This window comes from Pristiophorus japonicus, unplaced genomic scaffold, assembly GCF_044704955.1.
Source record: "Pristiophorus japonicus isolate sPriJap1 unplaced genomic scaffold, sPriJap1.hap1 HAP1_SCAFFOLD_445, whole genome shotgun sequence".
NCBI classification, from domain to species: domain Eukaryota; kingdom Metazoa; phylum Chordata; class Chondrichthyes; family Pristiophoridae; genus Pristiophorus; species Pristiophorus japonicus.
Genome location: NW_027254347.1, coordinates 1,107 through 71,668, shown reverse-complemented (window position 1 = coordinate 71,668; position 70,562 = coordinate 1,107). Strand labels below are relative to the sequence as shown.

General features: G+C 53.9%; 2 protein-coding genes and 1 long non-coding RNA gene across 3 annotated transcripts in view; all 3 read right to left on the bottom strand.

Moving 5' to 3' along the window:
* The window catches only part of LOC139251810 (ras-related protein Rab-11A-like), a 32,073-nt gene extending 29,082 nt beyond the window's left edge, over positions 1-2,991 (bottom strand). The window contains exon 1 of the mRNA XM_070873305.1: positions 2,874-2,991. Within this exon, the coding sequence (XP_070729406.1) occupies positions 2,874-2,913 (40 nt within the window). The 5' untranslated portion in view covers positions 2,914-2,991. The remainder of the gene's footprint in view (positions 1-2,873) is intronic.
* Positions 2,992-34,772: 31,781 nt separating this feature from the next.
* On the bottom strand, positions 34,773-58,755 carry LOC139251814 (ras-related protein Rab-25-like). Its single transcript, XM_070873306.1, has 5 exons — positions 58,633-58,755; positions 52,333-52,528; positions 47,718-47,911; positions 41,137-41,217; positions 34,773-36,142 (listed from the first exon to the last, which is right to left on the bottom strand). Exons 1-5 carry the CDS (start codon positions 58,670-58,672, stop codon positions 36,006-36,008), a joined length of 648 nt encoding a protein of 215 aa, XP_070729407.1. The 5' UTR covers positions 58,673-58,755; the 3' UTR covers positions 34,773-36,005.
* A 5,817-nt stretch (positions 58,756-64,572) lies between these two features.
* Positions 64,573-66,786, bottom strand: LOC139251809 (uncharacterized). Its single transcript, XR_011591428.1, has 2 exons — positions 66,701-66,786; positions 64,573-64,780 (listed from the first exon to the last, which is right to left on the bottom strand). It is a non-coding gene; the product is annotated as an uncharacterized lncRNA (long non-coding RNA).
* Between the last annotated feature and the right edge of the window lie 3,776 nt (positions 66,787-70,562).

Genomic DNA, 70,562 nt, shown 5'->3' with positions numbered 1-70,562 from the left:
CCCGAGGAAGAGTGTTTGAAGACCAGGCCCTCAAATCTGCCACCAAGCTCATGGTCTACAGGGCTGTAGTGATACCCGCCCTCCTGTATGGCTCAGAGACATGGACCATGTACAGTAGACACCTCAAGTCGCTGGAGAAATACCACCAACGCTGTCTCCGCAAGATCCTGGAAATCCCCTGGGAGGACAGACGCACCAACGTTAGCGTCCTCGACCAGGCCAACATCCCCAGCATCGAAGCACTGACCACACTCGACCAGCTCCGCTGGGCAGGGCCACATGGTCTGCATGCCCCCGACACAAGACTCCCAGAGCAAGCGCTCTACTCGGAACTCCTTCACGGCAAACGAGCCAAAGGTGGGCAGAGGAAATGTTACAAGGGACCACCCTCAAAGCCTCCCTGATAAAGTGCAACATCCCCACCGACACCTGGGAGTCCCTGGCCAAAGACCAGTCCGCCCTAAGTGGAGGAAGTGCATCCGGGAGGGCGCTGAGCACCTCGAGTCTCGTCGCCGAGAGCGTGCAGAAACCAAGCGCAGGCAGCAGAAGGAGCGTGCGGCAAACCAGTCCCACCCTCCCCTTCCCTCAACCACTGTCTGTCCCACCTGTGACAGGGACTGTGGCTCTCGTATTGGACTGTTCAGCCACCTGAGGACTCATTGTTAGAGTCTTCCTCGATTCCGAGGGACTGCCAATGATGATGATCATAGTACCACCTTTGCAGCAGTCTCGGACGCGACCAGATCTGCTCACTAGGCCCACTCCAAAGGGCCGGTTAAGGGCCAACCACATTGGGCGTGGGACAGGAGTCACATATAGGCCCAGACCAGGCAAGGACGGCATGTTTCCTTCCCCTGAAGGGGTGTCGGTGAACCCGTTGGGTTTTCCCCCAACCACAATCCGTCAGCTTCACAGTCACTTCTGCCGAGGCCTCCTTTTTATTTCCAGTTTTGTTTTTTTTTAAAAAAACAAAAAAGTGCCCTGGTGGGATTTCACCTCATGTCCCCTGGATTATTAGCCCTGTACCAGACACACCGCATCACCCGACTCAGCGATACCGCCTCTGGCTGGAGTTACGGACACTCCGAGTCCAAGACTCGGTGGGCAGCGTTCTAGTCAGAGGTCAGAAGGCCGTGGGTTCGAGACCCTGCTCCGGAGACCAGAGCCCATAATCCAGGCCGACGCTCCCAGTGCAACGCTGAGGGAACGCCGCACTGTCGGAGGGGGCGGTGCCGAGGGAGCGCCCACACTGTCGGGAGGTGCCATCTTTCAGATGAGACATTAAACCGAGGCCCCGTCTGCTCTCTCGCGTAGATCCCATGGCAATGTTGGAAGAGGAGCAAGAGGGGAGTTCTCCCCAGTGTGCCGAAGCCAATAATTATCCCTCAACCATCACACAAAACAACCCAGAGCATTGTCACCTGGCTGTGTGTGGGAGCTTGCTGTGCACATATTGGCTGCATCGTTTCCTACATTACAACAGTGGCTACACTCCAAAACCTTCTTCATTGGCTGCAAAGATCTTCGAGATGCCCCAAGGTTGAGCAAGGTGCTATATAAAGGTTTGTTCTTCTCTCAAACAGGGCGCAAGGGACATAAGCACACACACACACACACTTGAAGCAAAGTCACACCATTCCTTCCTGTGCAGGTCCAGTGATAACTTCTCTTCCCCTTTGGACTTGGGTTCGATGAGCCTGCCACACGATCGCACCACAAAAGGTGGTCTCAAGCAAACTCCTGCTCCCTCTCCCAGTCCCGGGACTTGTCAATTTGCAATGGTTGGTAATGTAGGGGCCCAGCGAGTGAGCACCGAGGAAACTGTGCCCACTCCTCGGGGAGGGGGCTGTCTGTTAAAGGGGCTCCTGTTCCCTTACTCCCCACCCCCTTCTGGTTAAAAGGGTTCCTGTTGCCTTACTCCTCCCCTCTGGTTAAAGGGGACCCTGTTTCTTTTCTTCCCACCCCCTTCTGCTTAAAGGGGCTCTTATTACCTTACTCCCTTCCCCCCACCCTGGTTAAAGGGGTCCTGGTCACCTCACTCGCCCCCCACTTCCCCACTCTGTTTAAAGGTGCCCTTCCCCCCCCCCGCTGGTTAAAGGGGCCCCTGTCCCCTCACTCCTCCCCCACAATTAAAAGGGACCTTTCCATCAATACCCCCTCCCGTCTGGTTAAAGGGGCCCTTCCCCTCACGTCTGGTTAAAGGGGCCCTTCCCCTCACTCCCCCTCCCGTCTGGTTAAAGGGGCCCCTCCCGTCTGGTTAAAGGGGCCCTTCCCGTCACTCCCCCTCCCGTCTGGTTAAAGGGGCCCTTCCCCTCACTCCTCCCCCACAGTTAAAGCTTCCCTGTCGCCGCCCCGGTTAAAAAGGGCCCCAGCAAACCAACATGTTGCTCATCAAATCAGTTTTCTCCACGACGCCTCTGTCCCTTTAAAATAAACACCTCCCCAGCGGAGCCAGCGAGCCGAGGCTCCGCTGAACCTGTGCACAGTGTGGAACCAGGAACCCCAGCACAGCCCGGCTGTTCGTACTGTCGGCAGGGCAGGCCTGGGACAGGAACAGTGGATGTGACCCCCCAAACACAGTGTACCTGTCCCTGGGGGGGGGAGAGAGACAGAGAGAGAGAGAGACACACACACACACACACACACAGAGTCATATTCAGTGACACACACACACACACACACACACACACCTTCAGCTGAAAGAGAAGGTGTGAGTCACTGACTGGCACTGGGGGAGGTTCTCTCCCCACCCACCACCTCCTTCTCTCCCCACCCACCACCTCCTTCTCTCCCTGTGTCTCCCCTCTCCCCTCTCCCCTCTCCCCTCTCCCCCTCTCCCCCTCTGTCCTTCTAACTATCACACACTTACTTACTTTTGAACAGATAGTCATACTCGTCTTCCTTGCCTCCCATGCTGCAGTTCCTGCTCCTGGTCCGGGCTCCGCTCCAACTTTCCTCAAACTCCTCAAACTCGCAACTTCTCGGCACGGGACCGGCTGCTCGGCCAATGGGGGCAAGGGGGCGGGGACTGGGCGGAGCCGGGCCAATCCGGGTCAAACACACCCAACCCGGGATAGGCAGACAGACAGACCCAACCCGGGACAGGCAGACAAACCCAACCGGGACAGGCAGACAGACCCGAGACAGACAGACAGACCCAACCCGGGACAGGCAGACAAACCTAACCCGGGACAGACAGACAGACCCAACCCGGGACAGGCAGACAAACCTAACCCGGGACAGACAGACAGACCCAACCCGGGACAGGCAGACAAACCCGAGACAGACAGACAGACCCAACCCGGGACAGGCAGACAGACCCAACCCGGGACAGGCAGACAAACCCCAGACAGACAGACAGACCCAACCCGGGACAGACAGACAGACAAACCCGAGACAGACAGACAGACCCAACCAGGGACAGGCAGACAAACCCGAGACAGACAGACAGACCCAACCCGGGACAGACAGACAGACCCAACCTGGGACAGGCAGACAGACAGACCTAACCCGGGACAGGCAGACAAACACGAGACAGACAGACAGACCCAACCCGGGACAGGCAGACAGACCCAACCCGGGACAGGCAGACAGACAGACCCAACCCGGGACAGGCAGACAAATCCGAGACAGACAGACAGACCCAACCCAGGACAGGCAGACAGACAAACCCGAGACAGACAGACCCAACCCGGGACAGACAGACAGACCCAACCCGGGACAGACAGACAGACCTAACCCAGGACAGACAGACAGACCCAACCTGGGACAGACAGACAGACCTAACCCAGGACAGACAGACAGACCCAACCCGGGACAGACAGACAGACCCAACCCGGGACAGGCAGACAAACCCGAGACAGATAGACAGACAAACCCGAGACAGACAGACAGACCCAACCCGGGACAGACAAACAGACCCAACCCAGGACAGGCAGACTCAACCTGGGACAGACAGACAGACAAATCCGGGACAGACAAACAGACCCAACCCAGGACAGGCAGACCCAACCCGGGACAGACAGACAGACAGACCCGGGACAGTCAGACCCGACCCAGGACAGACAGACAGACAGACCCGGGATATGGCCTTAACCCAGGGGGCAGATTATTGCCAATTAATCCTCCTGTTTTTAATTAGTTCCAGGGATGTGGGCGTCGCTGGCAAGGCCAACATTTATTGCCCATTCCTAATTGCCCCTTGAGAAGGTGGTGGTGAGCCGCTGCCTTGAACCGCTGCAGTCCGTGTGGTGAAGGTGCTCCCACAGTGCTGTTGGGGAGGGAGTTCCAGGATTGTGACCCAGCGACAATGAAGGAACGGCCGATATATTCCCGAGTCGGGATGGTGTGTGACTGGGAGGGGAATGTGGAGAGGGTGGTGTTCCCATGGACCTGCTGCCCTTGTCCTTCTAGGCGGGTAGAGGCCGCGGGTTTGGGAGGTGCTGCCGAAGAAGCCTTGGCGAGTTGCCGCGGTGCATCTTGTAGACGGTGCACACTGCAGCCAGGGGGCGCCGGTGGTGGAGGGAGTGAGTGTTGAAGGTGGTGGGTAGCGTGTCGATCGAGCGGGGCTGCTTTGTCCTGGATGGTGTCGAGCTTCTCGAGTGTTGTTGGAGCTGCAACTCATCCAGGCAAGTGGAGAGTGTTCCATCACACTCCTGACTTGTGACGTGTAGATGGTGGGAGAGGCTTTGGGGAGTCGGGAGGTGAGACACTCGCCACAGAATACCCAGCCTCTGACCCGCTCTTGTGGCCACAGTATTTATGTGGCTGGTCCAGTGAAGTTTCTGGTCAATGGTGACCCCCCAGGATGTTGATGGGGGGGGATTTGGCGATGGTAATGTCAAGGGGCGGAGGTTAGACTCTCGCTGATGAAGATAGCCATTGCCTGGCACTGTGGGGCGCGAAGGTTACTTGCCACTTACCAGCCCAAGCTTATCCTGCTGTTCAAGTTTGTGACACGGCTTATAACTGGGCCAGTCTGACTGCAATTGACTGTAATACATCTGCCCAGTACACGTTATCTCAACAGTTTTCATCTGGAGAGACATGTTTCATAACGTGTTTGATTTTAAAATTCTGATCCTCATATTCAAACCCCTTCATGGCCTCGCCCCCTCCCTATCTCTGTAACCCCCTCCAGCCCCACAACCCCTCCCTATCTCCGTGACCTCCTCCAGCCCCTACACCCCTCCCTATCTCTGTAACCCCCTCCAGCCCCACAACCCCTCCCTATCTCTGTAACCCCCTCCAGCCCCTACACCCCTCCCTATCTCCGTGACCTCCTCCAGCCCCTACATCCCTCCCTATCTCTGTAACCTCCTCCAGCCCCTACACCCCTCCCTATCTCTGTAACCTCCTCTAGCCCCTACACTCCTCCCTATCTCTGTAACCTCCTCCAGCCCCTACACCCCTCCCTATCTCTGTAACCTCCTCCAGCCCCTACACCTCTCCCTATCTCTGTAACCTCCTCCAGCCCCTACATCCCTCCCTATCTTTGTAACCTCCTCCAGCCCCTACACCCCACCCTATCTCTGTAACCTCCTCTAGCCCCTACACTCCTCCCTATCTCTGTAACCTCCTCCAGCCCCTACACCCCTCCATATCTCTGTAACCTCCTCCAGCCCCTACACCCCACCCTATCTCTGTAACCTCCTCTAGCCCCTACACTCCTCCCTATCTCTGTAACCTCCTCCAGCCCCTACACCCCTCCATATCTCTGAAACCTCCTCCAGCCTCTACACCCCTCCCTATCTCTGTAACCTCCTCCAGCCTCTACACCCTCCCTATCTCTGTAACCTCCTCCAGCCCCTACACCCCTCCCTATCTCTGTAACCTCCTCCAGCCCCTACACCCCTCCCTATCTCTGTAACCTCCTCCAGACCCTACACTCCTCCCTATCTCTGTAACCTCCTCCAGCTCCACAACCCCCGAGATGTCTGCGCTCCTCCAATTCTGCCCTCCTGAGCATCCCCCTGATTTCCATCACTCCACCATCGGTGGCCGTGCCTTCAGCTGCCTGGGCCCCAAGCTCTGGAACTCCCTCCCTAAATCTCTCCGCCTCTCTCCTCCTTTTAAGACGCTCCTTAGAAGCTCCTTCACTTGGTCGGCCATTTCAGAGGGTAGTTAAGAGTCAACCACGTTGCTGTGGGTCTGGAGTCACATTTATGGCCAGACCAGGTAAGGACGGCAGGTTTCCTTCCCTAAAGAACATTAGTGAGCCGAGCTTTCGGTCACCTGCCCTAATATAAGAACATAAGAAATAGGAGCAGGAGTCGGCCATACGGCCCCTCGGGCCTGCTCCACCATTTAATACGATCATGGCTGATCCGATCATGGACTCAGCTCCACTTCCCTGCCCGCCCCCTTATCCCCTTATCGTTTAAAAAACTGTCTATTTCTGTCTTAAATTTATTCAATGTCCCAGCTTCCACAGCTCTCTGAGGCAGCGAATTCCACAGATTTACAACCCTCTGAGAGAAGAAATTTCTCCTCATCTCAGTTTTAAATGGGCGGCCCCTTATTCTAAGATCATGCCGCCTAGTTCTAGTCTCCCCCATCAGTGGAAACATCCTCTCTGCATCCACCTTGTCAAGCCCCCTCATAATCTTATACCTTTCGATAAGATCACCTCTCATTCTTCTGAATTCCAATGAGTAGAGGCCCAACCTCCTCAACCTTTCCTCATAAGTCAACCCCCTCATCCCCGGAATCAACCGAGTGAACCTTCTCTGAACTGCCTCCAAAGCAAGTACATCCTTTCGCAAATATGGAAACCAAAACTGCACGCAGTACTCCAGGTGTGGCCTCACCAATACCCTGTATAACTGTAGCAAGACTTCCCTGCTTTTATACTCCATCCCCTTTGCAATAAAGGCCAAGATACCATTGGCCTTCCTGATCACTTGCTGTACCTGCATACTAACCTTTTGTGTTTCATGCACCAGTACCCCCCAGGTCCCACTGTACTGCAGCACTTTGTAATCTTTCTCTATTTAAATAATAACTTGCTCTTTGATTTTTTTTCCTGCCAAAGTGCATGACCTCACACTTTCCGACATTATACTCCATCTGCCAAATTTTTGCCCACTCACTTAGCCTGTCTAAGCCCTTCCCTGCTGATGCAGCTCAGTGTCAAATTTCTGTCTGATTTATGCTGCCGTGAAGCACCTTGGGATATTTTACTATATTTAAAGGCACTATATCACTCACTCACAGGCGGTCCCTCGAATCGAGGATGACTTGCTTCCAGGCCAACAAAGGATGAGTTCACAGGTGGTTCAATGAAGGGCCTAATATTCTGGATCCCGAACTCCATCCTGAAGGGTGGAAGATGCCTGTGGGTGGATTTTTTTAACGTGGGGTGACCGTTGTACACCAGCCACCACACGGGGCTTGACAGAGCGAGGTCTTGGTCCAGGGGCAAGGGTTAACCAGGACGACTGGAGACCAGCCCTGCTGCACGGACCTAGTGCGTCCACACATATCGCACAGTGTGGGCTGGGCCCGTGCTGCCCCTGGGCCCTGAACTCACGCCTCCCCTGGGCCCCCCGATCACGTCCCTCTACAATCTCTCGCCGCTCCCTCGCCCTGACCTCGCCCCCTCCCGCTGTACCTGCCCACGCTCCAATCACCGACCTGGACCTTGCTGACGTCACTCTTCGCTGCCGTTGCTCTCCCGCACCAGCTCGCACTGCTGACCAGAGTAGTAGGCCTCCACACTGCTCCCCGAGGCCTTCACGCTGCTCCTTTCATGGTCCCCACCTGCCGCTGGTGTGCTCAGGCAGAATAATGGCGCTATATAAACGCAAGTTGTTGTTGCTCTCGGGGTGCGGACCACAATTGGAAGGCCTGCGCACGTAGGCGTGAGAGGGAGGTTGGGTATGGGCTCTTTTCCAACCGGTGATGTGGAGAGTCACAGCCAGGTCACATGGGGCCTGGGGACACATGGTTGTCCTGACCAGGTCAGTACAACAGGCACATATTACAAAGGGGATGGAGTATAGAAAGCAGAGAAGTCCTGCTCCAGTTATACAGGGTATTGGTGAGGCTACACCTGGAGTACTGCGTGCAGTTTTGGTCTCCGTATTTAAGGAAGGCCCATCATGGGCAGTCCCTCGGAATCGAGGAAGACTTGCTTCCACTCTAAAAGTGAGTTCTCAGGTGACTGACCAGTCCAATACGAGAGCCACAGTCCCTGTCACAGGTGGGACAGACAGTGGTTGAGGGAAGGGGAGGGTGGGACTGGTTTGCCGCACACTCCTTCCGCTGCCTGCGCTTGGTTTCTGCACGCTCTCGCCGACGAGACTCGAGGTGCTCAGCGCCCTCCCGGATGCACTTCCTCCACTTAGGACGGACTGGTCTTTGGGCCCAGGGACTCCCAGGTGTCGGTGGGGATGTTGCACTTTATCAGGGAGGCTTTGAGGGTGTCCCTTGTAACGTTTCCTCTGCCCACCTTTGGCTCGTTTGCCGTGAAGGAGTTCCGAGTAGAGCGCTTGCTTTGGGAGTCTCGTGTCGAGGGCATGCGGACAATGTGGCCCTGCCCAGCGGAGCTGGTCGAGTGTGGTCAGTGCTTCGATGCTGGGGATGTTGGCCTGGTCGAGGACGCTAACGTTGGTGCGTCTGTCCTCCCAGGGGATTTGTCGGATCTTGCGGAGACATCATTGGTGGTATTTCTCCAGCGACTTGAGGTGATATACTCGCTTTGGAGGCAGTTCAGAGAAGGTTCACTCGGTTGATTCCTGACATGAAGAGGTTGTCTTATGAAGAGAGATTGGGCCTGTACTCATTGGAGTTTAGAAGAATGAGAGTTTGCTTTGTTTGATGGCCTTGCTAAGTTCTGTCGCAACTTTTGGCGATTTGTGTCAGGAGATGACTCGGTCACCACTGCAAGGGGCCTTGAAGGGTCGGAAGCTTCTAGATTCCACGGGCAGGGCAAGGCCTCTTTGGAAAGACGGGATCAAGACCGAGGTTGGTGAGGCACAAGAGAGAAAGACCTTGCATTTATATAGCACCCTACATAACCTCAGGACATCCCAAAGCTCTTCAACAACAGCCTGCGTTTATATAGCACCTTTAACGTAGTAAAACGTCCCAAGGCGCTTCACAGGAGCGATTATCAGACAAAATTTGGCTCACATGAGGAGATATTGGGGACAGGCGACCAAAAGCTGGGTCAAAGAGGTCGGTTTTAAGGAGCGTCTTAAAGGAGGAGAGAGAGGCGGAGAGGTTTATTAGGGAGGGAGTTCCAGAGCTTGGGGCCCCAGGCAGCTGAAGGCATGGCGGCCAATGGCGGAGCGATGGAAATCGAGGCTCATGAGGCGAGATTTGGAGGAGCGTGGTGATCTTGGAGGCCTGCACTACTGATCTGGAGAGTTGAGTTCCAATCCCACTATGGAAGCTAATATCAATGAACCATGAAACTACCAGGTTGTCATAAAAACCCATCTAGTTCACGAATATCCCCTTAGGGAAGGAAATCTGCCGCCCTTACCCGGTCTGGCCGTGTGTGTGACTCCAGACCCACAGCGATGTGGTTGACTCTGAGATGGCCCAGCGAGACCACATGAAGATAGGTTGAGCAGGTTGGGCCTATACACATTGGAGTTCAGAAGAATGAGAGGTGATCTTGGCTAAACGTATAAGATAACGAGGGGGCTCGACAAGGTGGATGCAGAGAGGATGTTTCCACTCCCAGGGGAAACTAAAACTAAGGGACATAGTCTCAGAATAAGGGGGCCGCCCATTTAAAACTGAGATGAGGAGGAATTTCTTCTCTCAGAGGGTTGTAAATCTGTGGAATTCTCTGCCCCAGAGAGCTGTGGAGGCTGGGACATTGAATATATTTAAGGCGGAGATAGACAGATTTTTGAACGATAAGGGAGTTGAGGGTTATGGGGAGCGGGCGGAGAAGTGGAGCTGGGCCCATGATCGGATCAGCCACGATCTTATTGAATGGCGGAGCAGGCTCGAGGGGCCGAATGGCCGACTCCTGCTCCAATTTCTTACGACACTCAGTTGTACCAAAGAACAGCGGTTCATTAAGGCGGCTCACCAGCACCTGCTCAAGGGGCAATTAGGGAGGGGCAATAAATGCCCGCCTTGCCAGCGACGCCCACATCCAGTGAATACACCGATACTATTCGCCTCAACCCCTCCCTGTGGCAGCGAGTTCCACATTCTCACCGCTCTCTGGGTAAAGAGGTTTCTCCTGAATTCCCCATTGGGTTTCCTGATGCCTGACTTCCTCATTGGGTTTCCTGGTGACTATTGATGGCCTCTGGTCATGCTCTCCCCACAAATGGAAACATTCTCTCTGTGTCCACTCTTATCAAAACCTTTCATCATTTTGAAGACCTCTATTAGCTCACCCCTCAGCCGCCTTTTTTTGCAGAGAAAAGGGACCCAGCCTGTTCATTCTTTCCTGATATGTACGGAGGATGGAGGGGAGAGTGGTGGAGGTGGGGGGGGGGGGGGCATGGAGAAACCCAGGGCGGGGGACAGGAGGGGCCACATTGCAGCGGAGGTCTGGTGGGGGGGATGAAGTGTGTTGGAGGGGCGGGCCTGGGGGCTCTGTGCCTCGGTGCGGGGAGTGTTCGGAGTGGGGTGGACGGGTTGACTGCGCGGATGACGGTTGGTGGATGTGGTGCGGTTGGCGTCGCGGGGGCGTGGCTTCGGGGCTCGGGGGGGGCTCGATATCCGGGGGTGTTCGGTATTTGGGAAGGATTCTGACGGGACGGGGCGGGTTGGGTGCGGGGGGGGAGTGTTCCCGGTGTTGGGTGGGTCCGGAGCCGGGGGGGGAGGGGGGGGCTACGCTCTTGGGATGGGGGGGGTGGGCTGTTTGGGGCTGGGATTGGGGAGAGACTTCTTCGCTCGGGGAGTTGTTGGCCTGTGGGGTTCCCTGCCGCAGAGAGTTGTTGAAGCCAGTTCATTGGATGTGCTCGGGAGGGAGTTGGATGTGGTCCTTGTGGCTGGGGGGGTCGGAGGGGGGATGTGGAGGGGCGGTGCTGGGGTGGGTGATCAGCCATGATCTTTTGTTGAATGGCGGTGCAGGCTCGAAGGGCCGAATGGCCTACTCCTGCACCTATTTTCTATGTTTCGACATTTTCTATGTACACCCTCGCATTTCTGGTATCATCCTTGTAAATCTTCTCTGCAGTGCCTCTATATCCTGTTTATAATACGGCGACCAGAACTGTACGCAGCGCTCCAAGTGTGGTCTAACCAAGATTCGATACAGGTTTAGCATAACTTCCCTGCTTTCCAATTCTAAACCTCTAGAAATAAACCCTAGTTCTTGGTTTGCTTTTTTACGGCCTTGCTAACCTGTGTATCTGATTTGTGTCTGTACTCCAAGATCCCTTTGTTCCTCTACCCCACCCAGACTCGCACGCTCCAAGTAATAATTGGCCTCCCTATCCTTCCTCCCAAAATGCAACACTTCACATTTATCTGTGTTGAACGTCATTGGCCCGTTCTGCAAGTTTATTAATGTCCTCCTGTAATTTATTGCAGTCCTCCTCAGTATTGACAATCTTGAGGTCGCCCTTCGAGAAGGTGGTGAGCTGCCTTTTTGAACCGCTGCAGTCCCATGTGGTGAAGGTGCTCCCACAGCGCTGTTATAGAAACACAGAAATTTACAGCGCAGAAGGAGGCCATTTCGACCCATCGTGTCCGCGCCGGCCAACAAAGAGCCGCACGGCCCTCGGTCAGCAGCCCTGAAGGTTGCGTATCATCATCATCATAGGCAGTCCCTCGGAATCGAGGAAGACTTAGAACAGTACCAACACGAGAGCCACAGTCCCTGTCACAGGTGGGACAGACAGTGGTTGAGGGAAGGGGAGGGTGGGACAGGTTTGCCGCACGCTCCTTCCGCTGCCTGCGCTTGGTTTCTGCACGCTCTCGGCGACGAGACTCGAGGTGCTCAGCGCCCTCCCGGATGCACTTCCTCCACTTAGGGCGGACTGGTCTTTGGGCCCAGGGACTCCCAGGTGTCGGTGGGGATGTTGCACTTTATCAGGGAGGCTTTGAGGGTGGTCCCTTGTAACGTTTCCTCTGCCCACCTTTGGCTCGTTTGCCGTGAAGGAGCTCCACGTAGAGCGCTTGCTTTGGGAGTCTCGTGTCTGGGGGACATGCGGACGATGTGGACCCGCCCAGCGGAGCTGGTCAAGTGTGGTCAGTGCTTCGATGCTGGGGATGTTGGCCTGGTCGAGGACGCTAACGTTGGTGCGTCTGTCCTCCCAGGGGATTTGTAGGATCTTGCAGAGACATCGTTGGTGGTATTTCTCCAGCGACTTGAGGTGTCTACTGTACATGGTCCATGTATCTGAGCCATACAGGAGGGTGGGTACCACTACAGCCCTGTAGACCATGAGCTTGGTGGTGGATTTGAGGGCCTGGTCTTCAAACACTCTTTTCCTCAGGCAGCCGAAGGCTGCACTGGCGCACTGGAGGCGGTGTTGGATCTTGTCATCGATGTCTGCTCTTGTTGATAGGAGGCTCCCGAGGTTTGGGAAATGGTCCACGTTGTCCAGGGCCGCGCCGTGGATCTTGATGACTGGGGGGCAGTGCTGTGCGGCGTGGACAGGCTGGTGGTATAAACCTATGAACAATGTCGGAAAGGTAATGCATTTGGGGCGGGCTAACTAGGCGAGGGAATACACATTAAATGGTAGGACACTGAGAAGTGTAGAGGAACAAAGGGACCCTGGAGTGCAGGCCCACAGATCCCTGAAGGTAGCAGGCCAGGTGGATAAGGTGGTTAAGAAGGCCTACATGATACTTGCCTTTATTAACCGAGGCATAGAATACAAGAGCAGGTGGGTTACGCTTGAACTGTATAAAACACTGGTTAGGCCACAGCTGGAGTACTGCGTGCAGTTCTGGTCACCACATTACAGGAAGGAAGCAATTCCACTGGAGAGGTTGCAGAGGAGATTTACCAGGATGTTGCACTAGAGAGGGTACAGAGGAGATTTACCAGGATGTTGCACTGGAGAGGGTACAGAGGAGATTTACCAGGATGTTGCACTAGAGAGGGTACAGAGGAGATTTACCAGGATGTTGCACTAGAGAGGGTACAGAGGAGATTTACCAGGATGTTGCACTAGAGAGGGTACAGAGGAGATTTACCAGGATGTTGCACTAGAGAGGGTACAGAGGAGATTTACCAGGATGTTGCACTGGAGAGGGTACAGAGGAGATTTACCAGGATGTTGCACTAGAGAGGGTGCAGAGGAGATTTACCAGGATGTTGCACTAGAGAGGGTACAGAGGAGATTTATCAGGATGTTGCACTAGAGAGGGTACAGAGGAGATTTACCAGGATGTTGCCTGGACTGGAGAATTTTAGCGATGAGGAAAGATTGGATAGGCTGGGGTTGTTTTCCTTGGAACAGAGGAGGCTGAGGGGAGACCTGATTGAGGTGTATAAAATGATGAGGGGCCTGGATAGAGTGGATAGGACGGACCTGTTTCCCTTAGCAGAGGGGTCAACAACCAGGGGGCATAGATTTAAAGTAATTGGGGGGTGGTTTAGAGGGGATTTGAGGGGAAATGTCTTCACCCAGAGGGTGGTGGGGGTCTGGGTTGGAACTCACTGCCTGAAAGGGTGGTAGAGGCAGAAACCCTCACCACATTTAAAAAGTACCTGGATGTGCACCTGAAGTGCCGTAACCCACAGGGCCACGGACCGAGAGCGGGATTAGGCTGGGGGGCTCTTTGTCGGCCGGCGCGGACACGATGGGCCGGAATGTCCTCCTTCCACGCCGTAAATCGGGATGGGGGGGTGTATGACTCGGAGGAGAACCTGCAGGTGATGTTCCCATGCGTGTCTATCCGAGGATCAATACAGGTTTCGCATGCCCCGACACGAGACTCCCAAAGCAAGCGCTCTACTCGGAACTCCTTCACGGTAAACGAGCCAAAGGTGGGCAGAGGAAACGTTACAAGGGACCACCCTCAAAGCCTCCCTGATAAAGTGCAACATCCCCACCGACACCTGGGAGTCCCTGGGCCCAAAGACCAGTCCGCCCTAAGTGGAGGAAGTGCATCCGGGAGGGCGCTGAGCACCTCGAGTCTCGTCGCCGAGAGCGTGCAGAAACCAAGCGCAGGCAGCGGAAGGAGCGTGCGGCAAACCAGTCCCATCCTCCCCTTCCCTCAACCACTGTCTGTCCCACCTGTGACAGGGACTGTGGCTCCCGTATTGGACTGTTCAGTCACCTAAGGACTCATGTTAAGAGTGGAAGCAAGTCTTCCTCGATTCCGAGGGACGGCCTATGATGATGATGACAGGTTTAGCAACGATTTCCCTACTTTTCAATTCTGTGGACTGCTTCAGGCCCTGGGAAACAGTCGGAGGTGAAATTGGGCTCATGACCCCTGACCTCCTGACCTCATGACCTTAGGCCTCAGGCTTCCACTGAAGGGCAGATGAACAGAGGCCCAATTCTCGGGCCTCGTGTCTGGATGAACCACGACCACATCCACAGGCCAGAGTACGTCCCCTCCCACTTTAACAACAACAACTTGTATTTATATAGCGCCTTTAACGTAGTAAAATGTCACAAGGCGCTTGACAGGAGTGTTATAAGACGAAACAAATAAATTTGACACCGAGCCACATAAGTAGAAATTAGCTCAGGTGACCAAAAGCTGGTTCAGTGAGGTCAGTTTTAAGGAGCATCTTGAAGGAGGAGAGAGAGGCGCAGAGGTTTAGGGAGGGAGTTCCAGAGCTTGGGGCCCAGGCAACTGAAGGCACGGCCACCGATGGTGGAGTGATTATAATTGGGGATGCTCAGTGCTGTGTATGCAATAAAGGTTCAAACTGAGTACTGTTTAACTAAGCAAAGTACACCCTTGGCTCTGCTTTATTTTGGCCCAAAGTGACTGACTCACAAAATGGCTGGCCTTTTATACCAGAGCAGCAGCATGTGCGTGCTGCTCCGTGGCCTCCAGCAATGACACCATCTGGTGGCTACAAACAGCATGTACATACATGACAATACCTTCCCCTGCGATCTTATCACAGTCTTTCACAGGTTGAGACGGTCCGGTGCTTTACACTCCCGGGTTGACGGTCTCACTTCGATTCCGGCCTTGGGTGAGTGTACGGAGTCTGTTGTGGCTGGTGGCTGGATGGCTGACTTGTTGTGGGTGGCAGGGGCCATGTCAGGAATTGCAAGTCCGTTTTTATCGAACAAGCCCGTGATGGAAATTCCGGGTTCACTGATGACCCTTGGTCCACTGAAGGCTGCTGGTAGGTTGGTTGGTCGTCGACGGTTTCTTCGTCTGACTGTTCTGGCTCGTCTGTGGGCCTCAGCTCTGTCTGATCCATGTGTTTCCTGCAAGTTTGCCCAATCTTGAGCTTAATAACAAATACTCTGTTGCCCTCCTTGGCCATGACCGTACCAGCGATCCATTTGGGACCCTGACCATAAATTCAACACATATACAGGACCATTCACAGAAATCTCGCGTGACACAGTTGCGCGATCGGGGTACCCTTGTTGACTCTGTCTTCTGTATTCAACATGATTACTTAAATCCGGGTGTACAAGAGATAACTTGGTCTTGAGACCTCTTTTCATCATGAGTTCAGCAGGCGAGGCCCCTGTGAATGTGTGGGGTCTTGTCCTGTAACTCAGCAGTATGCAGGACAAGCGGGAGTGCAGTGACCCTTGGGTTACCCTCCTCATGCTTTGCCTGATAATTTGTACTGCACGTTCTGCTTGGCCGTTGGACGCAGGCTTGAACAGTGCTGACCTGACATGTTTTGTGGCGTTTCCACCTCCGGTGTGGGCAACAGCAACCAGCTCAAAGCATCGGCACAATTCTCGGTGCCAGGTCTGTGGCGAATGACATAATCAGAGGCAGATAATGTCAGCGCCCACCTTTGGATGCAGGATGAAGCGTTGGTATTGATACCTTTGCTCTCGGAAAACAACGAAATGCGCGGCTTGTGATCGGTCTCTAATTCGAACCTCAGACCGAACAAGTATCGATGCATCTTGTTAACACTGTACACACATGCTAAAGCTTCTTTTTCTACTATACTGTAGGCTCTTTCTGCTTTAGACAAACTTTTGGATGCATAAACGACAGGTTGAAGTTTCCCTGACTCATTGGCTTGTTGTAACACGCAACCAATTCCATATGACGATGTGTCACAGACCAAAACTAAACATTTACATGGGTCATAATGTACCAGCAGCTTGTTCGAGCAAAGCAGATTGGTGGCTTTCTCGAAAGCTGACTTGCGATGCGCCCCACACCCAGTTGTTGCCTTTTCTCAATAGTATGTGCAGTGGTTCAAGTAAGGTGCTCAATTTAGGTGGGAAGTTACCAAAGTAGTTGAGTAGACCCAGGAACGAACACAGCTCCGTCACGTTCTGCGGCTTGGGTGCATTCTTGGTGGCTTTGGTTTTCACGTCAGTAGGTCTGATGCCACCAGCGGCGATTTTCCTCCCGAGGAATTCGACCTCCGGTGCTATGAAGACGCACTTCGGGCGTTTAAGTCTGAGTCCCACTCTGTCCAAACGCAGTAGAACCTCTTCCAGGTTGTTCAGATGTTCCTTGGAGTCACGACCAGTGATCAGGATGTCATCTTGGAACATGCCGGTTCTGGGAACAGACTTCAGTAGACTTTCCATATTCCTCTGGAATATTGCTACAGGCGAGTGAATTCCAAAAGGGCACCTGTGGTAAATAAACAGTCCATTGTGCGTGTTAATGCACGTAAATCTCTTCAGCGTCTCGATCAGCTCCTGCATTATATAGGCCGACGTCAAGTCCAGTTTTGTGACCGACTTCCCTCCGGCTAGCGTAGCAAACAAGTCATCAGCCTTTGGTAATGGGTACTGATCTTGTTTTGAAACCCTGTTGATCATAGCCTTGTAGTCTCCACAGATTCTGACTGTGCCATCACTTTTCAGCGCAGGAACAATGGGGCTGGCCCATTCATTAACTTCGACCGGTGATATGATCCCTTCACGCTGGAGTCTGTCCAGTTCAATTTCGACCTTCTCCCGCATCACATACGGCACTGCCCGAGCTTTATGATGGACGTGTCTTGTATCTGAGTCCACGTGGATCTGCACCTTGGCTCCAGTGAAGTTACCGATACCCAGTTCGAACAGCGAGGGGAACTTGCTCAATACTTGGGCACATGTATCTTCCTCCGACGACAACGCCTTTATGTCGTTCCAGTCGCATCTGATTTTCTCCAATCAGCTCCTGCCGAGCAGCGTTGGGCCATTGCCTGGAACAATCCACAGCGGTAACTCATGAACCGCACCATTATATGACACATTAATTTGTGCACTGCCAATCACCTTTATCAGTTCTTTGGTGTACGTGTGCAGCTTGGTGTTAACAGGGCTCAGCCTGGGCCTCACAGTCTTAGTACTCCACAGCTTATAAAATGCCCTCTCGTTCATGATCGATTGACTCGCCCCCGTGTCCAGTTCCATCGATACCGGTATCCCGTTAAACTTCACATTAATCAAAATTGGTTTACTCTTGGTTTTGATGGAGTACAGTCCATACACTTCCTCCTCTGGCATCTCGGATTGCGTATCCGGATCCGCGCTAGTCTGACTCTCATCCTCCACGTGGTGTGTCGCAGCACGCTTGCTCACCTTGGACACTTGCGCCGGAGATGCCCCACTCTCAGACAGCCTTTGCAACTATATTGCTTAAATCAGCACTGCCGGTGCCGATGATTTCCCCCACAACGCCACCACGGAGAAGTTGGATACATCCCCGCTGGTGGACTGTGGACAGCCACAGATTTCGCGAACGCAACCGGATCGGCCCTGCCATGTGCCGCTCTGCCGAACACCGAATCAATCACATTTACAGCACTTGCCGAGGTTCGGTTCTTCACCGCTGTTTGCTTTAGACTCCTGTCCGTCAATATACATGATTGAGCGATCTGGATGGCCCTTTTTAAATCCAACTCCTCCACCGCCAGAAGTTTGCGCAGGATCACCTCGTGGTTGATACCGATAACAAAGAAGTCCCGCAGCACGTCCGCCAACACCATCCCGAACTTACACGGTCCCGCTAGACGTCTCAGGTCGGCAACGAATTCCGCCGCGCTCTGGCCCTCCGATCGAACGTGTGTATAAAACCCGTATCTCGAGATGATGATGCCGTCGTCTGACTTGAGGTGCTCCCGTACCAATGTACACAACTCCTCGTACGTTTTCTCTGTTGGATCACTGGACATGAGTAGATTCTTTATCAGACCGTAGATCTTTGAACCGCACTCAGTGAGGAACACGGCCCAGTGCCGATCTGTATCATCGACCCCCTTCATTTTGTTGGCCATGAAGTACTGGTTCAAACGGCTCACAAAGTCTGCCCAATCTTCTCCCTCCATAAATCGCTCCAAAAACCCAACCATGCTCATTTTGCAAACAAAGTTTCTTGTATTCTTGTCGCCAAATGTTATGTATGTAATAAAGGTTCAAACTGAGTACTGTTTAACTAAACAAGGTACAACCTTGGCTCTGCTTTATTTAGGCCCAAAGTGCCTGACTCACAAAACGGCTGGCCTTTTATACCAGAGCAGCACCATGTGCGCGCTGCTCAGTGGCCTCCAACAATGACGCCATCTGGTGGCTGCAAACAGCATGTACACACATGACACTCAGGAGGGGAGAATTTGAGGAGCGCAGACATCTCGGGGGGGGGGGGTGGTTGTGGGGCTGGAGGAGGTTACAGAGATAGGGAGGAGCGAGGGCCATGGAGGGATTTGTAAAAAAGGATGAGATCGAGGTGTTGCTTAATCGGGAGCCAATGTGGGTCAGCGAGCACAGAGGGTGATGTGTGAGGGGGACTCGGTGCAAGTTAGGACACAGGGGCAGTGAGCACAGGGGGTGATGGGTGAGTGTGACTCGGTGCGAGTTAGGACACGGGGGCAGTGAGCACAGGGGGTGATGGGTGAGCGGGACTGGGTGTGAGTTAGGACATGGGACAGCGAGCACAGGGGGTGATGGGTGAGCTGGACTCGGTGCGAGTTAGGACAAGGGGGCAGCGAGCACAGTGGGTGATGGGTGAGCGGGACTCGGTGCGAGTTAGGACAAGGGGGCAGCAAGCACAGTGGGTGATGGGTGATGGGTGAGGGGGACTCGGTGCGAGTTAGGACATGGGGCAGCGAGCACAGGGGGTGATGGGTGAGCGGGACTCGGTGCGAGTTAGGACACGGGGCAGCGAGCACAGGGGGTGATGGGTGAGCGGGACTTGGTGCGAGTTAGGACACGGGGCAGGCTCTGGCCCAGCCCAAAACTCACTCCCGAGTTCCCTGAGGAAGCCACATCTGGAAATCCCAGAGTAATGGGAAAGGGGCGGTGGTGTGGTATTACAATCTCTGCCCCCCTCCCCCCTTCTGCTGACCTTTGCCCCCAGGGAACGGCGGGACCTCCTGGTCCAGCTCTTCACGCATCAGCCTAGAAGATGGATAATGGCAGGCTATTCAACTGTGGAGGGCATTCTCTGAGGCAAACCGGCTCCCAGCCAGGAAGTGGGCCATCGAGTCACATGACTTCCTCCACCTCACAGGGCAGGCTCTGGCCCAGCCCCTTTGACATAATAAAACGCCCTGCGGTGCTTCACAGGAGCGATTATCATCCAGAGTTTGACACCAAACCGCAAAAGGAGACATTACGGATGGGCGGCCAAAAGCTCGGTCAAAGAGGTCGGTTTTTAAGGAGCCTCCTCAAAGAAGGAGAGGTTTAGGGAGGGAAGTCCAGAGCTCAGCGGCTGGAGGCACGACCGCCAACAGTGGAGCGCTGGAAATCGGGGGATGGGCAAGAGGCCAGAATTGGAGGAGCGCAGTGATCTCGAGGGATTGTGGGGCTGGAGGAGGTTACATAGATAGGGAGGGGTGTAAGAGCTGGAGGAGGTTACAGAGATAGGGAGGGTTGTGGGGTTGGAGGAGGCTACAGAGATAGGGAGGGGTGTAGGAGCTGGAGGAGGTTACAGAGATAGGGAGGGGTGTATGAGCTGGAGGAGGTTACAGAGATAGGGAGGGTGTAGGGGCTGGAGGAGGCTACAGATATAGGGAGGGGTGTAGGGGCTGGAGGAGGTGACCGAGATAGGGATGTTGGGCGGGTGGGTTGAGGAGGCCATGGAGGGGATTTGAACTGGAGGACGAGGATATTAAAACAGAGGCGTTGCCGGACAGGAGGTTGACGGACGAACTGGACTTGGTGCGAGTTAGGCTAGCACTTCCCAGAAGTCAGGTTGAATTCTGGTCACGGTGAGATCATAGTTAGTGATGGTCGCGATCACTTCATCTCTGAGATCTCCCGGCAAGCTCTCCTCCTTCCAGATGAGAGAGATGAGGTCATGTATTCGTGCCAATAGTGCCTCTCCGCAATCTTGTTGTGCGAAGCCCCTTGGGGAAGAGTGACCATAATATGGTAGAATTCTTTATTAACATGGAGAATGACACAGTTAATTCAGAAACTTGGGTCCTGAACTTAACTTCGATGGTATGAGACGTGAATTGGCTAGAATAGACTGGCAAATGATACTTAAAGGGTTGACGGTGGATAGGCAATGGCAAACATTTATAGATCACATGGATGAACTTCAACAATTGTACGTCCCTGTCTGGAGTAAAAATAAAACAGGGAAGGTGGCTCAACCATGGCTAACAAGGGAAATTAGGGATAGTGTTAAATCCAAGGAAGAGGCATGTAAATTGGCCAGAAAAAGCAGCAAACCTGAGGACTGGGAGAAATTTAGAATTCAGCAGAGGAGGACAAAGAGTTTAATTAGGAGGGGGAAAATAGAGTATGAGAGGAAGCTTGCAGGGAACATAAAAACTGACTGCAAAAGTTTCTATCAATATATGAAGAGAAAAAGATTAGTGAAGACAAACGTAGGTCCCTTGCAGTCAGAGTCAAGTGAATTTATAATGGGGAACAAAGAAATGGCACACCAGTTGAACAAATACTTTGGTTCTGTCTTCACGAAGGAAGACACAAATAACCTTCCGGATGTATTAGGAGACAGAGGGTCGAGTGAGAAGGAGGAACTGAAGGAAATCCTTATTAGGCGGGAAATTGTGTTCGGGAAATTGATGGGATTGAAGGCTGTTAAATCCCCGGGGCCTGATAGTCTGCATCCCATAGTACTTAAGGAAGTAGTCCTAGAAATAGTGGATGCATTGGTGATCATTTTCCAACAGTCTATCGACTCTGGATCAGTTCCGATGGACTGGAGGGTAGCTAATGTAACACCACCTTTTTAAGAAGGAGGGAGAGAGAAAACAGGTAATTATAGACCGGTTAGCCTGACATCAGTAATGGGGAAAATGTTGGAATCAATCATTAAGGATGAAATAACAGCGCATTTGGAAAGCAGTGACAGGATCGGTTCAAGTCAGCATGGATTTATGAAAGGGAAATCATGCTTGACAAATCTTCTGGAATTTTTTGAAGGATGTAACTAGTAGAGTGAGCAAGGGAGAACCAGTGGATGTGGTGTATTTGGACTTTCAAAAGGCTTTTGACAAGGTCCCACACAAGAGATTGGTGTGCAAAATTAAAGCACATGGTATTGGGGGTAATGTATTGACGTGGATAGAGAACTGGTTGGCAAACAGGAAGCAGAGAGTCGGGATAAACGGGTCCTTGTCAGAATGGCAGGCAGTGACTAGTGGAGTGCCGCAGGGCTCAGTGCTGGGACCCCAGCTATTTACAATATACATTATTGATTTAGATGAAGGAAATGAGTGTAATATCTCCAAGTTTGTAAATGACACTAAGCTGGGTGGCGGTGTGAGCTGTGAGGCTGCAGGGTGACTTGGTTAGGTGAGTGGGCAAATGCATGGCAGATGCAGTATAATGTGGATAAATGTGAGGTTATCCACTTTGGGGGCAAAAACAGGAAGGCAGAATATTATCTGAATGGCGGTAGATTAGGAAAAGGGGAGGTGCAACGAGACCTGAGTGTCATGGTTCATCAGTCATTGAAAGTTGACATGCAGGTACAGCAGGTGGTGAAGAAAGTAAATGGTATGTTGGCCTTCATAGCGAGAGGATTTGAGTAGAGGAGCAGGGAGGTCTTACTGCAGTTGTACAGGACTTTGGTGAGACCTCACCTGGAATATTATGTTCAGTTTTGTTCTCCTAATCTGAGGAAGGACGTTCTTGCTATTGAGGGAGTGCAGCGAAGGTTCACCAGACTGATTCCCAGGATGGCAGGACTGACATATGAGGAGAGACTGGATCGACTGGGCCTGTATTCACTGGAATTTAGAAGGATGAGAGGGGATCGCATAGAAACATATAAAATTCTGACGGGACTGGACAGGTTAGATGCAGGAAGAATGTTCCCGATGTTGGGGAAGTCCAGAACCAGGGGACACAGTCTAAGGATAAGGGGTAAGCCATTTAGGAGCGAGATGAGGAGAAACTTCTTCACCCAGAGAGTGGTGAACCTGTGGAATTCCCTGCCGCAGAGAGTTGTTGATGCCAGTTCATTGGATATATTCAAAAGGGAGTTAGATATGGCCCTTACAGCTAAAGGGATCAAGGGATATGGAGGGAAAGCAGGAATGGGGTACTGAGGTGAATGATCAGCCATGATATTGAATGGTGGTGCAGGCTCGAAGGGCCGAATAGCCTACTCCTGCACCTATTTTCTATGTTTCTATGGGATTAGACTGGATAACCTTTTGTTGGCCGGCACAGATATGATGGTAAGTACTGCAGGGAATAGAATACGGCCAGGGTGATCTCCTGGACTAGTGTCAATCGCCTCCATGGGTCGGAGAGGAATTTTCCCAGATTTTTTTCCCTAAATTGGCCTGGGTGTTTATCTGGTTTTTGCCTCTCCCAGGAGATCCCATGGCCCCGGTTGGGGTGGAGTGTAGAATGTTTCAGTGTGAGGGGTGTCGCAGTTGTGTGGGGCGGACTGGTTGGGCTGGGTGCCCTTTGCCTTTCTGTCGTTATTCATAGGTTTATATGTAACCTTCAGGGCTGCTGACCGAGAGCCGTGCGGCTCTTTGTCGGCCGGCACGGACACGATGGGCTAAAATGGCCTCCTTCTGCGCTGTAAATTTCTATGTTTCTATACTTCAGTGCCTCAGCGGGGATTCCATCCGCTCCCGTAGCCTTGTTGTTCTTGAGCTGTTTTATGGCTTTTTCTACCCCGTGCAGTGTAGGGGTTTCACTGAGGTGGTGGCGGGTCGCATGCTGCGGGATGGAGTCGAGAACACTCGAGTCAAAGGCAGAGTCTCAATTGAGGAGATCTTCAAAGTGCTCCTTCCAGCAGGCCCTGACTTCCTCGGTGTCCTTGATGAGTGTTTCCCCGTTCTTGGCCAGCAGTGGGGTGGGGCCTTGGGAGTTTGGACCGTAGGTGGCCTTGACTGCGATGAAGAATCCTCGCACATCATGGCTGTCGGCCAGTTGCTGTATCTCCTGTGCTTTCTCCATCCACCACCTGTTCTTTAGGTCCCGGGTTTTTGTTGGACCTCAGCCTTGAGCCGCCTGTAATGTTGCTTTGCTGCTCCCAAGTTGGGTTGTTGCATGAGGCTCAGAAATGCCCTGCGCTTGCGATCGATTAGCTCTTGGATCTCCTGATCATTCTCATCAAACCAGTCCTGGTGGCTGTGACTTTCTCAGTGAATCTGCTCAGCTTGCTCAACCTGTTCTGGCTTGTAGCATTCTCCTATTGTGATCTCTACACGCCTGACTGCAGTTACCATCGAGACAGCATTATCATCACGGGCAGTCCCTCGGAATCGAGGAAGACTTACTTCCACTCTAAAAGTGAGCTCTCAGGTGGCTGAACAGCCCAATACGAGAGCCACAGTCCCTGTCACAGGTGGGACAGACAGTGGTTGAGGGAAGGGGAGGGTGGGACTGGTTTGCCGCACGCTCCTTCCGCTGCCTGCGCTTGGTTTCTGCACGCTCTCGGCGACGAGACTCGAGGTGCTCAGCGCCCTCCCGGATGCACTTCCTCCACTTAGGGCGGACTGGTCTTTGGGCCAGGGACTCCCAGGTGTCGGTGGGGATGTTGCACTTTATCAGTCACCTGAGAACTCATTTTTAGGGCCATAAGGAATGCAGATCACGAGTAGTAATGAGGGAGCGCCGTACTGCGCTGTCGGAGGGGCAGTACTGAGGGAGCGCCGCACTGTCGGAGGGGCAGTACTGAGGGAGCATCGCACTGTCGGAGGGGCAGTACTGAGGGAGCGCCGCACTGTCGGAGGGGCAGTACTGAGGGAGCGCCGGACTGCGCTGTCGGAGGGACAGTACTGAGGGAGCGCCGCACTGTCGGAGGGGCAGTACTGAGGGAGCGCCGGACTGCGCTGTCGGAGGGGCAGTACTGAGGGAGTGCCGCACTGTCGGAGGGGCAGTACTGAGGGAGCGCCGCACTGTCGGAGGGGCAGTACTGAGGGAGCATCGCACTGTCGGAGGGGCAGTACTGAGGGAGCATCGCACTGTCGGAGGGGCAGTACTGAGGGAGCGCCGCACTGTCGGAGGGGCAGTACTGAGGGAGCGCCGCACTGTCGGAGGGGCAGTACTGAGGGAGCGCCTCACTGTCGGAGGGACAGTACTGAGGGAGCCCCGCACTGTCGGAGGGGCAGTACTGAGGGAGCGCCGCACTGTCGGAGGGGCGGTATTGAGGGAGCGCTGTACTGTCGGAGGGGCAGTACTGAGGGAGCGCTGTACTGTCGGAGGGGCAGTACTGAGGGAGCGCCGTACTGTCGGAGGGGCAGTACTGAGGGAGTGCTGTACTGTCGGAGGGGCAGTACTGAGGGAGCGCTGTACTGTCGGAGGGGCGGTACTGAGGGAATCTGTCTATCTCAGTTTTGAGAGCTCCAATTGACCCTCGACCTCACCAGCTGTTTGGGGAAGAGGAGTTCCCGATTCCCACGGCCCTTTGCGTGAAGAAGTGCTCCCTGACATCACCCCTGAAAGGCCTGGCTCGAATTTTAAGGTGAGACCCCCTTGTTCCGTGCCCCCCCCCTCCCCCACCATAGGAAACAGTCAAGGGCTCAGAGAGGAGATTTGAAAAGTTAGGACTGTTCTCCTTGGAACAGCGAAGGTTAAAATGTGACCTAATCGAGGTTTTCAAGATAATGAAAGGTTTTGCGTACTGATAATGAAAGCACATGAAGGAAAACCACTACGCCCGCTGGCAAGTGGGCCAAAAAAGACTTTCATTTCTATAGCGCCTTTCACGACCACCAGACACGCAACACACTTCACAGCCAATGCAGTACTTTTGGGGTGTGGTCACTTGTTGTAATGTGGGAAATGTTATGTTCAGAATAACTCCACGAGACTGTGTTGTAAACTCAAACCATTGTGACCTTGGTATCGTTAATATAAGTCCAAAGTGAGGCAGCAGTGTGGTGGACTGCCTTTTATACCTGCTTGCACCAGGGTACACGGGTGACATAGGTCTCCCACAGGTGTGCCCTCTAGTGGCAGGTCTTATACACAGGTGCGGTTCACATACATAACATCACTTCCCCCCCCCAAAGTCTTGAGTACAACTTATTTACAGGTTGAGGCGATCTGGTGCCCTGCGTTCCCGGGGCGATCGCCCGAGTTGGAGTCCTGGTTTGGGTGAGTCGGTTGGATCATAGCAGCGCGGCTGGTCTGAGCGGGCTGTCGGGCACGGTGGGTTCATCCTCGTGGTTGACCCCGAGGTCGATTGCTGGTTGGGTGTGTGTTGGTAGATCGTGGAGGGTGAAGGCCTTCTTCAAACTGTTCTCAGTTGTTCGTGAGTCGCAGTTTGGCCTGACCCAGGCGCGTCCTGCCCGTTTGCCCATTCAACAACTTCACAACAACCACTCTATGCCCCACCTTGGCTGAGACAGTGCCAGCATGGTCCACTTGGGACCGTGACCATAACTTAGAACAAACACAGGGTCATTGGCCTCAATGTCCCGCGAGACCGACGCGCGATCGTGGTACACCTTATGCCGCTGCAGTCGGGTTTCTGCGTGATCACTGAGATGGGGGTGGACTAAGGAGAGCCTGGTTTTGAGGGCTCTCTTCGTTAACAATGCTACAGGGGGAAACGCCGGTGAGCGAGTGAGGGGGCGCGTCCGGTAACTGAGCAGCACCCGAGATAACCGGGTCTGCAAGGAGCCATCCGTTATGCGTCACAAGCTTTGCTTGATGGTTTGGACTGCCCGTTCCGCTTGACCGTTGGATGCGGGCTTAGATGGGGCAGACCTGACGTGCTTGATGCCACTGCGGGTCATAAACTCGTTGCATTCCGAGCTGGTGAAACACGGTCCATTGTCACCGACAAGGACGTCGGGCAAGCCATGGGTGGCAAACATGGCCCGGAGGCTTTTCACAGTGGCAGTGGACGTACATGATGACATTATTATACATTCAATCCATTTTGAATAAGCGTCCACTGCCAAGAGGAACTTCTTCCCTAGAAAGGGGCCAGCGAAATCTACGTGGACCCTGGACCACGGTTTGGAGGGCCATGACCACAGACTCAGTGGGGCCTCCCTGGGTACGTTGCTCAGCTGTGAGCAAGTGTCACAGTGGTGTACGCGTGACTCCAATTCCGAGGCCAATGCCAGGCCACCAAACGCGTGACCTGACTGTGCCTGGGTGGGTACTGTGAAGGTCGGGTATAAATGTTTCCCGGCCCTTTTTTGGGCAAAATCACGCGATTTCCCCACAGGAGGCAGTCCGGACTGGACTGACAGTTCGTCCTTGCGTCGGTGAAAAGGCTTCATTTCCTCTTGCGTTTCCCCGGGAACCTCCCGACCGGCTCCCATTGAGATTGCATCTTTTCGGCTGGTCCGGGCCCTGATCTGGCGAGCCCAGACGGGTGACCTCTCGCTCTCAAAAGCATCCATTACCAGAAGCAAGTCTGCGGGTTGCACCATTTCCACCCCGGTGTGGGCAATGGCAACCGACTGAGGACGTCAGCGCAGTTCTCTGTGCCTGGTCTGTGGCGGATAATGTTAATGCCCATCTTTGGATGTGGGATGAAGCATTGGTGTTGATACTTTTGCTTTCTGTGAGCAGTGAAGTAAGCGGTTTGTGGTCGGTTTCGAGTCCAAGTCGACATTGGTGCATTTTCTTAACCCCGTATACACAAGCCAACGCTTCTTTCTCAACCGTACTGTAGGCTCTTTCAGCCTTGGGTAAGCTCCTGGACGCATAGGCAACCGGTTGCAGTTTGCTGGACACATTGGCTTGCTGTTAACACACAACCGACCCAGTACAACGACACATCACAAGCTAGTACTAAACGTTTACATGGGTCACACAATACAAGTAGTTTGTTCGAGCATAGCAGGTTTCTGGCCTGGTTAAAGGCTGTCTCTTGAGATTTACCCCAAACCCAGTTGTCACCCTTACGTAGCAACATGTGCAAAGATTCCAGCAAAGTGCTCAACCCGGGTAGAAAGTTATCATGGTAGTTGAGGAGTCCCAGGAACGAACGCAGCTCTGTCACATTCTGTGGTCTGGGTGCATTCTTGGTGGCCTCCGTCTTGGAGTCCCGTGGGTCTGATTCCGTCCGCCGCAATCTTTCTCCTCAGAGATTTGACTTCTGGCACCAGGAAAACACACTTGGAGCGTTTCAGCCTGAGTCCCACTCTGTCCAGTCGCTTTAGAGCCTCTTCCAGGTTGTGCAAGTGTTCGGTGGTGATGCGACCCGTGATCAGGATGTCGTCCTGGAACACCACGGTGCGCGGAACCGATTTCAGCAGACTCTCCATGTTCCTCTGGAAGATGGCCGCAGCCGAGCGAATCCCAAAGGGGCATCTCTGGTACGCGAACAGTCCTCTGTGCGCGTTGATGCACGTCAACCTCTTTGACGGTTCAGCCAGCTCCTGTGTCATGTGCGCGGAGGTCAGGTCTAGTTTGGTGAACGACTTCCCCCCTGCTAGCGTTGCGAACAGGTCGTCCGCTTTGGGTAGTGGGTACTGGTCCTGTAACGAGACTCGGCTGATCGTCACCTTGTAGTCCCCACAGATTCTGACCGTCCCATCGCTCTTTAGCACCGGCACGATTGGACTGGCCCACTCGTTGAACTTGACTGCCGATTTGATTCCCTCTCGTTGAAATCTGTCCGGCTCGAGTTCGACTTTCTCTCGCATCATATATGGGACTGCTCGGGCCTTGTGGTGAACGGGCCGTGCCCCAGGAACAAGGTGGATCTGCACTTTGGCAGATCCTGTGAAGTTGCCGATGCCTGGCTCGAATAACGCCGGGAATTTGTTTAGCACCTGGGCGCACGAGGCATCATCCACCGAAGACAGTGCTTTGATGTTGTCCCAGTTCCACCGGATCTTGCCTAGCCAGCTCCTGCCGAACAGCGATGGGCCATCGCCTGGTACAATCTGTAGTGGTAAATCATGCACCATTCCGTCATACGATACTTTCGCTGCCGCACTGCCGATAACAGGCACGAGTTCTTTGGAGTAAGCGCGCAGCGTGGTGTGAATCGGGCTCAGTCTTGGCCTCTGTGCCTTGTTACCCCACAGTCTCTCGAAAACCTTCTGGCTCACAATCGATTGACTCGCCCCCCCCCGTGTCCAATTCCAGGGAGACTGGAATGCCGTTAAATGTGACTTTTAACATTGTCGCAGGGCTTTTGGTGGTGAAGGTGTGTACCCCAAACACTTCTTTCTCATCATAGAAACATAGAAACATAGAAAATAGGTGCAGGAGTAGGCCATTCGGCCCTTCTAGCCTGCACCGCCATTCAATGAGTTCATGGCTGAACATGCAACTTCAGTACCCCATTCCTGCTTTCTCGCCATACACCTTGATCCCCCGAGTAGTAAGGACTTCACCTAACTCCTTTTTGAATATATTTAATGAATTGGCCTCAACTACTTTCTGTGGTAGAGAATTCCACAGGTTCACCACTCTCTGGGTGAAGAAATTCCTCCTCATCTCGGTCCTAAATGGCTTACCCCCTTATCCTTAGACTGTGTGACCCCTGGTTCTGGACTTCCCCAACATCGGGAACATTCTTCCTGCATCTAACCTGTCCTGTCCCGTCAGAGTTTTAAACCTTTCTATGAGGTCCCCTCTCATTCTTCTGAACTCCAGTGAATACAAGCCCAGTTGATCCGGTCTTTTTTGATAGGTCAGTCCCGCCATCCCGGGAATCAGTCTGGTGAACCTTCGCTGCACTCCCTCATCCTCCGGTTGAGTCGCCCCTCCTGCTCGCTCAGCGTGATCCGCGCTGGATCGGTCGTCCTGTGCCGACACTGCCACGTGGTGAGTCTGAAGTTGCTGGAGGTGCCCCGGTGTTCCACAGCCCTTGCACACGTAGTGCTTGAATCGACATCGATGGGCTCTGTGGCTGCCCCTGGAGCACCAGCATGGCTTTTAATGGATTCACGTCAGCACCCCCAGCGGCCTCTGAGTCGCCCGAGGCCTGACCCCCTGTGGCTGTGCGGGCCCTGCCCTGTGCCGTTCTGCCTGCTGAAGGCATTATTTTGTGCACAGTGCTTGCCGGGGTGAGCTTCGATTCTGTGACGCTATCCGTTTCGTGCTATCGCTCGTGGATATGAAGGCTGGGGCGAGGGTGATGGCCCAGCTCAGATCCAGGGATTCGGCAGACAGCAGTTAGCGAAAGAATGACCTCGCGGCCAAGTCCCCGACCGGAAAAGGTCCCGCGACATTTCCCCCAAGGATCCTGCAAAGTCGCGCTGCCCCGCAAGGCGCCTTAGGTCGGCGACTAAACTCGCCGCGGTCTGGCCCTCGGAGCGACGGTGTGCGTAAAAGCGTTACCTGGCCATCGGGATGCTCTCCTTTGGCTTGAGATGTTCCTTAGCCAGCGTACACAGCTCTGCGTAAGATTTGTCCGTTAGTTTGACCGGTGCCAGCAAATTTTTAAGGAGGCCATATACCGATGACCCACACACGGTGAGGAGAATCGCCCTGCGCTTGATTCTGTTTCAGCCTTGTCCAATTCGTTGGCCACAAAGTACCGCTCCGGGAAGACTTCCCAACAATCGCCCTCAATAAATCTCTCAAGTATACCAACGGCAGCCATTTCCGCGTGACAGTTCTGTGACTCGTCGCCAGTTGTTATGTTCAGAATATCTCCACGAGACTGTTGCAAACGTAAACCATTGTGACCTTGGTATCTTCAATATAACTCCAAAGTGAGGCAGCAACATGGTGGACTGCCTTTGATACCGGCTTGCTCCAGGGTACACAGGTGACATAGGTCTCCCACAGGTGTGCCCTCTAGTGGCAAGTCTTACACACAGATGAGGTTCAAATACATAACAGGAAATGCAGCAGCCAATTTGCGGACAGCGAGCTCCCACAAACAGCAATGTGATAATGACGGAGAACATCTGTTTTTTTGAAATATTCGTTGAGGGATCAATATTTTCCAGGACACTGGGGAGAACTCCCTTGCTCTTGTTCCAAATAGAGGCCATGGGATCTTTTACGTCCACCTGAGGGAGCAGACGATGCCTTGGCTTAACGTCTCATCCGAAAGAAAGCCCCTCCGACAGTGCGGCTCTCCCTCAGTACTGCCCCTCCGACAGTGCGGCGCTCCCTCAGTACTGCCCCTCCGACAGTTCGGCTCTCCCTCAGTACTACCCCTCCGACAGTGCGGCACTCCCTCAGTACTGCCCCGACATTGCGGCGCTCCCTCAGTACCGCCCCTCCGACAGTGCGGCGCTCCCTCAGTACTGCCCCTCCGACAGTGTGGCGCTCCCTCAGTACTGCCCCTCCGACAGTGCGACGCTCCCTCAGTACCGCCCCTCCGACAGTGCGGCGCTCTCTCAGTACTGCCCCTCCGACAATGCAGCGCTCCCTCAGCACTGCCCCTCCGACAGTGCGGCGCTCCCTCAGTACTGCCCTCCGACAGTACGGCACTCCCTCAGCACTGCCCCTCCGACAGTGCGGCGCTCCCTCAGTACTGCCCTTCCGACAGTACGGCACTCCCTCAGTACTGCCTCTCCGACAGTGCGACGCTCCCTCAGTACTGCCCTTCCGACAGTGCGGCACTCCCTCAGTACTGCCCCTCCGACAGTACGGTGCTCCCTCAGTACTGCCCCTCCGACAGTGCAGCACTCCCTCAGTACTGACCCTCCGACAGTGCGGCGCTCCCTCAGTACTGCCCCTCCGACAGTGCGGCGCTCCCTCAGTACTGCCTCTCCTTATTTAAGGAGGGATGTACTAGCATTGGAGGCAGTTCAGAGAAGGTTCACTCGGTTGATTCCTGAGATGAGGGGGTTGTCTTATAAGGAAAGGTTGAGCAGATTGGGCCTCTACTCATTGGAGTTTCGAAGAATGAAAGGTGATCTTATTGAAAGGTATAAGATTCTGAGGGGGGCTGGCCAGGGTAGATGCAGAGAGGATGTTTCCCCCTCGTGGGGGAGACTAGAACTAGGGGGCACATAGTCTCAGAATAAGGGGCCGCCCATTTAAGACGGAGATGAGGAGGAATTTCTTCTCTCAGAGGGTTGTAAATCTGTGGAATTCTCTGCCCCAGAGAGCTGTGGAAGCCGGGACATTGAATATATTTAAGGTGGAGATAGACAGATTTTTGAGCGATAAGGGAGTGAAGGCTTATGGGGAGCGGGCGGGGAAGTGGAGCTGAGTCCATGATCGGATCAGCCATGATCGTATTAAATGGCGGAGCAGGCTCGAGGGGCCGAATGGCCGACTCCTGCTCCTATTTCTTATGTTCTTTGGAAACTGCGGCCTACTTGATCAGGCTGACTCAGGAAGTAAATTGGGGAGGCTGAAAATAACTGGACACAGAGCAGCTGTGAGGACAGGAAATAAAACGCCGTGCACAATGCTAGATGAAATGGTTTTATTCTTTGACACAAGACAACCCACTACAAAAAAAAAATCTTCCAATACATATATATTAATGTTTTCATCTTCCCGAGCTTTTCCCGACAGCTCGGAGCTGGAAAGTCCAGGCCAATACGACAAGCGCCATCAACCTGCCTGGGATTTAGTGGTTTTTGGACCACGTTTCGTGGTTTCATCTGCCCGCGTGCCAAACCCTGGTCAATGCCCCGTGACCCTGGCATCTCGCTCAACCAGTAACATCAGCAAAGAGCAACACTCGCCGCCCTCTCCACTGGTCACGCTCGGGTGGGATTGAGCCCAAAGTGGAGGGTCCCCTTCGTAGGTTCAGGGCCACGAATAGCCTCTCCCCTCTCAATCCCACCCCTCCACTCCCCTCCCCGTCGCCTCCATCCTTCCCAATTCTTCCCCACCTAACATCACCTCCCCCTCCCCAATCTCTTCCCAAATCCCTCACCTCGCGAGCCCACGATTCCCCCCCCTCACCCTCCCCTTGCAATCCCTCCCACCCCTCCCTTCCTAATCCATTCCCACCTTTACCCACCTCTCCCAATCACTTGCCACCCCTCCCAATCCCCTTCCGAACCCTCTCCCTCCCCTCCCCAACCCCTCCTCTCCCAATCCCACCCCTCCCCTCGTCCCGGTAGACTTTGTGCACCAGCAACTGTTTCGAAGAGCGGGGGTTGGGGGATGTTTTCAGCATTTCCCGCGATGGTCGGAGCAGATTTCTGTCGCCAATTCACAGCAACCCGACCCTTCCACATGGCACCGCAGGAAAAAGCTCCCTCTACACTGTCCCCATCAAACACTCCCAGGGCAGGTACAGGGGGTTAGATACAGAGTAAAGCTCCCTCTACACTGTCCCATCAAACAATCCCAGAGCAGGTACAACACGGGGTTAGATACAGAGTAAAGCTCCCTCTACACTGTCCCATCAAACAATCCCAGAGCAGGTACAACACGGGGTTAGATACAGAGTAAAGCTCCCTCTACACTGTCCCATCAAACAATCCCAGGGCAGGTACAGCACGGGGTTAGATACAGAGTAAAGCTCCCTCTACACTGTCCCATCAAACACTCCCAGGGCAGGTACAGGGGGTTAGATACAGAGTAAAGCTCCCTCTACACTGTCCCATCAAACACTCCCAGGGCAGGTACAGGGGGTTAGATACAGAGTAAAGCTCCCTATACACTGTCCCATCAAACACTCCCAGGGCAGTTACAGGGGGTTAGATACAGAGTAAAGCTCCCTCTACACTGTCCCATCAAACACTTCCAAGGCAGGTAGCATGGGTTAGATACAGAGTAAAGCTCCCTCTACACTGTCCCATCAAACACTTCCAAGGCAGGTACAGCATGGGGTTAGATACAGAGTAAAGCTCCCTCTACACTGTCTCATCAAACACTTCCAAGGCAGGTACAGCACGGGGTTAGATACAGAGTAAAGCTCCCTCTACACTGTCTCATCAAACACTCCCAGGGCAGGTACAGGGAGTTAGATACAGAGTAAAGCTCCCTCTACACTGACCCATCAAACACTCCCAGGGCAGGTACAGGGGGTTAGATACAGAGTAAAGCTCCCTCTACACTGTCCCATCAAACACTCCCAGGGCAGGTACAGCACGGGGTTAGATACAGAGTAAAGCTCCCTCTACACTGTCCCATCAAACACTCCCAGGGCAGGTACAGCACGGGGTTAGATACAGAGTAAAGCTCCCTCTACACTGTCCCCATCAAACACTCCCAGGGCAGGTACAGGGGGTTAGATACAGAGTAAAGCTCCCTCTACACTGTCCCCATCAAACACTCCCGGGGCAGGTACAGCACGGGGTTAGATACAGAGTAAAGCTCCCTCTGCACTGTCCCATCAAACACTCCCAGGGCTGGTACAGGAGATTAAAGACAGAGTAAAGCTTCCTCTACACTGTCCCATCAAACACTCCCAGGGCAGGTATAGCACGGGGTTCGATACAGAGTAAAGCTCCCTCTACACTGTCCCATCAAACACTCCCAGGGCAGGTACAGGGGGTTAGATACAGAGTAAAGCTCCCTCTACACTGTCCCCATCAAACACTCCCGGGGCAGGTACAGCACGGGGTTAGATACAGAGTAAAGCTCCCTCTGCACTGTCCCATCAAACACTCCCAGGGCTGGTACAGGAGATTAAAGACAGAGTAAAGCTTCCTCTACACTGTCCCATCAAACACTCCCAGGGCAGGTATAGCACGGGGTTCGATACAGAGTAAAGCTCCCTCTACACTGTCCCATCAAACACTCCCAGGGCAGGTACAGGGGGTTAGATACAGAGTAAAGCTCCCTCTACACTGTCCCATCAAACACTCCCAGGGCAGGCACAGCACAGGGTTAGATACAGAGTAAAGCTCCGTCTACACTGTCCCATCAAACACTCCTAGGGCAGGTACAGGGGGTTAGATACAGAGTAAAGCTCCCTCTACACTGTCCCATCAAACACTCCCAGGGCAGGTACAGGGGGTTAGATACAGAGTAAAGCTCCCTCTACACTGTCCCATCAAACACTCCCAGGGCAGGTACAGGGGGTTAGATACAGAGTAAAGCTCCCTCTACACTGTCCCATCAAACACTCCCAGGGCAGGTAGCATGGGTTAGATACAGAGTAAAGCTCCCTCTACACTGTCCCATCAAACACTTCCAAGGCAGGTACAGCATGGGGTTAGATACAGAGTAAAGCTCCCTCTACACTGTCTCATCAAACACTTCCAAGGCAGGTACAGCACGGGGTTAGATACAGAGTAAAGCTCCCTCTACACTGTCCCATCAAACACTCCCAGGGCAGGTACAGGGGGTTAGATACAGAGTAAAGCTCCCTCTACACTGACCCATCAAACACTCCCAGGGCAGGTACAGGGGGTTAGATACAGAGTAAAGCTCCCTCTACACTGTCCCATCAAACACTCCCAGGGCAGGTACAGCACGGGGTTAGATACAGAGTAAAGCTCCCTCTACACTGTCCCATCAAACACTCCCAGGGCAGGTACAGCACGGGGTTAGATACAGAGTAAAGCTCCCTCTACACTGTCCCCATCAAACACTCCCAGGGCAGGTACAGGGGGTTAGATACAGAGTAAAGCTCCCTCTACACTGTCCCCATCAAACACTCCCGGGGCAGGTACAGCACGGGGTTAGATACAGAGTAAAGCTCCCTCTGCACTGTCCCATCAAACACTCCCAGGGCTGGTACAGGAGATTAAAGACAGAGTAAAGCTTCCTCTACACTGTCCCATCAAACACTCCCAGGGCAGGTATAGCACGGGGTTCGATACAGAGTAAAGCTCCCTCTACACTGTCCCATCAAACACTCCCAGGGCAGGTACAGGGGGTTAGATACAGAGTAAAGCTCCCTCTACACTGTCCCATCAAACACTCCCAGGGCAGGCACAGCACAGGGTTAGATACAGAGTAAAGCTCCGTCTACACTGTCCCATCAAACACTCCTAGGGCAGGTACAGGGGGTTAGATACAGAGTAAAGCTCCCTCTACACTGTCCCATCAAACACTCCCAGGGCAGGTACAGGGGGTTAGATACAGAGTAAAGCTCCCTCTACACTGTCCCCATCAAACACTCCCAGGGCAGGTACAGCACGTTAGATACAGAGTAAAGCTCCCTCTACACTGTCCCCATCAAACACTCCCAGGGCAGGTACAGCACGGGGTTAGATACAGAGTAAAGCTCCCTCTACACTGTCCCATCAAACACTCCTTATTGTAATGCCCAGTCTCCCTCCCGGGTTATTGAAGGGCTGTTGTGTCCGGTGTCTCCGAGCCCGGACCCGAGGCAGACTGTCGAGCGACAAAAGAGGGACCCGCCCATCCGCGGATGGCCGCCATTTTGGTCCGCGGCTGGGCGCGTGCGAGGCCGTCGACAGCGATGGTGCGGGGTTGGTGCGGTGTTTAACAGGGTGGGCGGGGGAATCGGCAGTGGGCGAGAAGACGGCTTCACGCTATCCACGCAATCGCTTACGGCGCGCGGAGCCCCCCCTCCCCCTCGCGCGTGACGGAACACAAGTACAAACGGTGAAGGAAGGTCAGGGGCTGGTGGGATGCGAGGGGGCTGGGGGGTGGGGGGAGTAGCTGGAGGGGGAGGGGAAATGACGACTCAGACACGGGATATTACGGTACGGGGTCACGCACGGCCAGGGTTGGGCGTGCGGCGGCAGGTCAGATGTTTTGGCAACACACTTTCTTGGTGGGGACCTCCTCCGATGCTCCCTCGTTCGTGAAGCTGTTCGTGGCAAGGGAAACGCTGTTGGTTCCTTGCTTGTTGCCCCGGTTCTGGGACCGGCGGTGAAAGATTTCTGCCGATACAATCAGAGGCAAGTCAGGGACTAGGCACGACCATTCAGCTCATCCAAGCCCATCCCCCCAGTCCCCTAACCCTCCCATCGAAGCCCATCCCTCCCGTCCCCTAACCCTCCCATCGAAGCCCATCCCTCCCGTCCCCTAACCCTCCCATCGAAGCCCATCCCTCCCGTCCCCTAAACCTCCCATCGAAGCCCATCCCTCCCGTCCCCTAACCCTCCCATCGAAGCCCATCCCTCCCATCCCCTAACCCTCCCATCGAAGCCCATCCCTCCCGTCCCCTAACCCTCCCATCGAAGCCCATCCCTCCCGTCCCCTAACCCTCCCATCGAAGCCCATCCCTCCAGTCCCCTAACTCTCCCATCGAAGCCCATCCCTCCCGTCCCCTAACCCTCCCATCGAAGCCCATCCTTCCCATCCCCTAACCCTCCCATCGAAGCCCATCCCTCCAGTCCCCTAACCCTCCCATCGAAGCCCATTCCTCCAGTCCCCTCACCCTCCCATCGAAGCCCATCCCTCCAGTCCCCTAACCCTCCCATCGAAGCCCAGCCCTCTAGTCCCCTAACTCTCCCATCGAAGCCCATCCCTCCCATCCCCTAACCCTCCCATCGAAGCCCATCCCTCCAGTCCCCTAACCCTCCCATCGAAGCCCATCCCTCCAGTCCCCTAACCCTCCCATCGAAGCCCATCCCTCCAGTCCCCTAACCCTCCCATCGAAGCCCATCCCTCCCGTCCCCTAACTCTCCCATCGAAGCCCATCCCTCCCATCCCCTAACCCTCCCATCGAAGCCCATCCCTCCCATCTCCTAACCCTCCCATCGAAGCCCATCCCTCCCATCCCCTAACCCTCCCATCGAAGCCCATCCCTCCCATCCCCTAACCCTCCCATCGAAGCCCATCCCTCCCGTCCCCTAACCCTCCCATCGAAGCCCATCCCTCCCGTCCCCTAACCCTCCCATCGAAGCCCATCCCTCCAGTCCCCTAACTCTCCCATCGAAGCCCATCCCTCCAGTCCCCTAACCCTCCCATCGAAGCCCATCCCTCCAGTCCCCTAACCCTCCCATCGAAGCCCAGCCCTCTAGTCCCCTAACTCTCCCATCGAAGCCCATCCCTCCCATCCCCTAACCCTCCCATCGAAGCCCATCCCTCCAGTCCCCTAACCCTCACATCGAAGCCCAGCCCTCTAGTCCCCTAACTCTCCCATCGAAGCCCATCCCTCCAGTCCCCTAACCCTCCCATCGAAGCCCATCCCTCCAGTCCCCTAACCCTCCCATCGAAGCCCATCCCTCCAGTCCCCTAACTCTCCCATCGAAGCCCATCCCTCCCGTCCCCTAACTCTCCCATCGAAGCCCATCCCTCCAGTCCCCTAACCCTCCCATCGAAGCCCAGCCCTCTAGTCCCCTAACTCTCCCATCGAAGCCCATCCCTCCCATCCCCTAACCCTCCCATCGAAGCCCATCCCTCCTGTCCCCTAACCCTCCCATCGAAGCCCATCCCTCCAGTCCCCTAACCCTCCCATCGAAGCCCATCCCTCCAGTCCCCTAACCCTCCCATCGAAGCCCATCCCTCCAGTCCCCTAACCCTCCCATCGAAGCCCAGCCCTCTAGTCCCCTAACTCTCCCATCGAAGCCCATCCCTCCCATCCCCTAACCCTCCCATCGAAGCCCATCCCTCCAGTCCCCTAACCCTCACATCGAAGCCCAGCCCTCTAGTCCCCTAACTCTCCCATCGAAGCCCATCCCTCCAGTCCCCTAACCCTCCCATCGAAGCCCATCCCTCCAGTCCCCTAACCCTCCCATCGAAGCCCATCCCTCCAGTCCCCTAACTCTCCCATCGAAGCCCATCCCTCCCGTCCCCTAACTCTCCCATCGAAGCCCATCCCTCCAGTCCCCTAACCCTCCCATCGAAGCCCATCCCTCCCATCCCCTAACTCTCCCATCGAAGCCCATCCCTCCCGTCCCCTAACTCTCCCATCGAAGCCCATCCCTCCAGTCCCCTAACCCTCCCATCGAAGCCCATCCCTCCAGTCCCCTAACCCTCCCATCGAAGCCCATCCCTCCAGTCCCCTAACCCTCCCATCGAAGCCCATCCCTCCCGTCCCCTAACTCTCCCATCGAAGCCCATCCCTCCCGTCCCCTAACCCTCCCATCGAAGCCCATCCCTCCAGTCCCCTAACCCTCCCATTGAAGCCCATCCCTCCAGTCCCCTAACCCTCCCATCGAAGCCCATCCCTCCAGTCCCCTAACCCTCCCATCGAAGCCCAGCCCTCTAGTCCCCTAACTCTCCCATCGAAGCCCATCCCTCCCGTCCCCTAACTCTCCCATCGAAGCCCATCCCTCCAGTCCCCGAACTCGCCCATCACACACCCGTTATAAAGCTTTAATGACGTTGTCCATTTCTCATCCAATCTTGGATTACTAAAAATCAAAATAAATCCAGAGAACTTCACATAATCTACACAAATTATTTTTAAAAGTCTCTTGTAGGGCCCATTATTCCTGGTTTTGTGCTCACAGTCAATATTTCCTATTGTGAATTGCTATATAAACATGTCCTATTGGAAAGTGTGAGGTCATGCACTTTGGCAGAAAAAAATCAAAGAGCAAGTTATTATTTAAATGGAGAAAGATTGCAAAGTGCCGCAGTACAGCGGGACCTGGGGGTACTTGTACATGAAACACAAAAGGATAGTATGCAGGTACAGCAAGTGATCAGGAAGGCCAATGGAATCTTGGCCTTTATTGCAAAGGGGATGGAGTATAAAAGCAGGGAAGTCTTGCTCCAGTTATACAGGGTATTGGTGAGGCCACACCTGGAGTACTGCGTGCAGTTTTGGTTTCCATATTTACGAAAGGATGTACTTGCTTTGGAGGCAGTTCAGAGAAGGTTCACTCGGTTGATTCCGGGGATGAGGGGGTTGACTTATGAGGAAAGGTTGAGGAGGTTGGGCCTCTACTCATTGGAATTCAGAAGAATGAGAGGTGATCTTATCAAAACATATCGGATTATGAGGGGGGCTTGACAAGGTGGATGCAGAGAGGATGTTTCCACTGATGGGGGAGACTAGAACTAGGGGGCATGGTCTTAGAATAAGGGGCCGCCCATTTAAAACTGAGATGAGGAGGAATTTCTTCTCTCAGAGGGTTGTAAATCTGTGGAATTCGCTGCCTCAGAGAGCTGTGGAAGCCGGGACATTGAATAAATTTAAGACAGAGATAGACAGTTTCTTAACCGATAAGGGATTATGGGGAGCGGACAGGGAAGTGGACCTGAGTCAGCCATGATCGTATTAAATGGCGGAGCAGGCTCGAGGGGCCGTCTGGCCTACTCCTGCTCCTATTTCTTATTTTGCCATGTCAACTGTCACGGTGTAGTTGCAAACTCTGGCCACAAGGGAGTGCTGTGGAGCACATTTCTGAAGTCTGTCTTCTCGCTCCTGTATATATTTTTTTAAACTTATATTCTTCGGTAACTGTTGACAATTCAATGGACTAGTTACTATCGGGCAAAAAATACTTTGAAACACCCCAATCCACTCATCCTCTCACTCATTCTCATGGTTTTCCTTGGACCCTCTCATGGACCCTGAAATGAGCTTCCGGCCATATATCCGCGGCATAACTAAACCCACCTATTCCCACCTCCGTAACATCGCCCGTCTCCGCCCCCTGCCTCAGCTCATCCGCTGCTGAAACCCTCATCCGTGCCTTTGTTACCTCCAGACTTGACTATTCCAACGCGCTCCTGGCCGGCCTCCCACATTCTACCCGACTCAAACTAGAGGTGATCCAAAACTCGGCTGTCCCCTTGTCCCAACTCGCACTGAGTCCCACTCACCCATCACCCACTGTGCTCGCTGCCCCGTGTCCCAACTCGCACCGAGTCCCGCTCACCCATCACCCCCTGTGCTCGCTGCCCCGTGTCCCAACTCGCACCGAGTCCCACTCACCCATCACCCCCTGTGCTCGCTGACCCACATTGGCTCCCGGTTAAGCAACGCCTCGATTTCAAAATTCTCATTCTTATTTACAAATCCCTCCATGGCCCCTCGCCCCTCCCTATCTCTGTAACCTCCGCCAACCCCACAACCCCCCGAGATCGCTGCACTCCTCTAATATTGCCCTCCTGAAGATCCCCGATTTCTATCGCTCCACCATCGGTGGCCCTGCCTTCTGTTGCCTGGCCCCAAGAACTCCCTGCCTAAACCTCTCCGCCTCTCTATCCTCCTTTAAGGTACTCTTTAAGACGGTCCTCTTTGACCAAGCTTTTGGTCACCTGTCCTTAATTTCTCCTTATAGCAACAGGAGGAGGCCATTCAGCCCCTCGAGCCTGTTATATTAGCAACAGGAGGTGGCCATTCGGCCCCTCGAGCCTGTTACACAGGAACAGGAGGAGGCCATTCGGCCCCTCGAGCCTGTTACACATGAACAGGAGGAGGTCATTCAACCCCTTGGGCCTGTTACATTAGGAACAGGAGGAGGCCATTCAGCCCCTTGAGCCTGTTACACATGAACAGGAGGAGGTCATTCAACCCCTTGGGCCTGTTACATTAGGAACAGGAGGAGGCCATTCAACCCCTTGGGCCTGTTACATTAGGAACAGGAGGAGGCCATTCAGCCCCTTGAGCCTGTTACATTAGGAACAGGAGGAGGCCATTCAGCCCCTCGAGCCTGTTACTCGGGAACAGAAGGAGGCCATTCAGCCCCTCGAGCCTGCTCCACCAATCAATGGGATCGTAGCTCGAACCCCATCTACCCGCCAAGGTTCTGTGTCCCTTCCATACCCTTACCCAATGAAAATCCGTCGCCCTCGGTCTCGAGTGCCACCCTCCCAATGCGATGCCGGGTTAGGCCGAGATTGAGGCCTGCTGGCCCCACCTCCGTGGTAACCGTGGCAACCGGGACCAGGCCAGAACAGGAAACCGGGCAGCGCGGGGAGGGGGAGGGGTGGAGGGGAACGGTGAGTAAATTCTCGGGACTACCTTACGCACCTGTGATCACCGTCTGAAAGGCTGGCTCCACGTTGGTTGAGTCTAGCGCTGACGTCTCCATGAAGAGCATCTTGTGTTTCTCTGCAACCAAAAGCCAAAAAAATCGTAAAGGCCTCGCGGGAGCAGCAGGAGTCCGAGGAGCCTGTACCGCCATTCAGTCATCAGCGGCATCATCGCGGGTCGGGCTATGAAAGAGCGGGACCGGCCGACCGCTTCAACCTCCAGCGCAAGCCGCTCTCAGTGTGCGACGGTTCTGATTGGGCGACTGGGTGACGTCAGTAAAAAAGTGGTTGCCGTTTTTTGGAGCGTGGGCAGGAACATTGGCAGGGCCCAGGTACAGAGGAGGGGCGGATGAGCGGCGAGTGTTTGTGGCGGAGGAGCAGCGGGAGATCGGGGCGGAGGTGCGATATGTGGGCGCACTAGGCCCGTGCAGCAGAGCTGGTCCCCAGTCGTCCTGGTTAACCCCTGCCCCTGGACCAAGACCTCGCTCTGTCAAGCCCCGTGTGGTGGCTGGTGTGCAACGGTCACCCCACGTTAAAACAATCCACCCACAGGCACCTTCCGCCCCCTCGATTGGAGTTCAGGACTGGAACATCTGGTCCTTCATCGAAACACCTGTGAACTCGTGGGAGCAAGTCACTCTCGTTCGAGGGACCGCCTATGACATCATCGGCAGTCCCTCAGAGTCGAGGAAGACTTGCTTCCACTCTAAAAGAGAGTTCTCAGGTGACTGTACAGTCCAATACAAGAACACAAGAAATAGGAGCAGGAGTCGGCCATTCGGCCCCTCGAGCCTGCTCCGCCATTCAATAAGATCACGGCTGATCCAATCATGGACTCAGCTCCACTTCCCCGCTCGCTCCCCATAACCCTCGACTCCCTCATCGCTCAAAAATCTGTCTATCTCCACCTTAAATATATTTAATGACCCAGCCTCCACAGCTCTCTGGGGCAGAGAATTCCACAGATTTACAACCCTCAGAGGAGAAATTCCTCCTCATCTCAGTTTTAAATGGGTGGCTCCTTATTTTGAGACTATGTCCCCTAGTTTTAGTTTCCCCTATGAGTGGAAATATCCTCCTCGTCGAGCCCCCTCATTATCGTATACGTTTCGATAAGATCACCTCTCATTCTTCTGAACTCCAATGAGTAGAGGCCCAACCTACTCAACCTATCTTCATAAGTCAACCCCCTCATCTCCGGAATCAACCGAGTGAACCTTCTCTGAACTGCCTCCAATTGCAAGTATATCCTTTCGTAAATACGGAGACCAAAACTGCACGCAGTACTCCAGGTGTGGCCTCACCAATACCCTGTATAACTGTAGCAGGACTTCTCTGCTTTTATACTCTATCCCCCTTGCAATAAAGGCCAAGATTCCATTGGCCTTCCTGATCACTTGCTGTACCTGCATACTAACCTTTTGTGTTTCATGCACAAGGACCTCCAGGTCCCTCTGTACTTTGCAATTTTTCCCCATTTAAATTATAATTTGCTTTTCTATTTTTTCTGCCAAAGTGGATAACCTCACATTTTCCCACACTATACTCCACCTGCCAAATTTTTGCCCACTCACTTAGCCTGTCTATATCCCTTTGCACATTTTTTGTGTCCTCCTCACAACTTGCTTTCCCACCCATCTTTGTATCATCAGCAAACTTGGCTACAGTATACTCGGTCCCTTCATCCAAGTCACTAATATAATAGAATATAATAATATAATAGATTAATAATAGATTGTAAATAGTTGAGGACCCAGCACTGATCCCTGTGGCACCCCACTAGTTATTATTTGCCAATCCAAGAATGACCCATTTATCCCAACTCTCTGTTCTCTGTTAGTTAGCCAATCCTCTATCCATGCTAATATATTACCCCCAACCCGTGAACTTTTATCTTGTGCAGTAACCTTTTATGTGGCACCTTATCGAATGCCTTCCGGAAATCCAAATACACCACATCCACTGGTTCCCTCTTATCCACCCTGCTCGTTACATCCTCGAAGAACTCCAGCAAATTTGTCAAACATGATTTCCCTTTCAGTCACAGGTGGGACAGACATCATATCATAGGCAGTCCCTCGGAATCGAGGAAGACTTGCTTCCATTCTTAACATGAGTCCTTAGGTGGCTGAACAGTCCAATACGAGAACCACAGTCCCTGTCACAGGTGGGACAGACAGGGGTTGAGGGAAGGGGAGGGTGGGACTGGTTTGCCGCACGCTCCTTCCGCTGCCTGCGCTTGGTTTCTGCACGCTCTCGGCGACGAGACTCGAGGTGCTCAGCGCCCTCCCGGATGCACTTCCTCCACTTAGGGCGGACTGGTCTTTGGGCCCAGGGACTCCCAGGTGTCGGTGGGGATGTTGCACTTTATCAGGGAGGCTTTGAGGGTGGTCCCTGTAACGTCTTACTCTGCCGACCTGGGGCTCGCTTGCCGTGTAGGAGTTCCGAGTAGAGCGCTTGCTTTGGGAGCGCTCCGCTGGGCAGGCCACATTGTCCACATGCCCCAGACACGAGACTCCCAAAGCAAGCGCTCTACTCGGAACTCCTTCACGGCAAGCGAGCCAAAGGTGGGCAGAGGAAACGTTACAAGGGACCACCCTCAAAGCCTCCCTGATAAAGTGCAACATCCCCACCGACACCTGGGAGTCCCTGGGCCAAAGACCAGTCCGTTCTTGGCCAGCAGTGGGGTGGGGCCTTGGGAGTTTGGGCCGTAGGTGAACTTGACTGCGATGAAGAATCCTCACATATCATGACTGTCGGCCAGTTGCTGTATCTCCTGTGCTTTCTCCATCCGCCACCTGTTCTTTAGGTCCCGGGTTTTTTGTTGGACCTCAGCCTTGAGCCGCCTGTAATGTTGCTTTGCTGCTCCCGAGTTGGGTTGTTGCTTCAGGCTCAGAAATGCTCTGCGCTTGCGATCGATTAGCTCTTGGATCTCCTGATCATTCTCATCAAACCAGTCCTGGTGTTTCCTGGTTGAGTGACCGAGCGTCTCTTCACAGGCACTGGTTATAGAGGCCTGGAGGGCAGACCAAGCTCTGTGGGGCATTCTGCATCTCAGGGTCATCAAGGCACGCCAGGTTAGCTGTGAGGCACTGGCTGGATAGGGTTCTCTTAGCTGGGTCTTTAAGTGCCCCTGCATTGACTTTTGTGGGACAGACAGCGGTTGAGGGAAGGGGTGGGTGGGACTGGTTTGCCGCGCGCTCCTTCCGCTGCCTGCGCTTGGTTTCTGCACGCTCTCGGCGACGAGACTCGAGGTGCTCAGCGCCCTCCCGGATGCACTTCCTCCACTTTGGGCGGTCGTGGGCCAGGGACTCCCAGGTGTCAGTGGGGCCACCCAATGAGATCGCAGCTGATCTGTGACCTATCTCCATATACCCGCCTTTGGCCCAGATCCCTTAATACCCATTGGTTAACAAAAATCTATCAAGCTCCGATTTAAAATTAACAACTGACCCACAGCATCAATTGCCGTTTACGGAAGAGAGTTCTGTAGGGGAGGATGAAAACCCCCTCATTTTACCCAGAAGGGAAAGGGCTGTGGGATCAGTCTGTGCTGTGAATTGAAACCGATGGAAGGAAAACTTTGGGACACAAATGAATTTTGTAGGGGCAGACGAGGCCTGAAAGGGATAAAAGGGGGTGCATTCATGGAGACCCCCCGCAGTGTTTGGACTCATAGGAAAGGGAATTTAATTTGGAACTATCTACCAGAAAGTTTGAAATCCTAAAGTGCACATGGAAGAAACTACGAACTTTAATCGAATTTGGGATTTTAAAAAGGTGTATGTTGGGTCTGCAAGAAAAGGGGTGGAGTCAGTATCAAAAGGGCCAGTTTGGACATTGGAACTAATCAAATTGTCTGGGAACTGTATACCCTCGAAACTTGCCCCTTGAAAACATTAGCATTTAAACAATGCCACATACATATTCCAACACCTTTTTCATCAGGCATAGAAATATCTGGCTCAGGCCAGACTAGCACAATGGCTACAGGAGGCCAATGCAATCAACACCCACTCAAACCTTGAGTAGGTTAAGATCAGTGGGAAAAAAAACCTAAAAACCTAAAACTGCTGCATTTTTCAAAATCAAAAAGTCCACCAATGAGAAGAATCGACTTCAGCAGGAGAGGTGGACTGGATAATCTGGCTTTAAAAAAGGGGGTTTCTGACGTAGTGGTATAAAGGAGTGATGATTTTCCCTGCCCTCGTCATCCAACAACCACAACCACAAGCCTCTCGACACTGAAGGAAAACCAGTGTCCGAAGACACCGAAGATAGAAGAAACAAACCACCAGACTGCGGAAGGCACAGTAGTGAGTATAACCTCCGGTCCCCAGAACTCCCAACTCAGTTAGGCCAGGAAAGGTGGGAGGTTGGGCGTTGTACTGCTAAACTGGTGTAAAGATTTTCGTTGGGTCCGTTTTAGTGGGATTTAGGGGGATTGTTTTGTTGGTGTATTGCTGTTTGTTGAGTTACACCTTGTCAAATAAATTGGAAGCCTAAAGTTCCTCTTGGAATCACCTTGTCTCAGTTCTATTGTATTACATCTCCTGAGCGTGAGTCTTATGTCAGAACCGTGTAAGGGAAGCAAGGAGCGCCTCGAAAACGCTCAACTGTGTGTCACAGGCTCGGGAAGAAGGGGTTAGGAGTGTTTGACACTCACAGGTGCCTCACAGGCTAGGCATAAGCTGTGGGGACGCACGAGTCTCAAAACCCCCTTCATAAGCTGTGGACACAGTCTCTCCAGGGGTGCTCTTGCAGCACTCAGGGTACCTCACAGCCAGGCATAAGCTGTGAGGGCAGAAGGCCAGAGAGAGACACCCAAGGCACAACAACAACCCTGTGAAAACCCCTTACAGTTCCAAACCTCTCCCACCCTTTGTGTGTAGAAGTGTTTCCTAATTTCACTCCTGAAAGGTCTGGCTCTAATTTTTAGACTGTGTCCCCTGGTCCTAGACTCCCCAACCAGCCGAAATAGTCTCTCTCTCTCTGTTTCCGTTAATATCTTGCAAACTTCGCTCCGATCACTCCTTAACCTGCTAAATTCCAGGGAATACAACCCGAGTTTGTGTAATCTCTCCTCATAACTTAACCCTCGGAGTGCAGGTATCATTCTGGTAAACCTACGTTGCACTCCCTCCAAAGCCAATATATCCTCCCGAAGGTACAGGGCCCAGAACTGCTCACAGTGCTCCAGGTGTGGTCTAACCAGGGCTTTGTATAGCTGCAGTATAACTTCTATGCCCTTGCAGTACAGCGGGACCTGGTGGTACTTGTACATGAAACACAAAAGGATAGTATGCAGGTACAGCAAGTGATCAGGAAGGCCAATGGTGTCTTGGCCTTTATTGCAAAGGGGATGGAGTATAAAAGCAGGGAAGTCTTGCTACAGTTATACAGGGTATTGGTGAGGCCACACCTGGAGTACTGCGTGCAGTTTTGGTTTCCATATTTACGAAAGGATATACTTGCTTTGGAGGCAGTTCAGAGAAGGTTCACTCGGTTGATTCCGAGGATGAGGGGGTTGACTTATGAGGAAAGGTTGAGTAGGTTGGGCCTCGACTCATTGGAATTCAGAAGAATGAGAGGTGATCTTATCGAAACGTATAAGATTATGAGGGGGCTCGACAAGCTGGATGCAGAGAGGATGTTTCCACTGATGGGGGAGACTAGAACTAGGGGGCATGGTCTTAGAATAAGGGGCCGCCCATTTAAAACTGAGATGAGGAGAAATTTCTTCTCTCAGAGGGTTGTAAATCTGTGGAATTCGCTGCCTCAGAGAGCTGTGGAAGCCGGGACATTGAATAAATTTAAGCAGAAATAGACAGTTTCTTAAACGTTAAGGGGTTATGGGGAGCGGGTAGGGAAGTGGAGCTGAGTCCACGATCAGATCAGCCATGATCTTATTGAATGGCGGAGCAGGCTCGAGGGGCCGAATGGCCGACTCCTGCTCCTATTTCTTCTGTTCTTATCTCCTTCTTAAATATGTTCAGTGACTTGGCCTCCACAGCCTTCTGTGGTCGAGAATTCCACAGGTTCACCACCCTCTGAGTGAAAACATTTCTCCTCATCTCGCTCCTAAATTTCCTACCCCGTATCCTGAGACTGTGAGCCCTTGTTCTAGACTTCCCAGCATCCAGTCTGTCCAACCCCGTCACAATGTTATACCTTTCAGTGAGATCCCCTCTCATTCTTCTAAACTCCAGTGAATACAGGCCCAGTCGGCCCAATCTCTCCTCATACGACAGTCCTGCCATGCCAGGAATCAGTCTGGTGAACCTTTGCCTTCCTAACTGACAGACAGCCGTTGGAGGAAAAGGTGACAGTGTCAAAGGTCAAAGGCGGCCATGTACAAGGGTTGGTGCTGTTCCCTGCATTTTTCCTGCAGTTGCCCACCTCGAAGAGGACGAAATCCGCACTGCGACTCCGGGAGGAGCTCCTCAGCCACGGGGGCTCTACTCAATCTGTCCTCAAAGGACAATCGCCCCCCCCCCCCTCCGCCCCCACCGATCCCAGGAATCTCGATGGCTAAGTCCCGTTCCCCCCCCCCCGCCCCACCCCACCACCTGAATTTACCTGCAAAGGACTTGGCCTCCTCCATGGGTACTGCTCGGATCTCGCTCAGGTCTGTCTTGTTCCCCACCAGCATCACGACCAGGCTGTTGTCGGCATGGTCCAACAGCTCGTTCAGCCAGCGCTCCACGCTCTCGTAGGTCAGGTGCTTCGAGATGTCGTACACCAGCAGTGCCCCCACTGCCCCGCGGTAGTACCTGCAAGGAACCAGAGCGCCGTGAGCGAGAGCGCCACCCGGTGGGCCAGTGATGCACTGCAACGACTGCTGCCGCTAATAATAAAGGGTCGCGCGGCCAAGTCACATGATGGCAGTTTCTGTCATTAGCCATCTGGTAGAGTTTCTGAGCGACATTGTAAAAGCGAGAGCACGTGGAAAACAAGCGCAGGCAGCTGAAGGAGCCTGCGGCAAACCAGTCCCACCCTCCCCTTCCCTCAACCACTGTCTGTCCCACCTGTGACAGGGACTGTGGCTCTCGTATTGGACTGTTCAGCCACCTGAGAACTCACTTAGAGTGGAAGCAAGTCTACCTCGATTCCGAGGGTCTGCTTATGATCATCATCATCATAGGCAGTCCCTCGAAGCGAGGATGACTTGCTTTCACGCCAAAAATGGATGAGTTCACAGGTGTTTCAATGAAGGACCTAATATTCCGGACCCCGAACTACATCCTGAAGGGTGGAAGATGCCTGTGGGTGGATTTATTTAACGTGGGGTGGCCGTTGCACACCAGCCACCACACGGGCTTGACAGAGCGAGGTCTTGGTCCAGGGGCAAGGGTTAACCAGGACGACTGGAGACCTGCTCTGCTGCACGGGCCTAGTGCGCCCACATATCGCACAGTGTGGGCTGGGCCCGTGCTGCCCCTGGGCCCTCGCTTCTCCTGGGCCCCGAACTCACGCCTCTTCGAGGGCCCCGATCACGTCCCCCTATAGTCTCTCGCCGCTCCTGCTGTATCTGCCCACACTCCAATCACCGACTTGAACAACGCTGATGATGATGTGAGGGTATATCAACAACCGCGGCCGAGTAAAACAGGCTCCGCTCCAACTCCTCGCGTGAGTAGGGATCGGCAATCAGCCAATGCTGTCCTGGGTTCTCCAGGAATTTAACATTAATCTTCATCATTGGCCGTGAGAAACTCCCGGGAAATAAATTATGGGCAAGTTAATAAAAATAAGGTTTTCCTTCATTTCCCCGAGGAGAAAACGGTGGCTCCTTCTGCCATTGGCTTCCATATTTACGAAAGGATACACTTGCTTTGGAGGCAGCTCAGAGAAGGTTCACTCGGTTGATTCCGGGGATGAGGGGGTTGACTTATGAAGAAAGGTTGAGCAGGTTGGGCCTCTACTCATTGGAATTCAGAAGAATGAGAGGTGATCTTATCGAAACGTATCAGATTATGAGGGGGCTTGACAAGGTAGATGCAGAGAGGATGTTTCCACTGATGGGGGAGACTAGAACTAGGGGGCATGGTCTTAGAATAAGGGGCCGCCCATTTAAAACTGAGATGAGGAGGAATTTCTTCTCTCAGAGGGTTGTAAATCTGTGGAATTTGCTGCCTCAGAGAGCTGTGGAAGCTGGGACATTGAATAAATTTAAGACAGAAATAGACAGTTTCTGAACCGATAAGGGGGCGGGCAGGGAAGTGGAGCTGAGTCCACGATCGGATCAGCCATGATCGTATTAAATGGTGGAGCAGGCTCGAGGGGCTGAATGGCCGACTCCTGCTCCTATTTCTTATGTTCTTATTTTCTGTACCTGTTCGTGACATGGTAATGAGTTGTGTACCTCGGTCAACCAGATAACCTAGAGTGTAATCACTCCCGATTGCTGTGAGAAGGCGGGGCTCTGAGCTAATGGGCATGTCGGGCGGCCAATGGCGGGAGTGTGGGGGCATGGCCAGTTAGCAGCAGGTGGTCATGTGATAACACCTCCAGGAATCCGTCCAATCAGAGTTGGCGTCCCTGATTGATGAGGGGGAAAACGATGGATCATTTCAATTTTCCTCTCTAATCTCCCTCTCCAGTGTCAAGCCATGGCACTCTCGCCTCTGAGTCAGGAGGTTGTGGGTTCGAATCCCACTCCAGGGACTTGGGCACAAAATCCAGGCCGACACTCCGAATGGAAGTACTGAGGGAGTGCCGCACTGTCGGAGGGGCGGTACTGAGGGAACGCCGCACTGTCGGGGGGGCAGTACTGAGGGAGTCCTGCACTGTCGGAGGGGCAGTACTGAGGGAGCCCTGCACTGTCGGAGGGGCAGTACTGAGGGAGTGCGGGACTGTCGGAGAGGCAGTACTGAGGGAGCACCGCACTGCACTGTCGGAGGGGCAGTACTGAGGGAGTCCTGCACTGTCGGAGGGGCAGTACTGAGGGAGCCCTGCACTGTCGGAGGGGCAGTACTGAGGGAGTGCGGGACTGTCGGAGAGGCAGTACTGAGGGAGCACCGCACTGCACTGTCGGAGGGGCAGTACTGAGGGAACGCCGCACTGTCGGAGGGGCGGTACTGAGGGAGTGCCAGACTGTCGGAGGGGCAGTACTGAGGGAGTGCCGCACTGTCGGAGGGACGGTACTGAGGGAACGCTGCACTGTCGGAGGGGCGGTATTGAGGGAGTGCCGGACTGTCGGAGGGGCAGTACTGAGGGAGTGCCGCACTGTCGGAGGGGCAGTACTGAGGGAGCGCCGCACAGTCGGAGGGGCCATCTTTCGGATGAGACGTTAAACCGAGGCCCCGTCTGCCCTCTCAGTGGATGTGAAAGATCCCGGGGCCACTATTGGAAGAAGAGCAGGGGGAGTTCTCCCCGGTGTCCTGGGGCCAATATTTATCCCTCAACCAACATCACTAAAACAGATGATCCGGGTCATTATCGCATCGCTGTGTGTGGGAGCTTGCTGTGCGCAAATTGAGCTGCCGCGTTTCCCACAATACAACAGTGACCACACTCCAAAAGTACTTCATTGATTGTAAAGCGCTTTGGGACATCCTGAGGTCGCGAAAGGCGCTATCGAAATGCATTTCTTTCTTAACAACAACTTGCCTTTATACAGGAGTGTTATCAAACAAAATTAGACACACATACATATTAAGACAGGTGACCAAAATCACCTCCGACAGTGCGGCGCTCCCTCAGTACTGCCCTTCCGACAGTGCGGCGCTCCCTCAGTACTGCCCCTCCGACAGTGCGGCGCTCCCTCAGTACTGCCCCTCCGACAGTGCGGCGCTCCCTCAGTACTGCCCTTCCGACAGTGCGGCGCTCCCTCAGTACTGCCCCTCCGACAGTGCGGCGCTCCCTCAGTACTGCCCCTCCGACAGTGCGGTGCTCCCTCAGTACTGCCCCTCCGACAGTGCGGCGCTCCCTCAGTACTGCCCTTCCGACAGTGCGACGCTCCCTCAGTACTGCCCCTCCGACAGTGCGGCGCTCCCTCAGTACTGCCCCTCCGACAGTGCGGCGCTCCCTCAGTACTGACCCTCCGACAGTGCGGCGCTCCCTCAGTACTGCCCCTCCGACAGTGCGGCGCTCCCTCAGTACTGACCCTCCGACAGTGCGGCGCTCCCTCAGTACTGCCCCTCCGACAGTGCGGCACTCCCTCAGTACCGCCCCTCCGACAGTGCGGCGCTCCCTCAGTAATGGCACTGGGAGTGTCAGCCTGGATTATGGGCTCAAGTCACTGAAGTGGGACTCGAACCCACGACCTTTTGATTCAGAGGCGAGAGAGAGAGCGAGAGAGAGAGAGAGAGAAGCGAGAGAGAGAGAGAGAGAGCGAGAGAGAGAGAGAGAGCGAGAGAGAGAGAGAGAGCGAGAGAGAGAGCGAGAGAGAGAGAGAGAGAGAGAGCGAGAGAGAGCGAGAGAGAGCGAGAGAGAGAGATTGCTATGCAATGAGCCACAGGCCGACAGCATGAGATCCGAAAGACCCGTGACAGAGAGAGAGAGAGGGAGGGGTTTGGAGGAGGGGAAGGCACAATCCGATAAGCTCCTCCGTGTCACCCGTCTGGCCGTGGGGAGAGAAGGAAGGCAGGAACAGGTCGGAGGCCATTCGGCCCTTCCATTCTGTCCCGCCACGCAATTAAGATTACGGCTGATCTGCATCAATCCGCCTTGGGTCTTGAAGGGGTTGACTAAGGAAGAAAGGTTGAGCAGACTGGGCCTGTACTCATTGGAGTTTAGAAGAATGAGAGGCGATCTTATTGATTCTGAGGGGGCTGGACAGGGTGGATGCAGAGAGGATGTTTCCCCTCGTGGGGGAATCTAGAACTAGGGGGCACATCGTTTCAGAATAAGGGGCCGCCCATTTAAAACTGAGATGAGGAGGAATTTCTTCTCTCAGAGGGTTGTAAATCTGTGGAATTCTCGGCCCCAGAGAGCTGTGGAGACTGGGTCATCGAATGTATTTAAGGCGGAGATAGACAGATTTTTGAACGTTAAGGGAGTGAAGGGTTATGGGGAGCGGGCGGGGAAGTGGAGCTGAGTCCATGATCAGATCAACCATGATCGTATTGAATGGCGGAGCAGGCTCGAGGGGCCGAATGGCCGACTCCTGCTCCTATTTCTCGTGTTCTCGTGTTCCGTAGCACCTAAGACTTTGCCGGGGTGGCAGCGCGTTGCATGCGGGGGTACGTACGCGGAGGTGATGGCCCGGTAACGCTCCAGCCCCGCCGTGTCCCAGATCTGCGTCTTCACCGTCACCCCATTCACCATGACACTGCGTGTGGAGAACTCCACACCGATCGTGGTCCTGCTGTCATGGTTGAACTCATTGCGTGTGAAGCGGGAGAGTAGGTTACTCTTCCCGACTCCCGACTCCCCGATCAGCACCACTGGGAAGAGAAACACAGACACCGCTTAAAGCAGACACCCCGGGAGTGAGTTACAGGCCGGAATCTAACCGAGGGGTTCGGGGGTTTATATATAGAATAACAGATACCCGGGAGTGAGTTACAGGCTGGAATCTAATCGTAGGGTTTGGGGGGGTTTATATATAGAATAACGGATACCCGGGAGTTAGTTACAGGCTGGAAACTAATCGAGGGGTTCAGGGGTGTTTATATATAGAACAACAGATACCCGGGAGTGAGTTACAGGCCGGAATCTAATCGTAGGGTTTGGGGGGGTTTATATATAGAATAACGGATACCCGGGGAGTGAGTGACAGGCTGGAATCTAATTGAGGGGTTCGGGGGGTTTATATATAGAATAACGGATACCCAGGAGTGAGTTACAGGCTGGAATCTAATCGAGGGGTTCGGGGGGTTTATATATAGCATAACGGATACCCGGGGAGTGAGTTACAGGCTGGAATCCAATTGAGGGGGTTCGAGTGGTTTATATATAGAATAACGGATACCCAGGAGTGAGTTACAGGCTGGAATCTAATCGAGGGGTTCAGGGGGTTTATATATAGAATAATGGATACCCGGGAGTGAGTTACAGGCTGGAATCTAATCGAGGGGTTCGGGGGGGTTTATATATGGAATAGCGGATACCCGGGAGTGAGTTACAGGATGGAATCTAATCGTGGGGTTCGGGGGGGTTTATATATGGAATAGCGGATACCCGGGAGTGAGTTACAGGATGGAATCTAATCGTGGGGTTTGGGGGGGTTTATATATAGAATAGCGGATACCCGGGGAGTGAGTTACAGGCTGGAATCTAATCGAGGGGTTCGGGGGGGTTTATATATGGAATAACGGATACCCGGGGAGTGCGTTACAGGCTGGAATCTAATCGAGGGGTTCGAGTGGGGGTTTATATATAGAATAACAGATACCCGGGAGTGAGTTACAGGCTGGAATCTAATCGAGGGTTTCGGGTGGTTTATATATAGAACAATGGATACCCGGTGAGTGCGTTACAGGCTGGAATCTAATCGAGGGGGTTCATATATAGAATAACGGATACCCGGGAGTGAGTTACAGGCTGGAATCTAATCGAGGGATTTGGGGGTGTTTATATATAGAATAACGGATACCTGGAAGTGAGTTACAGGCTGGAATCTAATCGAGGGGTTCGGTGGGGTTTATATATAGAATAACGGATACCCGGGAGTGAGTTACAGGCTGGAATCTAATCGTGGGGTTCAGGGGGTTTCTATATAGAATAACAGATACCCGGAGTGAGTTACAGGCTGGAATCTAATCGTGGGGTTCAGGGGGTTTCTATATAGAATAACAGATACCCGGGAGTGAGTTACTGGCTGGAATCTAATCGAGGGGTTCGGGGGCTTTATATTTAGAATAACGGATACCCGGGAGTGAGTTACAGGCTGGAATCTAATCGAGGGGTTCGGGGGCTTTATATTTAGAATAACGGATACCCGGGAGTGAGTTACAGGCTGGAATCTAATCGAGGGGTTCGGGGGGGTTTATATATAGAATAACAGATACCCGGGAGTGAGTTACAGGCTGGGGTATAATCGAGGGGTTCGGGGGGGGGTTTATATATTGGGGAGAGGTGTCTCTCGGTTTGCCCCTTTGCTTTTACTGGTACCCTGCCGCTGTGTGTGAGATGATTGAGTTGCGGTTAGACGGACTGGTCTGAACAAGGAGTGTTTGTAGAGTTAATCTCTCTCTGTGTCTGGTGCTGAGTCACTGCCTATTCAGGGAGCCCCGCCTGTGACCCAGGGCCCTGTTACTCAGTGGCACAGTCTGGGCTGTGTGGGGCAGGGCTACACCCGGTGATCTCAGTGCACAATAGCACCTGGTTCCACAGGGCCCAGCCCGAGCCTGCGCTGTCTGCTCTAACTCCAATCATGAATCATCCCCCGATCCCATCCCATATCTCGGCCTCTCCCAGCTCTGCTCATCCTGCCCAAAAGGCCTCAGGCATTCTCTCGGCCTCTCAGGGATCTGCTCTCCCTGGGCGGGGTTAGGGGCGGTGGAGAATGTTACGGGTGGTGGGCGGGGTTAGGAGTTAAGCGTAGTAGGCAGGGTTAGGGGTTAGAGCTAAGGGTTAGGGTGTTAGTGATCAGGGTTAGGGGTTAGGGTTAAGGAGGTTGGTGTTTAAGGGTAGTGAACATGTTTAGGGTGTTAGTGATCAGGGTTTGAGGGTTAGCGGTCAGGGTTTGTGGGGTTAGGGATCAGGGTTAGCGGTCAGGTTTTGTGGGGTTAGGGGTCAGGGTTTTAGGGGTTAAGGGTGATGGGAGGGCTATGGGATGGTGGGAGGGGTTAGGAGTGGTTAAGGATGGTGGGAGGGGTTAAAGGTGATGGGAGGGGTTATGGGCAGTGGGCCGGGTTAGGAGTTAGAGCTAAGGGTTTGGGATTAGAGTTAAGGGTTAGGGTGTTAGTGATCAGGATTTAAGAGTTAGGGATCAGGGTTTGTGGGGTTAGGGGTCACGGTTTGTGGGGTTAGGGGTCAGGGTTTGAGGGTTAGGGATCGGGGTTTGGGAGTTAGGGGTCAGGGTTTGGGGGGGCTAGGGGTCAGGGTTTGGGGGTTAGGGGTCAGGGTTTGGGGGTGTTAGGGGTCAGCGTTTGGGGGGTTAGGGGTCAGAGTTTGAGGGGTTAGGGGTCAGGGTTTGGGGGTTAGGGGTCAGGGATTGAGGGAGTTTAGGGTCAGGGTTTGAGGGAGTTTAGGGTCAGGGTTTGAGGGAGTTTAGGGTCAGAGTTTGGGGGGGTTAGGGTCAGGGTTTGGGGGGGTTAGGGTCAGGGATTGGGGTTTGGGGGGGTTAGGGTCAGGGTTTGTTTTTTTTGGGGGGGGTTAGGGTCAGAGTTTTTTTGGGGGGGGTTAAGGTCAGGGTTTGGGGTGTTTGGGGTCAGGCTTTGGGGGGTTTAGGATCAGGGTTTGGGGGAGTTTAGGGTCAGGGTTTGGGGGGCTTTAGGGTCAGGGTTTAGGGTTAGGGGGATTTAGGGTCAGTGTTTGGGGTTAGGGGGTTTAGGGTCAGAGTTTGGGGTTCGGGGGGTTAGCGTTTGGGATATGGTGGGTTAGGATCAGAGTTGAGGGTTTAGGGTCAGGGAGTTTTAGGGTCAGGGTTTGGGGTCAGGTTCAGGGTTTGGGGTCAGGTTCAGGGTTTGGGGGGTAAGGGTCAGTGTTTGGGGTTAAGGGGCGTTTAGGGTCAGGGTTTGGGGGGGTTAGGGTCAGGGTTTGGGGTTAGGGGGTGTTTCGGGTTTGGGGTTAGGATCGGGGTTTGGTGTTAGGGTCAGGATTTGGGGGTTAGGATCAGGGTTTGGGGGGTTAAGGGTCAGGGTTTGGGGGTTGGGGGGTTTAGGGTCCGGGTTTGGCGGGTTAGGGTCAGGGTTTGCGCGAGTTTAGGGTCAGTGTTTGGGGTTTTGGGGTTTAGGGTCAGGGTATGAGGGAGTTTAGGGTCAGGGTTTGGGGTTTTGGGTCAGGGTTTGGGGGGTTTAGGGTCAGGGTTTGGGGGGTTTAGGGTCAGGGTTTGGGGTTTTTTCGGGGGTTAAGGTCAGGGTTTGGGCTCAGGGTTTGGGGGTGTAGGATCAGGGTTTGGGGGAGTTTAGGGTCAGGGTTTGGGGTGGTTAGGGTCAGGGTTTGGGGTGCTTGGGGATGTGGTTTGGGGGTTAAGGGTCAGGTTTTGGGGTGTTTGGGGTCAGGGTTTGGGGTGTTTGGGGTCAGGGTTTGGGGGGTTAAGGGTAAGGTTTTGGAGTGTTTGGGGTCAGGGTTTGGGGGTTTAGGGTCAGAGTTTGGGGGGTTAGGGTCAGGGTTTGGGGGGGTTTAGGGTCAGGGTTTGAGAGAGTTTAGGGTCAGGGTTTGGGGTCAGGATTTGGGGTCAGGGTTTGGGGGAGGTTAGTGTCAGGGTTTGGGGGAGGTTAGGGTCAGGGTTTGGGGTGTTTGGGGTCAGGGTTTGGTTTTTGGGGGGGGTTAGGGTCAGGGTTGGGGTGTTTAGGGTCAGGGTTGGGGTGTTTAGGGTCAGGGGTTTGGGGTCAGGGTTTGGGGTGTTTGAGGTCAGGGTTTGGGGTCTTTAGGGTCAGTGTTTGGGGGGTTTAGGGTCAGGGTTTGGGGGAGATTAGGGTCAGGGTTTGGGGTTGGGAGAGTTTAGGGTCAGGGTTTGGGGGGTTTGGGGTCAGGATTTGGGGGAGGTTAGTGTCAGGGTTTGGGGGAGGTTAGGGTCAGGGTTTGGGGTGTTTGGGGTCAGGGTTTGGTTTTTGGGGGGGTTAGAGTCAGGGTTGGGGTGTTTAGGGTCAGGGTTGGGGTGTTTAGGGTCAGGGGTTTGGGGTCAGGGTTTGGGGTGTTTGGGGTCAGGGTTTGGGGTGTTTAGGGTCAGTGTTTAGGGGGTTTAGGGTCAGGGTTTGGGGGAGATTAGGGTCAGGGTTTGGGGTTGGGGGAGTTTAGGGTCAGGGTTTGGGGGTTGGGGGAGTTTAGGGTCAGAGTTTGGGGTTTGGGTGTTTAGGATCAGGGTTTGGGGTTTAGGGTCAGGGTTTGAGGGGGTTAGGGTCAGGGTTTGGGGGAGTTTAGGGTCAGGGTTTGGGGTTTAGGGTCAGGGTTTGGGGTTTAGGGTCAGGGTTTGAGGGGGTTAGGGTCAGGGTTTGAGGGGGTTAGGGTCAGGGTTTAGGGTTTAGGGTCAGGGTTTGAGGGGGTTAGGGTCAGGGTTTGGGGGAGTGTAGGGTCAGGGTTTGGGGTTTAGGGTCAGGGTTTGGGGTTTGGGGTATTTAGGGTCAGGGTTTGGGGGGTTTAGGGTCAGGGTTTGGGGTTTGAGGTATTTAGGGTCAGGGTTTGGGGGAGTTTAGGGTCAGGATTTGGGGGAGTTTAGGGTCAGGGTTTGGGGGGGTAAGGGTCAGGGTTTGGGGTTTAGGGTCAGGGTTTGGGGTTTAGGGTCAGGGTTTGGGGGGTTTAGGGTCAGGGTTTGGGGGGTTTAGGATCAGGGTTTGGGGTTTGGGGTATTTAGGGTCAGGGTTTGGGGGAGTTTAGGGTCAGGGTTTGGGGGAGTTTAGGGTCAGGGTGTGGGGGGGTTAGGGTCAGGGTTTGGGGGGGTTAGGGTCAGGGTTTGGGGTTTAGGGTCAGGGTTTGGGGTTTAGGGTCAGGGTTTGGGGGTTGGGGGAGTTTAGGGTCAGAGTTTGGGGTTTGGGGTATTTAGGGTCAGGGTTTGGGGGAGTTTAGGGTCAGGATTTGGGGGAGTTTAGGGTCAGGGTTTGGGGTTTAGGGTCAGGGTTTGGGGTTTAGGGTCAGGGTTTGGGGGTTTAGGGTCAGGGTTTGAGGGGTTTAGGGTCAGGGTTTGGGGTTTGGGGTATTTAGGGTCAGGGTTTGGGAGAGTTTAGGGTCAGGGTTTGGGGGAGTTTAGGGTCAGGTTGTGGGGGGGTTAGGGTCAGGGTTTGGGGGGGTTAGGGTCAGGGTTTGGGGTCAGGGTTTGGGGTTTAGGGTCAGGGTTTGGGGGTTGGGGGAGTTTAGGGTCAGGGTTTGGGGTTCGGGGGACTTAGGGTCCGGGTTTGGGGGGGATTAGGATCAGGGTTTGAGGGTTGGCGGAGTTTAGGGTCAGGGTTTGGGGGAGTTTAGGGTCAGGGTTTGGGGGAGTTTAGGGTCAGGGTTTGGGGGAGTTTAGGGTCAGGATTTGGGGGTTGGGGGAGTTTAGGGTTAGGGGGATTTAGGGTCAGGGTTTGGGGGGGATTAGGATCAGGGTTTGGGGTTTGGGGTTTGGGGTTTAGGGTCAGGGTTTTGGGGATGGGGGAGTTTAGGGTCAGGGTTTGGGGAGTTTAGGGTCAGGGTTTGGGGGGTTTAGGGTCAGGGTTTGGGGGTTTGGGAAGTTTAGGGTCAGGGTTTGGGGTTTCGGGTCAGGGTATGGGGGTTGGAGGGGTTAGGGTCAGGGTTTGGGGTTTAGGGTCAGGGTTTGGGGGGTTAGGGTCAGGGTTTGGGGGGTTTAGGGTCAGGGTTTGGGGTTTAGGGTCAGTGTTTGGGGAAGGGGTGGTTAGGGTCAGGGTTTGGGGAGTTGGAGTGAGTGTTTAAGCTGAGCTCCTGTATTTGCGCCGCCCGGAGCTCTCACCTTTAAACACGAAGCTGTAATCTTCCTCCGCCGAACTCATCCTGCAGCCCAACCCCAAAAGCGCGGCTGGTCCCGGGGGAGAATGTGTCGGCTCCCAGCCTGTCCCCGCCGCTCGGTCCCGGTCCCGGTCTGCCTCACCTGTCCCGGTCTGCCTCACCTGTCCGGGTCTACCTGGCCCTCTGCCCCTCTCCGACAAGTTTGTCTTCCTGCTTTCTGGGCGGGTTCTGCTCCAAATCCGGTTTGACCAGTTCCTGCTCCACAGGTGGCTGGGAAACACACCCACAGCTCACCTGTACAACCCTCACCTGTACACACCCTCACCTGTACAACCCTCATCTCTGCAAATCCATCCTGTGCAAACCCTCACCTGTACACACCCTCACCTGGCTATCCCTCATCTCTGCAAATCCATCCTATGCAAACCCTCACCTGTACACACCTCACCTGTACAACCCTCACCTGTACACACCTCACCTGTACAACCCTCACCTGGCTAACCCTCACCTGTACACCCCTCCCCTGTACACACCTCACCTGTACACACCTCACCTGTACACCCCTCACCTGTAAACACCTCACCTGTACACACCTCACCTGTACACACCTCATCTGGCTAACCCTCACCTGTACACACCTCACTTGTACACACCTCACCTGTACACCCCTCATCTGGCTAACCCTCACCTGTACACACCCTCACCTGTACACACCCTCACCTGTACACACCCTCACCTAGCGAAGCCTCATCTATGCAAATCCATCCTGTGCAAACCCTCACCTGTACACACCTCACCTGCACAATCCTCATCTGGCCAAACCACACCTGTACGACCTTCACCTCTCCAAATCTCACCTGGACCAACCCTCACCTGTGCAAAGCCTCACCTGTGCAAAGCCTCACCTGGCCACACCTGCCCTCCCCTCCCTCCTTCCTCCAGAGGGAGGATTTCTGGTAATCAGTCTGAGAGGGGATTCCTTGGACAATTGGCCTCGGGGGCTGGGTGAAGCAGGGGACTAACCAGCTAGGGTCTCCCTGCTCCCGCCCGCCATCCAGGCCCGGTGCTTTGCCCGTCGCCCATCCGATCGTCAACTTAATGCTGAACCGGGCAATGCTGGGCTGTGGATTGGCATCCACCAAGATCTGGGAGAGGTCCGCTCAAGTCTTTGCATGTTGAGCGTGTGAACACAAACGAGTGAGTAAACATGTCCAAAAGTGTGCAAATCGTGGCAGGCAACCGAGCACCCACAAAAACAGCCCAGGAAGTAACTTGCATTTCTACACCACCTTAGGACGTCCCAATGAAGTACTTTTTGAAGTGTACTGTTGTATTAAAGAAAAAAGTTTTGGATTTATATAGCGCCTTTCCCGACCACCAGATGTCCCAAAGCGCTTTACAGCCAATGAAGTACTTTTGGAATGTTGAGAGTTGTATTGTGGGAAACGCCAATTTGCGCACAGCAAGCTCCCACACAGCAATGTAATAATGACCCAGATCATCTGTATTTGTGATGTTGATTGAGGGTTCGATATTGGGCCAAGGCTCCCTCAGCACTGCACTAGGAATGTCAGCCTGGAGTGGAACTCAAACCCACAACCTTCTGACTCAGAGGCGAGTGTGTTGCTCACTGAGCCACGGCTGACCGGGATAAATACTGGCCCACGACACCTGGGATAACTCCACTGCTCTTCATCCAATAGTGGCCATGGGATCCTTTCCGTCCAGTTGAGGGGTCAGACGGTGCCTCGGTTTAATGTCTGTCCGAAAGATGGCACCTCCAACACTGCAGGTACTCCATCAGTGCTGCGCCTCCAAAAGTGCGGTGCTCCCTCAGTCCTGCCCCTCCGACAGTGTGGCGCTCCCTCAGTACTACAGCTCCAAAAGTGCGGCGCTCCCTCAGTATTGCCTCTCCCACAGTGCAGCATTCCCTCAGTACTGCCCCTCCGACAGAGCAGCACTCCTACAGTACCGTTCCTCCGACAGTGCGGCGCTCCCTCAGTACCGCCCCTCCGACAGTGCGGCGCTCCCTCAGTACCGCCCCTCCGACAGTGCGGAGCTTCCTCAGTACTGCCCCTCCGACAGTGCGGCGCTCCCTCAGTACTGCCCCTCCGACAGTGCGGCGCTCCCTCAGTACTGCCCCTCCGACAGTGCGGCGCTCCCTCAGTACTGCCCCTCCGACAGTGCGGCGCTCCCTCAGTACTGCCCCTCCGACAGTGCGGCGCTCCCTCAGTACTGCCCCTCCGACAGTGCGGTGCTCCCTCAGTACTGCCCCTCCGACAGTGCGGCGCTCCCTCAGTACCGCCCCTCCGACAGTGCGGCGCTCCCTCAGTACTGCCCCTCCGACAGTGCGGCGCTCCCTCAGTACCGCCCCTCCGACAGTGCGGCGCTCCCTCAGTACTGCCCCTCCGACAGTGCGGCGCTCCCTCAGTACTGCCCCTCCGACAGTGCAGTGCTCCCTCAGTGCTGACCTTCCCACAGTGCGGTGCTCCCTCAGTACTGCACTGGGATTGTCAGCCTGGATTATGGGCTCAAGCCCATAATTTTCTGACCCAGGAAAGCAAGAATGCTGCCAACAGAACCACGGCTGCCTCGACAACAAGCACCTGAATTTATATAGCGCCGGTAAGTAATAAAACATCCCAAGGTACTTCACTGCCAGCAGACAGAGATGTGACATCGAGCCACATAAGGAGATATTAGGGCAGGTGAGCAAAAGTTTGGTCAGAGAGGGAGGTTTTAAGCAACGTCATAAAAGGAGGAGAGAGAGGCGGAGAGGTTTAGGGAGGGAGTTCCAGAGCTTGGGGCCCAAACAGCTGAAGGCACGGCCACCGATGGTGGAGCGATGGGAACCGGGGAATGTTTATGGAGAGCGGAAGATCAGCCAGGAGAGCGTTGGCATAGCCGAGTTCAGGAGGCAGCAAAGGAACGGGTGAGGGTTTCAGCAGCGGATGAGCTGGGGCAGGGGTGGAGACGGGCGATGTTACTGCAATGGCAGGCGGGCTCAGTGACGGAGTGGCCACAGGCTTGGAAGCGTCACCATCATCATAGGCAGTCCCTAGGAATCGAGGAAGACTTGCTTCCACTCTTAACACGAGTCCTTAGGTGGCTGAACAGCCCAATACGAGAGCCACAGACTCTGTCACAGGTGGGACAGACAGTGGTTGAGGGAAGGGGAGGGTGGGACTGGTTTGCCGCACGCTCCTTCCGCTGCCTGTGCTTGGTTTCTGCACGCTCTTGGCGACGAGACTCCAGGTGCTCAGCGCCTTCCCGGATGAACTTCCTCCACTTAGGGCGGACTGGTCTTTGGCCCAGGGACTCCCAGGTGTCGGTGGGGATGTTGCACTTTATCAAGGCGGCTTTGAGGGTGGTCCCTTGTAACGTTTCCTCTGCCCACCTTTGGCTCGCTTGCCGTGAAGGAGTTCCGAGTAGAGCGCTTGCTTTGGGAGTCTCGTGTGGACAATGTGGACAATTGAGCGTTAACAGACATTTTGGTTTGCACATTTACGAAAGGATACACTTGCTTTGGAGGCAGTTCAGAGAAGGTTCACTCGGTTGATTCCGGAGATGAGGGGGTTGACTTATGAGGAAAGGTTGAGGAGGTTGGGTCTCTGCTCATTGGAATTCAGAAGAATGAGAGGTGATCTTATCAAAACATGTCGGATTATGAGGGGGGCTCGACAAGGTGGATGCAGAGAGGATGTTTCCACTGATGGGGGAGACTAGAACTAGGGGGCACGGTCTTAGAATAAGGGGCCGCCCATTTAAAACTGAGATGAGTAAGAAATTTCTTCTCTCTGAGGGTTGTAAATCTGTGGAATTCGCTGCCCCAGAGAGCTGTGGAAGCCGGGACATTAAATAAATTTAAGGCAGAGATAGACAGATTTTTGAGCGATAAGGGGGCAGGCAGGGAAGTGGAGCTGAGTCCATGATCGGATCAGCCATGATCGTATTGAATGGCGGAGCAGGCTCGAGGGGCCGAATGGCCGACTCCTGCTCCTAATTCTTGAGTCAGCAAGCGCAAAAATAGAGGCGATTTACAGCGAGACGGTGAGCACAGACACAACCCTTTATTATTGTACGCGGCCTCAGTAAAACAGTCGGGAGTACTTCCGCCCCAGCCCGCGCGCACTGTGGGTGGGTAAGCCCAACAAGACCTCCCCCATAGTCGCCCCCGACACTAAACAAGCCTCAAATCCCCGACGATGATCCAGCGAAGTGGCTGAGAATCTCGGGATAGACAGATTGTTGAATGATAAGGGAGTGAAGGGTTATGGGGGGCGGGCAGGGAAGTGGAGCTGAGTCCATGATCAGATCAGCCATGATGGTATTAAATGGCGGAGCAGACTCGAGGGGCCGAATGGCCGACTCCTGCTCCTGTTTCTTATGTCGTTATGTTAACCTCCACCTCCCCCGCTGCCCCCGCCACACTGAGCAACCTCTTCTTTGGAACGTGTTTCCGGAGCGCTCCGAAATGTTTGAGCAGCGCGCTGAAACCCTAGTCGGGCTATTCAACCGAGGGGTGCTTCCCTCCGCCGCGACGCTTGGGGCCGCTGATCCGCCGGGACCAGAAACTCTGGGCGCCTGGAAGTCTTTGAACGTTAAACAGGACCTGCTCCCCCCCCCCACCCCGCCCCCACTCCCGCTCCCCTCCCAGAGAATTCTGCTGTATCTAAACGCGAAAGTACATTTTGCCTTCCGCGCCCAGCTGTTGTTTTTTTAAAAAACGGTTTCATTAATCCGAAGCAGAATTCAACCGATAAACCCCTCTCTTCCTCTCCCCTTCGATCCATCGCTGCCCCGTGTCCTAACTCGCACTGAGTCCCACTCACCCATCACCCCCCCTGTGCTCACTGCCCCCGTGTCCTAACTCACACCGAGTCCCGCTCACCCATCACCCCCTGTGCTCACTGCCCCCGTGTCCTAACTCGGACCGAGTCCCACTCACCCATCACCCCCTGTGCTCACTGCCCCGTGTCCTAACTCGCACCGAGTCCCACTCACCCATCACCCCCTGTGCTCGCTGCCCCGTGTCCTAACTCGCACCGAATCCCGCTCACCCATCACCCCCTGTGCTCGCTGCCCCGTGTCCTAACTCGCACCGAGTCCCGCTCACCCATCACCCCGTGCTCGCTGACCCGTGTCCTAACTCGCACCGAGTCCCACTCACCCATCACCTCGTGCTCGCTGCCCCGTGTCCTAACTCACACCGAGTCCCACTCACCCATCACCTCGTGCTCGCTGCCCCGTGTCCTAACTCACACCGAGTCCCACTCACCCATCACCCCCTGTGCTCGCTGCCCCGTGTCCTAACTCGCACCGAGTCCCACTCACCCATCACCCCCTGTGCTCGCTGCCCCTGTGTCCTAACTCGCACCGAGTCCCACTCACCCATCACCCCCTGTGCTCGCTGACCCGTGACCTCCTCCTGTGCCAGCAAAGGAAGCCTTTTTGTCCCCGCCGTCAAATTCAGTCTCCCCCGCCCCCCCTCAGCTGCCCTCATTACTCATCATGGGCAGTCCCTCGGAATCGAGGAAGACTTGCTTCCACTCTTACCACGAGTCCTTAGGTGGCTGAACAGCCCAATACGAGAGCCACAGTCCCTGTCACAGGTGGGACAGACAGTGGTTGAGGGAAGGGGTGGGTGGGACTGGTTTGCCGCACGCTCCTTCCGCTGCCTGCGCTTGGTTTCTGCACGCTCTCGGCGACGAGACTCGAGGTGCTCAGCGCCCTCCCGGATGCACTTCCTCCACTTAGGGGCGGACTGGTCTTTGGGCCCAGGGACTCCCAGGTGTCGGTGGGGATGTTGCACTTTATCAGGGAGGCTTTGAGGGTGTCCCTGTAACGTTTCCTCTGTCCACCTTTGGCTCGCTTGCCGTGAAGGAGTTCTGAGTACATTACTTACACATGTATTCTATATAATTGATTTGCTAAAAACCAAGAATCGGAGCAATTCCAGCTCGGTTTTAATATTGTGATTTGTAAAGCACGGTGGGTCCATTTTAAACCCATTCTGAGGTAAACATTTTTAAAAAAACACCAAACATTTCTCGGACTTCCACCTCCTCCGGAGTGCGACACTTAATGCTTCCCTCCTACGATGCAGCAACCTGGGTGAGAGGTTCCTCCAGGTATTGAACCAGGGCTTCAGCCTAGAGAGGGGTGAGGGAGAGAAAAACAGATGTAGTTTCAACCGGACACGTGTCCCTAATAAAATAACATCAGAAATAGGAGCAGGAGTCGGCCATCCGGCCCCTCGAGCCTGCTCCGCCATTTAATACGATCATGGCTCATCCGATCATGGACTCAGCTCCACTTCCCTGCCCGCTCCCCATAACCCTTCACTCCCTCATCGCTCAAAATGGCCTCCTTCTGTGCTGTAAATTTAGATGATTCCACAAAGTCTTTCTTTCTATCAAACCTGCGACAAAAGGTAATACGCCTTTTCCACCTCTAACATCGCCCGCCTCCGCCCTTGCCTCAGCTATTCCACTGTCGAAGCCCTCATCTGTGCCCTCGTTACCTCCAGACTTGACTATTCCAACGCACTCCTGGCCGGCCTCCCACATTCTACCCGACATAAACTAGAGGTGATCCAAAACTCGGCTGCCCGTGTCCTAACTCTCACCGAGTCCCGCTCACCCATCACCCCCTGTGCTCGCTGCCCCCGTGTCCTAACTCACACCGAGTCCCGCTCACCCATCACCCCCTGTGCTCGCTGTCCCGTGTCCTAACTCGCACCGAGTCCCGCTCACCCATCACCCCCTGTGCTCGCTGTCCCGTGTCCTAACTCGCACCGAGTCCCGCTCACCCATCACCCCCTGTGCTCGCTGTCCCGTGTCCTAACTCGCATCGAGTCCCCCCAAGATCTCTACGCTCCTCCAATTCTGCCCTCTTGAACATCCCTCATTATAATCGCTCCACCATCGGTGGCCGTGCCTTCAGCTGCCTGGGCCCCAAGCTCTGGAACTCCCTCCCTAAACCTCTCCGCCTCTCTCTCCTCCTTTAAGACACTCCTTAAAACAGACCTCTTTGAACAAGCTTTTAAACATACATAAGAAATAGGAGCAGGAGTCGGCAATACGGCCCCTCGAGCCTGCTCCGCCATTTAATAAGATCATGGCTGATCCGATCATGGACTCAGCTCCACTTCCCTGCCCGCCCCTTTATCCCCTTATCGGTTAAGAAACTGTCTCTTTCTGTCTTCAATTTATTCAATGTCCCGGCTTTCACAGCTCTCTGAGGCAGCGAATTCCACAGATTTACAACCCTCCGAGAGAAGAAATTTCTCCTCATCTCAGTTTTAAATGGGTGGCCCCTTATTCTAAGATTATGCCGCCTAGTTCTAGTCTCCCCCATCAGTGGAAACATCCTCTCTGTATCCACCTTGTCGAGCCCCCTCATTATCTGATACGTTTCGATAAGATCACCTCTCATTCTTCTGAATTCCAATGAGTAGAGGCCCAACCTCCTCAACCTTTCCTCATAAGTCAAACCCCTCATCCCCGGAATCAACCGAGTGAACCTTCTCTGAACTGCCTCCAATGTGAGTATATCCTTCCTTAAATACGGAGACCAAAACTGCACGCAGTACTCCAGGTGTGGCCTCACCAATACCCTGTATAACTGGAGCAAGACTTCCCTGCTTTTATACTCCATCCCCTTTGCAATAAAGGCCAAGATTCCATTGGCCTTCCTGATCACTTGCTGTACCTGCATACTATCCTCTTGTGTTTTATGCACAAGTAACCCCCAGGTCCCGCTGTACTGCGGCACTTTGCAATCCTTCTCCATTTAGATAATAACTTGATATTTGGTTTTACTGCGTTAAAGGCGCTATATAAAATAAAAGTTGTTGTTGCTTTATCACTCCTGGGTAACTGGGCAATAAATGCCGGCCTTGCCACAAAGGCCTGGCTCGGAGGCGAGAGTGTGGGCCTACTGGAAAAGGGTCGTGTGCTTCCGATCCCAAAGTACCGCCTTCCCCCCGCCCGCTACCCCCTCAATCCCTCCCCAACCTCGCCACCCCCCCCCCCCCCCGCGGGGGTCTCGCTCGGGGCCGGCGGGCTCACCTTTGCCTGCAGCATCCCGAATCCCACCGTCTCCTTCGCGTACATGCACAGCAGCAGGTTGGCCACGCGGGTGATGGCAACTCGACCCTCCTGTAACACAACGTCAAGAACGTTAAAGGCAAAAAGGCACGACAACACAGAGTCCGAAACACAAACAGCGAGCGCTTGGCAACATCAGCTTGGGAGAGAGAGAGAGAGAGAGAGAGAGAGAGAGAGAGAGAGTTAACGTTTCGGGTCAGTGACCCTCGGTCAGCACTGGCTAATGTTTGCAAAAAAAACAGATTCCTGCACTCGCCAGCGAGGAGACACATTACTTAAATGGAGAAAGATTGCAAAGTGCCGCAGTACAGCGGGACCTGGGGGTTACTTGTGCATGAAACACAAAAGGATAGTATGCAGGTACAGCAAGTGATCAGGAAGGCCAATGGTATCTTGGCCTTTATTGCAAAGGGGATAGAAACATAGAAAATAGGTGCAGGAGTAGGCCATTCGGCCCTTCGAGCCTGCACCGCCATTCAATGAGTTGATGGCTGAACATGCAACTTCAGTACCCCATTCCTGCTTTCTCGCCATAACCCTTGATCCCCCGAGTAGTAATGCAGTATAAAAGCAGGGAAGTCCTGCTACAGTTATACAGGGTATACAGGGGACATAGTCTTAGGATAAGGGGTAGGCCATTTAGGACTGAGAGGAGAAACTTCTTCACTCAGAGTTGTTAACCTGTGGAATTCCCTACCACAGAAAGTTGTTGATGCCAGTTCATTGGATATATTCAAGAGGGAGTTAGATGTGGCCCTTACGGCTAAAGGGATCAAGGGGTATGGAGAGAAAGCAGGAATGGGGTACTAAAAGGAATGATCAGCCATGATCTTATTGAATGGTGGTGCAGGCTCGAAAGGCCTACTCCTGCACCTATTTTCTATGTTTTATTGGTGAGGCCACACCTGGAGTACTGCGTGCAGTTTTGGTTTCCATATTTACGAAAGGATATACTTGCTTTGGAGGCAGTTCAGAGAAGGTTCACTCGGTTGATTCCGGGGATGAGGGGGTTGACTTATGAGGAAAGGTTGAGTAGGTCGGGCCTCTACTCATTGGAATTCAGAAGAATGAGAGGTGATCTTATTGAAACGTGTAAGATTATGAGAGGGCTTGACAAGGTGGATGCAGAGAGGATGTTTCCACTGATGGGGGAGACTAGAACTAGGGGGCATGGTCTTAGAATAAGGGGCCGCCCATTTAAAACTGAGATGAGGAGGAATTTCTTCTCTCAGAGAGCTGCGAGGAGGATGCTATGAGGCTGCAGAGCGACTTGGATAGGTTAGGTGAGTGGGCAAATGCATGGCAGATGAAGTATAATGTGGATAAATGTGAGGTTATCCACTTCGGTGGTAAAAACAGAGAGACAGACTATTATCTGAATGGTGACAGATTAGGAAAAGGGGAGGTGCAACGAGACCTGGGTGTCATGGTACATCAGTCATTGAAAGTTGGCATGCAGGTACAGCAGGCGGTTAAGAAAGCAAATGGCATGTTGGCCTTCATAGCGAGGGGATTTGAGTACAGGGGCAGGGAGGTGTTGCTACAGTTGTACAGGGCCTTGGTGAGGCCACACCTGGAGTATTGTGTACAGTTTTGGTCTCCTAACTTGAGGAAGGACATTCTTGCTATTGAGGGAGTGCAGCGAAGGTTCACCAGACTGATTCCCGGGATGGCGGGACTGACCTATCAAGAAAGACTGGATCAACTGGGCTTGTATGCACTGGAGTTCAGAAGAATGAGAGGGGACCTCATAGAAACGTTTAAAATTCTGACGGGTTTAGACAGGTTAGATGCAGGAAGTATGTCCCCAATGTTGGGGAAGTCCAGAACCAGGGGACATAGTCTAAGGATAAGAGGTAAGCCATTTAGGACCGAGATGAGGAGAAACTTCTTCACCCAGAGAGTGGTGAACCTGTGGAATTCTCTCCCACAGAAAGTAGTTGAGGCCAATTCACTAAATATATTCAAAAAGGAGTTAGATGAAGTCCTTACTACTCGGGGGATCAAGGGGTATGGCGAGAAAGCAGGAAGGAGGTACTGAAGTTGCATGTTCAGCCATGAACTCATTGAATGGCGGTGCAGGCTAGAAGGGTCGAATGGCCTACTCCTGCACCTATTTTCTATGTTTATGTGGAATTCGCTGCCTCAGAGAGCTGTGGAAGCCGGGACATTGAATAAATTTAAGACAGAGATAGACAGTTTCTTAACCGGTAAGGGGGTAAGGGGGTAAGGGGGTAAGGGGGTAAGGGGGTAAGGGGGTAAGGGGGTAAGGGGGTAAGGGGGTAAGGGGTCGGGCAGGGAAGTGGAGCTGAGTCCATGATCAGATCAGCCATGATCGTATTAAATGGCGGAGCAGGCTCGAGGGGCCGAATGGCCGACTCCTGCTCCTATTTCTTATGTTCAACAATTTCAGACCATAATCTCTGCCCACATTTTGCCCCCGTTTTTTAACCCCTCCCCCGCCCCCTTTTTTCACTCTGTCTCCCATGGCAGCGGGTAATTATCCCGCCATTCACATCCTATCTCGACTCATCTTTTGTTTCCGAACTTCTGCCATTGCCATCTCAAGTCGGCCCATCATCCCTTCGGTCTCTCGAATCTCTCCCGTCTTCCCCCCATCACTGACCTTCCCCTTTGTTCTTTCCGCCCCTCCCACTTTCAGTGCTCCTTAAGAATTTGTTCACTTCGAACATTCGCCAGTTCAAATTCACCATGCTCCAAGAAATTCCTCCTCATCTCAGTTTTAAATGGGCGGCCCCTTATTCTGAGACTATGTGCCCCCTAGTTCGAGACTCCCCCACGAGGGGAAACATTCTCTCTGCATCCACCCTGTCCAGCCCCTCAGAATCTTACACTTTTCAATAAGATCCCCCCTCATTCTTCTAAACTCCAATAAGTAGAGGCCCAACCTACTTAACCTTTCCTCATAAGACAACTCCCTCATCCCCGGAATCAACCGAGTGAACCTTCTCTGAACTGCCTCCAATGTGAGTATACCCTTCCTTAAATACGGTGACCAAAACTGCACGCAGTACTCCAGGTGTGGCCTCACCAATACCCTGTATAACTGGAGCAAGACTTCCCTGCTTTTATACTCCATCCCCTTTGCAATAAAGGCCAAGATTCCATTGGCCTTCCTGATCACTTGCTGTACCTGTATACTATCCTTTTGTGTTTCATGCACAAGGAGGATTTACATGACCCCCTGAGCACAAGGGGCAGAGTCCCGAGAGTGGCGGGTGACCGAACACGCACATGCCAGGCCAGACCCCCTCGGCCCGCCCCATCCTGCCACCACACCCCCTGCACTTCTCCCAACTCCCCCCCCCACTCTTCCCGTACCACCCCCCCCAGTCATCCTACCCCTCCCCCCACTCCCACCCTCCCCTCCTCCATCTTGCAACCCGTCCCCACTCGCCCTCTACTCACTCACAATCGCCCCCCCCCCAATCTCACTCACCCCACACCCCCCACCCACACACACCCCAACCCCCACACACACACCCCACACACACTCCACCCCCCCCACGCACACACTCCACCCCCCCCACGCACACACTCCACCCCCCCCACGCACACACTCCACCCCCCCCACGCACACACTCCACCCCCCCCACGCACACACTCCACCCCCCCCCACGCACACACTCCACCCCCCCCCACGCACACACTCCACCCCCCCCCACGCACACACTCCACCCCCCCCACGCACACACTCCACCCCCCCCACGCACACACTCCACCCCCCCCACGCACACACTCCACCCCCCCCACGCACACACTCCACCCCCCCCACGCACACACTCCACCCCCCCCACGCACA

Bases quoted from the DNA above. Each gene is read 5' to 3' on its own strand.
- LOC139251814 (XM_070873306.1), bottom strand. From the start codon at position 58,672: ATGAGTTCGGCGGAGGAAGATTACAGCTTCGTGTTTAAAG. The intron at 47,912-52,332 runs GTACGTACCCCC...GGTTCCTTGCAG, and splicing joins TACCGGGCCATCACCTCCGC to GTACTACCGCGGGGCAGTGG. The intron at 36,143-41,136 runs GTGCGTAAGGTA...TTGTATCGGCAG, and splicing joins CTTTCAGACGGTGATCACAG to AAATCTTTCACCGCCGGTCC.